The sequence below is a fragment of the Pseudophryne corroboree genome, chromosome 5, assembly GCF_028390025.1.
Source record: "Pseudophryne corroboree isolate aPseCor3 chromosome 5, aPseCor3.hap2, whole genome shotgun sequence".
Taxonomy (NCBI): domain Eukaryota; kingdom Metazoa; phylum Chordata; class Amphibia; order Anura; family Myobatrachidae; genus Pseudophryne; species Pseudophryne corroboree.
The window spans coordinates 713,101,422-713,173,510 of record NC_086448.1 but is presented as its reverse complement, the minus strand read 5'-3'; positions in this window follow the sequence as shown (position 1 = coordinate 713,173,510).

Genomic DNA, 72,089 nt, shown 5'->3' with positions numbered 1-72,089 from the left:
GAATTTGCCCAGATGTAATGCATATTGGTGGTGTTGTCTGATATCACATATCGCCTGGAGAGTCTAATTGGGGTAAGCCATTGTCCGATGATGTCCCTCAGTTTCCGTAAGAGGTTGTCAGCTGTGTGCTTCTTACGGAAAGTGGTGATACATAGCGTAGCCTGCCTAGGAATGAGTTGGCATTTGAGAGATGCTGCTACTGGTGCCGCTGCTGTTGTTGCTTCAGGAGGCAATAAATCTACCCACTGGGCTGTCACAGTCATATAGTCCTTAGTCTGCCCTCTTCCACTTGCCCACATGTCTGTGGTTAAGTGGACAGTGGGTACAACTGCATTTTTAGGGCACTGAGGACACTTTTTGTGACGTCTCTGTACATTCTCGGTATCGCCTGCCCAGTGAAGTGGAACCTAGATGGGATTTGGTACCATGGGGACACTACCTCCACCAATTCTCTAAGTCCCACTGAACTAATGGCGGATACCGGACGCACATCTAACGCCAACATAACTGTCAAGGCCTCAGTTATCAGCTTTGCAACAGGATGACTGCTGTCATATTTCATCTTCCTCACAAAGGACTGTTGGACAGTGAATTGCTTACTGGAAGTAGTACAAGTGGTCTTCCGACTTCCCCTCTGGGGTGACGATCGACTCCCAGCAGCAACAGCAGCAGTAGGTGTACCATTTAAGGATCCTCCAGAGGAATCCCGGTTAGGAGAGGACTCCTCACTCTTGCCAGTGACATGACCTGCAGGACTACTGGAGTTCCTGAATGAGGAGGAAGTTGACGTTGAGGGAGTTGGTGGTGTGGCTTGCAGGAGCTTGGGTACAAGAGGAAGAAGGGATTTAAGTGTCAGTGGACTGCTTACGCTCTTACCCAAAGTTTCACAACTTGACACTGACTTCTGATGAATGCGCAGCAGGTGACGTATAAGGGAGGATGTTCCTAGGTGGTTAACGTCCCTCCCCCAACTTATTACAGATTGACAGAGGCAACACACGGCTTGACACCTGTTGCCCGGATTTGTGGAAAAATAATTCCACACCAAAGAAGTGTCTTTTTTAGTATTTTGTCCAGGCTTCAAATGGGCTTATTCATCCCACGGACAACAGGTGTCTTCCCCGGTGCCTGATTTTAACAAACCACATCACCATCAGAATACTCATCGTCAACTTCCTCCTCAGCGCCAGCAACACCCATATTCTCATCCTGGTGTACTTCAACAGTGACATCTTCAATTTGAATATCAGAAACTGGACTGTGGGTGCTACTTCCAGCACTTGCAGAGGGCGTGCAAATAGTGGAAGGGGCCACCTCTTCCCGTCCAGTGTTGGGAAGGTCAGGCATCGCAACCACCGACACACTGACTCTCCTTGGGGATTTGTAATACCATCTTAGAATGCACAGTTCTTTGCTGTTCTTTTGCCAGCTTAACTCTTACCTTTTTTCTAGCTGGAGGATGAGGGCTTCCATCGTCATGTGAAGCTGAACCACTAGTCATGAACATAGGCCAGGGCCTTAGCCGTTCCTTGCCACTCCGTGTCGGAAATGGCATATTGGCAAGTTAACGTTTCTCCTCAGACCATTTCAATTTCCTTTTTTGGGTCTTTTTACTGAATTTTGGCTTTTTGGATTTTACACGCCCTCTACTATCACATTGGGCATCAGCCTTGGCAGACGACGTTGATGGCATTTCATCATCTATGTCATGACTAGTGGCAGCAGCTTCAGCACTAGAAGGAAGTGGTTCTTGATCTTTCCCTATTTTATCCTCCAAATTTTTGTTCTGCATTCTTTTTCTGGAGTTATATAATAATATGCGGTACAGGAGAGCATACCTCTACACCACACAGGGCAAACCCTGTGAAAAATTTTTGGATTAAATATTAATAACCCCTTATTTGGAGTAAATAATATACAGCACAGGACAGCACCACTGAACTTATATGGCAGCACCACTGGTCTGGACTTATACGGCATTACCACTGGAATTATACGGCAGTATCACTGGACTTATACGCCAGTACCATTGGAATTATACGGCAGTATCACTGGAATTATACGGCAGTATCACTGGAATTATATGGCAGTACCACTGGACTGGATTTATACGGAAGTATCACTGGACTTATACACCAGTGACACTGGAATTATACAGCAGTATCATTGGAATTATACGTCAGTAGCACTGGACTGGATTTATACGGCAGTATTACTGGATTTATATGCCAGTATCACTGGAATTATACGACAGTACCACTGGACATATATACGGAATATCACTGTACTGGATTTATACACCAGTACCACTGGATTTATACGGAAGTACCACTGGACATATACGGCAGTATCACTGGATTTATACGGCAGAATCACTGGATTTATACGGCAGTACCACTGGACATACAGATGTAGCCACCTTTATCTTGAGTGGCTGAGGCGTTTGTCCCGATCGAGCATACGCAGCGTAGGGAGGTGCGCCTAGTCACAGAGAGGCGTACCTAATCGCACGGAGGCAGACAGAGCGTTTGGCGTTACCTTTACGTGTAATACCTGCGATCAGCCACCAGATGTCGCTTTTTACAATCACCACTCGATCGCATAGCAACCTGACAAAATGGCCGCCGACCGTGAACCCCCAGCACGTGGCAGCTCTCAGATATGGAGTGAGAGATTACCACTTCCGGAGCTCTCTGATGGTGGTGCACTGGTGCCTGGCGGCGCCTCCTCCGTGCCAGTCGGGTGCGGGTGGGCAGGTGGTGGTGGTGGTGGTACTGTGGGAAAAAAAATAACAGTACTGTAAGTGAAGCTGTCAATTTGTAACATGTACTGTACAGTATCCAGGACATATGTACAGTAGTGTAACGATGACAGTCGCACCAGAATTCTCGTTACACAATACCATTGGGAAGCAAAGCAGTAATCAGAGAGTAGTGTGCTTACCGGCTGCACTGGTGCCTGGCGGCACCTCCTCCGTGCCAGTCGGGTGCGGGTGGGCAGGTGGTGGTGGTGGTGGTACTGTGGGAAAAAAAATAACAGTACTGTAAGTGAAGCTGTCAATTTGTAACATGTACTGTACAGTATCCAGGACATATGTACAGTAGTGTCACGATGACAGTCGCACCAGAATTCTCGTTACACAATTCCATTGGGAAGCAAAGCAGTTATCAGAGAGTACTGTAGTGTGCTTACCGGCTGCACTGGTGCCTGGCGGCGCCTCCTCCGTGCCAGTCGGGTGCGGGCGGGCAGGTGGTGGTGGTGGTACTGTGGGAAAAAAAATAACAGTACTGTAAGTGAAGCTGTCAATTTGTAACATGTACTGTACAGTATCCAGGACCAAAAAGGGCAATCTAAATTAATGGCAGGTGACAAGGCGCTGCTTACAGCTGCTAGTTTAGATATCATAAAAAGAGGTTTCTCCTCCCTCAAATCAAAACAGACAAATACAAAACATATATGATACCACTGAACCAGCGCTGTGTAGGGGTCAAATTAGGATCGTATTCCAGTAGTTTTCCTTAGTTCTCAATTTGTACCGGAAAGAAAGGAAAATTGCAGAGCATAGTGCATTACCTTAGGTTACATGATTTTTTAATCACTTAAAAATTGACACTTAAAAACAAATGACAGTCGTGGAGGCTGAATAGCAAAACAATCTCCACTAAACAAAGTTAAAATCTGCACAGCATGTGCTAATAAGGCATTCTTCTGTGGGCCGGATCCTGACAAAATAGAGCAATGGATAATTACCACGATCTGGTGAGAAACGAAAATTCAGTTCTAAAAGCGTGTGAACATCAGGCTTTCCAACTGCAGCTTGGAGAGTTCTCTGGTGTCAAAGGCCTTCCAGGTCTGGCATAGATGGTGCCACGTCCTCCTTCAGTCAGGTCAGTCCACAAGAGCACCCACGCGTTCCGACCCTTCCTGGGTCTTTCTCAAGGTCAGCTCCTCTGAATGCCTTCTCTATCTCTCACCGTGGTTTAAAAGTCCCTCCCTTTTGTGACCATCTATAATGACCAATACAGATCAATAGAGAAAATCATGACCCAACACTGGAATGTCCTAAAAAAAGACCCGGTGATAGGGGTGTCCATGCCCAATAAACCAGTGTGCATCTATCGAAAAGCACCAAACATAGGAAATAGCCTTGTAAGAAGTGCTTACCCTCCGGAAAAAAAACCCTCAAGGGTTAAATCGAAGGGCTTCTACAGATGCATGTCTTGCATTGCCTGCATAGAAGTGAAAATGGTGAACCAAAGTAAAACCAGTAAATTGGATATTAATGGGAAACCATTTGAAATAAAAGACTTCATTACGTGTACAACGAAGAATGTTGTAGACGCAGTGGAGTGCGAGTGTAAACTGGTATATATAGGGCGAACATCCAGACCCTTAAAGGTCAGGCTGGGGGAACACCTCAGAAACATTAAAAAGGGTCTGGAAACCCATGCCCTCTCTAACCACTTCAAGAGGGTACATGGGTGTTCCACAACAGCCATCACTCGGTTTGTAGGTTTACAATGGATACAGGGACATTGGAGAAGGCGGGACCTCTCCACTCAATTAGCGAAGGCCGAAATGAAACTAATCTATGATATGGGTACCCTCCAACCGGGGGGACTAAATTTAGATTTTGAAGTCAAGTGGTTTCTGTAGTGTTTTATCATATTATGACATCGGTAATTTACTTTTATTTTTAAACCTTTTAGATCCTATTGATATGTAATTTCTAAAGAACTGGACACCAACCTAAATCTCCTATTTAAGAGAAGCCGCCTTGATTATGAAAAGCAGAGTGATCCGGGAACACGACTGGTTCCGATTACCATAGTAACCAATGAAGCTAAATGACTGCGGGAGAGAAAGGTCTCTATGGTAACGATACACGCCAGAGAACGGTCATGTGATCGAGAGACGTGATGACGTGAGCCGCAACACACGAATAGACGATGAGTGCTCGTGGTAGATGTTACTACGGAACAGAATTGAACACATGATCTAGTGACGTCTTCGTTTGTTTTGATCACGTGACCGGAGAGCGAGATCGTGAGTGTATGAGGAGGCTGGAGATGCCATATAGGAGGCGGTCCTGGCACACGAGTGTCATAGACTTGTAGGATGATTATTGTATAGAGACCAGCTGCGCCGGGACCAATTAGGAATAAGGGAGGGACTTTTAAACCACGGTGAGAGATAGAGAAGGCATTCAGAGGAGCTGACCTTGAGAAAGACCCAGGAAGGGTCGGAACGCGTGGGTGCTCTTGTGGACTGACCTGACTGAAGGAGGACGTGGCACCATCTATGCCAGACCTGGAAGGCCTTTGACACCAGAGAACTCTCCAAGCTGCAGTTGGAAAGCCTGATGTTCACACGCTTTTAGAACTGAATTTTCGGTTCTCACCAGATCGTGGTAATTATCCATTGCTCTATTTTGTCAGGATCCGGCCCACAGAAGAATGCCTTATTAGCACATGCTGTGCAGATTTTAACTTTGTTTAGTGGAGATTGTTTTGCAATTCAGCCTCCACGACTGTCGTTTGTTTTTAAGTGTCAATTTTTAAGTGATTAAAAAATCATGTAACCTAAGGTAATGCACTATGCTCTGCAATTTTCCTTTCTTTCCGGTACAAATTGAGAACTAAGGAAAACTACTGGAATACAATCCTAATTTGACCCCTACACAGCGCTGGTTCAGTGGTATCATATATGTTTTGTATTAGGACCAAAAAGGGGTCCGGCCACTACACAATCTGCATCAGAGAAGCAAGATACAGTATGCTTAAAGTATACAGTATACTAGATCGCCAACAAACGTAAATTAACAAACAACTATCACTGTAATTTACCATCCTCATCCCGTAGTGAAGCACGGGTATTCAGCTATCTACAATGTTATTTATACTGTGTGTTTAATATTTACATTTAGTTTTGTAAACAGACATTCTTAACATCACGGGCCACCAGATCTCACAGGAAGTGTCCCACCCTCCCTCCCATCCGGATTGCAGCGAGTTATCTGTGATGGTCAGGATAGGGGGGTGGGACTATAGAAATCACTATGTACTGTACACTACTGTATTTGACAATACTTACCAGCTTGGCGGCGCCTGTTCCGCCTCCTGTGCCGTCGTGCTACCAGCCCTGTAAAAATATATATATACAGTATAATGGCAGCATACTGTACAGCCAATGAAATTCAACATTGACAGCATCTTTATGACATCACAATCAATGGAATTGTTCATTCTAGTACCCTGCACCTAATCACTCAGGAGGGCATAGTGTACTGTACTGTCTTCAAAACTTAAGGGGGACATTTCTAAATGTGACATACAGTACACTTACAGTATCGCTACAGTACAGTAGGTCCAGGGTATTAGACAGAACACTACCTTTATAGACATTGTAACACTCATTAGCATTGCCCTTATAAACATTATGACACACATCAGCATGCAGCCCTCCCACCCTTAACCATCTCAGTACTGTTCATTACAGTATAAATTGATTCCATGACAGATGATGCAGCACTCACCTGAATTCATCTTATTCACGTCATGTCACAGTAGTGCAGTTTATTCACGTCACAGTACTGTCCTTGATTCACGTTGTGTCACACAGTAGAGCACCTTATTCACGTTACTGTACTGTACGTCACAGTAGTGCAGTAGTATATCCACATTACGTCACAAAGTAGAGATCTGCCACAGTCATGAACCTTATAACACATTATGCAAGAGTAATGCACGTCAGAACACATTAGGCCACTGTAACATCCCTTAGAATAATTTCTGCCACAGTAACGTCCCTTAGAACACTGTACTATCTGAAACACAAATCTACTGTACCTTATAACAAAAAAATAGTTACTGTACTTGAACTTTGGGAATAAAATTTTTCCATGTCAACTTAACGACCATGTCAACCTACAGTAACTGGTGTCAACCAATTTCAAAAGCCGCACCATCTAGGTCGACACCAAAAAACAAATTGACCTTTTGACCCGGGTTAATGTTTGGGCATTGTTTAACCATTTGTTTACCAAAAATACAGTGCTGTATAGACCTGATACCTGCTGCTACAGCAGCCCCTGCTATAATGTACTGTACCTGTAAGTACAGTAACTTAAAGTACAGTAATCTACAGTAATGTACTGTACTTACAATCCCTTATGGCCTGCAGGCGTCTTGGGGTCCTCCAGACGAGGTCACTCCATCTCCTCTGCAGTGACCTCACTGTTCTCCTCCGGTTGTACGTCCGGAGGATCTCCCTGCTGGCCCTCCGGTATGCTCTAACCTTCTCCTCGTTTCTGGCGAGAGTTCTGTCCCGCCAGCGAACGAGGAGACGCAGCTCACCGAGAGCATAAGGACGGTCCCTTACAGCAGCCATGACAACGTCCTTATGCGCAATGAGCGTCTCAGACGTTGTGCGTCTCAGACGTAGCGCGTCTCAGACGTCGTGCGTTCCAGGCATTCAACGGTGTTACTGTGTGACAGTTTCCCTTACTGTAGTTTTGAATATGCCCTTTCTTTGACCACGGTATCTTCCACTGTCTTGCCCTACACCCTTCCCTCCTGGGAGCCTGCACAGGTCCTATGCAATACCCAAACGCCGAAGATCTACAGTACTGTTTTGCTCAGTTAGTAGCATCAGAATACACTCATTTCTACTCATTGCCGCTGTGCAGTTGCATTTAGCGTAAAGAATCGCTCCTGCAGATGTACTTTGATTTATTTCTCGCAAATGTGACCAACGCTCCACTTATATGAATAATACGGGGGTGGCAGCAGTACGAGTGAGAGGCTAAACCCAAATGCCTCCAATGATTGGCATATGTCAAGGAAATTACACAACTGCGCCTCACACATTTATGTCATTCTATATGCATGCAGGCGCAGTTGTGTAATTTCCTTGACGTACTTTGATTTATGTGAAACCTGTGTGCATCCTTCCATTGGATGTATTAGAGAGAAAAAAAAAATATTAAAGTGAATGTCACGGGAACACATTAAAAAAAAGGTTGGCACTTCCTTCCCATTGGTGTTGGTTTACAGTATGCCGTAGTGGACTCGGACGCTCATGTAATTGCATTTCAAAGGCACAGTATTTTCCATCGTCTCCCCCTACCCCCATCGCCCTTCCCCCCTGGGAGCCTGTACAGGGAGGGAATTCAGGTCCTGTGCAATACACAAACGCCGAAGATCTACAGTACTGTTTTGCTCAGTTAGTAGCGTCAGAATACACTCATTTCATTCCCGCTGTGTAGTTGCATTTAGCGTAAAGAATCGCTCCTGCAGATGTACTCTGATTTATATGTAACTTGTGTGCACCTTTCCATTGACTGTCTTACAATGTAAATAAAATAATACAGTGTATTATTACAATAAAAAAAAAAGAAGGCACATCAGGTCTCGAACCCTGGACCTCCAGCGTGGGAGGTGGGAGCCTTCACCCCTAGCCCACGACGCCTCATGAGGGATTCCCAATTTCATGTGTAAAAGTACTGCAGACAGCGCCCGGCCCCCAGCCCATTGGTGTTGGTTTATGCCTTAGAGAACTCGGACGCTCGCATTTGTAAAGCACGGTATTTTCCACCGCCTCCTGCTAGCCCATCGCCCTTCCCCCCTGGGAGCCTGCACAGATCATGCAGTAGACAGGGAGGGAATTCAGGTCCTGTGCAATACACAAACGCCGAAGATCTATAGTACTGTTTTGCTCAATTAGTAGCGTCAGAATACACTCATTTCTACTCATTGCCGCTGTGCAGTTGCATTTAGCGTAAAGAATCGCTCCTGCAGATGTACTTTGATTTATGTGAAACCTGTGTGCATCCTTCCATTGGATGTATTAGAGAGAAAAAAAAAATATTAAAGTGAATGTCACGGGAACACATAAAAAAAAAGGTTGGCACTTCCTTCCCATTGGTGTTGGTTTACAGTATGCCGTAGTGGACTCGGACGCTCATGTAATTGCATTTCAAAGGCACAGTATTTTCCATCGTCTCCCCCTACCCCCATCGCCCTTCCTTCCTGGGAGCCTGCACAGGGAGGGAATTCAGGTCCTGTGCAATACACAAACGCCGAAGATCTACAGTACTGTTTTGCTCAGTTAGTAGCGTCAGAATACACTCATTTCATTCCCGCTGTGTAGTTGCATTTAGCGTAAAGAATCGCTCCTGCATATGTACTCTGATTTATATGTAACTTGTGTGCACCTTTCCATTGACAGTCTTACAATGTAAATAAAATAATACAGTGTATTATTACAATTAAAAAAAAAGAAGGCACATCAGGTCTCGAACCCTGGACCCCCAGCGTGGGAGGTGGGAGCCTTCACCCCTAGCCCACGACGCCTCATGAGGGATTCCCAATTTGATGTGTAAAAGTACTGCAAACAGCGCCCGGCCCCCACCCCATTGGTGTTGGTTTATGCCTTAGAGGACTCGGACGCTCGCATTTGTAAAGCACGGTATTTTCCACCGCCTCCTGCTAGCCCATCGCCCTTCCCCACTGGGAGCCTGCACAGATCATGCAGTAGACAGGGAAGGAATTCAGGTCCTGTGCAATACACAAACGCCGAAGATCTATAGTACTGTTTTGCTCAATTAGTAGCGTCAGAATACACTCATTTCTACTCATTGCCGCTGTGCAGTTGCATTTAGCGTAAAGAATCGCTCCTGCAGATGTACTTTGATTTATGTGAAACCTGTGTGCATCCTTCCATTGGATGTATTAGAAAGAAAAAAAAAATATTAAAGTGAATGTCACGGGAACACATTAAAAAAAAGGTTGGCACTTCCTTCCCATTGGTGTTGGTTTACAGTATGCCGTAGTGGACTCGGACGCTCATGTAATTGCATTTCAAAGGCACAGTATTTTCCATCGTCTCCCCCTACCCCCATCGCCCTTCCCCCCTGGGAGCCTGCACAGGGAGGGAATTCAGGTCCTGTGCAATACACAAACGCCGAAGATCTACAGTACTGTTTTGCTCAGTTAGTAGCGTCAGAATACACTCATTTCATTCCCGCTGTGTAGTTGCATTTAGCGTAAAGAATCGCTCCTGCATATGTACTCTGATTTATATGTAACTTGTGTGCACCTTTCCATTGACTGTCTTACAATGTAAATAAAATAATACAGTGTATTATTACAATTAAAAAAAAAGAAGGCACATCAGGTCTCGAACCCTGGACCCCCAGCGTGGGAGGTGGGAGCCTTCACCCCTAGCCCACGACGCCTCATGAGGGATTCCCAATTTCATGTGTAAAAGTACTGCAGACAGCGCCCGGCCCCCACCCCATTGGTGTTGGTTTATGCCTTAGAGGACTCGGACGCTCGCATTTGTAAAGCACGGTATTTTCCACCGCCTCCTGCTAGCCCTCCATTCCCATTATGCATTAGCGAACTCAGACGCTCATGTATTTTAAAAGCACAGTGTTTATACATTGTCCTGTACATTCTTCCTTTTACACAATTAGTTGCGTCTCCATACACATACAGTACTCCATACACATACAGTACTCTACAGTAGGTCACCATCTTTTTCCACCGCCTCCCGTTACGCCTACAGTATTAACATTACAGTCGTCACTGACCAATTGCCAGAGCTGTAGATCAATCCGCCGCTATACTGTACGATCGAAAGTACTGGATTAGTGGAGCATTAGCCACACAGTGGTGGAGATGTGTAATGCATGATGAGTATCTAGATCGCCTCAACGCGCCTACCTGTGATTAAACTCAGCTATCGCCTTAGCGTGACTAAACACCCGTCTAGGCGGAGAAACAGTCAAGATAAAGGTGGCTACATCTGTATACGGCAGTATCAATGGACTGGATTTATACGCCATTACCACTGGATTTATACAGCAGTACCAGTGGACATATACTGCAGTATCAGTGGACATATACGGCAGTATCGCTGGATTTATATGGCAGTACCGCTGGACATATATGGCAGCATCACTGGTCATATACGGCAGTATCACTGGACTGGATTTATATGGCAGTACCACTGAACATATACGGCAGTACCACTGGACATATACGGCAGTATCACTGGAATTATATGGCAGTACCACTGGACAAATACGGCAGTATTACTGGACTGGATTTATATGCCAGAACAACTGGATTTATATGCAAGTACCACTTGAATTATACGGCAGTATCACTGGAATTATATAGCAGCACCATTGGACATATACGGCCAGGGGCGGATCCAGGAAAAAATGACAGGGGAGGGGCACCTTGTGCACGCCTTCGGCAAGCGGTCCCATGAAAGTGCGCGTGGCCTCACAACAAGGGCATGACCTAGCAACAAGGGTCATGGCCTAGAAGGGAATGTCATATTTGTAAGTCGGGAAGAGGGTGACACTTTGGAGAGGCAGAGGGTGACAGGAGAGAGAGGGTGATGGGTTTATAGTGACGCAGGGGAGAGGAAGAGGGTGAGGCAGTGGGTGAAGGAGACATAGTGTGAGACGAAGAGGCAGTGGGTGAAAGAGAGAGGGTGTCAGTGAGAGGCAGTGTGAGTAACACCGGGGAAAGGGTGACAAGGAAAAAGTGGGTGATGCCAGGGGGAGGTGGGAGTGGGTAACAAGGAGAGGGGGACAGGGAGAGGCAGTGGGTACCTAAGGTCTCTGTAGGAGTAGGAGGGAGTAGTGAGACATTTGTAGTGAGGTAAACAGAGACATGAAGGGAAAGTATCGCTGGGGAAACAGACAGAAGAAAACATGGAAGCTTAACACAATGACTGAGAGGAGAGGGAACGAGGAAGAGAGAGAGGGGGGGGGAGAGAGAGAGAGGGGGAGAGAGAGGGAAAGAGAGAGAGAGAGAGAGGGGGGAGGGAGGCAGGGACTCCTGAACCCTGCAAACAGCCTAATATATCCTATCTAAGAATTAATAAAGCACAGGTGCATCCTGGCGCTGCAACTGAGTGCCCAGGTAAATTTATATATATATATATATATATATATATATATATATATATATATATATATACAGGTTGAGTATCCCTTATCCAAATATTCCGAAATACGGAATATTCCGAAATACGGACTTTTTTGCGTGACAGTGAGATAGTGAAAACTTTGTTTTTTAATGACTCAATGTACACAAACTTTGTTTAATACACAGTTATTAAAAATATTGTATTAAATGACCCTCAGGCTGTGTGTATAAGGTGTATATGAAACATAAATGAATTGTGTGAATGTAGACACACTTTGTTTAATGCACAAAGTTACAAAAAATATTGGCTAAAATTACATTCAGGCTGTGTGTATAAGGTGTATATGTAACATAAATGCATTCTGTGGTTAGATTTAGGTCCCATTACCATGATATCTCATTATGGTATGCAATTATTCCAAAATACGGAAAAATCCGATATCCAAAATACCTCTGGACCCAAGCATTTTGGATAAGGGAGACTCAACCTGTATATACAAACAGCATGTGTGTATATACAGTATATATATATATATATATATATATTTACATACATACACACACACACACACACAAACAGTATGTGTGTGTGTGTGTGTGTGTGTGTGTGTGTGTGTGTGTGTGTGTGTGTGTGTGTGTGTGTGTGTGTCGCTGTCTGGACTTCTGGACTGCACTACCTGTCGCTCCCTTGTTGTGGGTGACAGTTTTTGCCATCCATACAGTGGTAAAAAATTCCTTATTGAACATTGGGTATCCTGTACCACGCAGTATATTGTATACCTTATTACATGTTCCTGCGGACAGTTATGTAGGGAAAACCGAGCGGACCTTGTGAGAACGTATGGGCTACACATCGATATGCCATACGACAGGCGATCTCTACTAAACATAGTGATCAACCTGTGGCCCGTCACTTTATGCAGGCAGGCCATAGCTTGGCAACATTACGGTCCATGATCATTGATCATGTACCGATCAATTTAAGGAGGGGGGATCGTGCATCTAAGCTGTTGAAGTGTGAGGCGCGGTGGATCTACCGGTTACAAACTCTATCACCTAGAGGGTTAAATGAGTATTCTGGCATATCTGCATGCATTTGAATGTTATATTTTTGAAATGTTACTGTTTTTGGTGCTACAGTGTATCTTTTGTATACTTGTTAAACACATTATCGTTTGTAATAACATATGCTTTATATGCTGCTCTTGCGCTCACTTGCTGGAATTGTTTTTAATTGGTTTGTTTGGCTTGTGGTTTTAGCGACGGACAGGTGGTGATGACGTCATATATTGCTGCCATCCCCATGCTTCCGGACGCGGCCCTCGCCATGCTTGTTCAATGGGATATAAGGTCAGTTGTGTGTTTGTGTTTTTTTATTGTGCCTGATGACAATATAATAAAATATCGAAACATTGCAGTACTTCTGCTCTATTCGCCTATGCTTCTTACCGTGTGCTGCGGATTACCCCTGTGCATACATACATATATACATATATAAATCTATTTATATGGCTGCAGCAGAGAAGATAGTAAGTGCTGCCCACTTCCCTCTCCTGAAGCCCACTCATGCCCATGAGGGCTGCTGCTGCCCCACTAAGTCCAGGTGCTGGCGAGTCACCTGCATGATTCATGTGCAGGCTGAGCCAAGCACCAGCATCAGAATCACTGGATTTATATGGCAGTACCACTGGACATATACATTAGTATCACTGGACTGGATTTATATGCCAGTACCACTGGATTTATTCGGCATGACCACTGGACATATATGGCAGTATCACTGGAATTATATGGCAGTATCACTGGACATATATGGCAGTATCACTGGACTGGATATATACGATAGTACTGCTGGAATTATACACCAGTACCACTGGAATTATATGGCAGTATCACTGGACATATACGGCAGTCTCACTGGACATATACGGCAGTATTACTAGACTTGATTTATATGCCAGTACCACTGGAATTATATGGCAGTACTACTGGACATATACGGCAGTATCACTGGATTTAAACAGCAGTACCACTGGACATATATGGCAGTATCACTGGACATATACAGCAGTATCACAGGACATATACGGCAGTACCACTGGACATATATGGCAGCACAGGGACACCACCACTGGATTGATTCAGAACAACACAGCACTATTGCAATGGACTGGACTTATACAGCAGCACTGGACTTATGGCAGCAGAGGACACCACCACTGTGACTGGACTGATGCAGCACAAGACACCACCACTGTACTGATGCAGAACAACACAGCAAAACTGCAATGGACTGGACTTATACAGCAGCACTGGACATATGGCAGCAAAGGACACCACCACTGTGACTGGACTGATGCAGCACAAGACACTACCACTGAACTGATGCAGGACACTGAGGACGGAGACGCGTCCCACTCTCTACACTCTCTAATGCCGGAGTTAAAATGGCGGCGACACACAGCTCCTTATATGGAATCCAAACCCCGCGAGAATCCGACAGCGTGATGATGATGTTTTGCCTCGTTCTGGTTTCCGAGTCAGGTGGGAAAACCCGAGCCTGACTCGGATCCGGGCTCGGGTATTGAAGTTTGGGGGGGTTCGGTTCTCAGGGAACCAAACCTGCTCATCTCTAATTATAAATATTGCAATTGCAGGGCTGGTTCCAGGTGTACTAGAACCCTGTGTGAGAAATTTTGGAGCAACTCCCCCCATCCTCTCGTCCATCCTCATCCATCTACATTCATAATTAATACTGTTGTTATTATTATTATTATTATTATTATTATTATTAATAAGAAGAAGAATTCTATTATATAGCACTCTTTTTTCCATGGGACTCAAGGAACTTGTATTATTATTATTATTATTATCATTATTATTATTAATAATAATAATAATAATCATAAAAAATACACACACACATTGGCACCCACAGGAAAAAGACAAACACATTGGCCTCCACAGGGAAAAATAAACACATGTTGGGCCTAATAGAAAAAAAAACACATACAGTTACCCTGTATGAAAAACAACCCCACACATTGGACCCCAGAAACTCACACATTAGCCAAAACTGGGAAAAAATATACACATTGGCTCTGATAGGAAAAAAAACACATTGCCCTCCTCCTGGGAAAATTATAAACTATACTGGTCCCCCAAGAAAAATAATAAAACACATTAGTGCCCACAATAAAAAAATAAAATACATTGATCCCACAGAAAAATAAATAAAACACCCTTGAATGACCCCAGCCCCCACAGAAGACTGAGAAGAGAAAGAGGAGCTCCCAGTCAATCCCTTACCCTCAGCAGCTGCAAATAAAGTTACAAGTGTATGTCCAGTATATTCATGGGTGACCCCCACTCTGAGATCAACCAGCTCAGTTTATCAGGGTTACTCAACATGATGTGCCCACACACAATGACACTGGCTCCCCATAATAGCCACAGCAAAAACCATTATTTTCACTTTCAAATTTTCAGATATCCTGATAAACAGATACAAGTGAAAAGTGAAAACACTAGCCCAGACTTACTGTAAATGACCCATCTGCCAGTGCTGGAATACACTACTGTCTGCAGGGAAGCAGGGATTGGGATAGCCAAGTCTGGATGCTCTTCTCTTCCTGCCTCCCTAGCCAGGTGACATCCATCCACTTATCCTACATGCTGCAAACCTCCCTCCGGGCTCTTCAGCCGCTTCAGCATAGTATCTATAAGCAAGGTACTTGGGCCCAGCTGCAGTGTGAGGGGCAGCCAATGGACAAGGTGGATGGCACTCACACCAATACACACTGTGGTCACTAGTCCAGAAGTGGTAGCTACAGAGAAAACACTCCACTGGCGGTGCTGCTTGTGGCTGTGTCTGCTGTTGCCACCAGGCCCACCTGTCATGATAAGCCTGGGCCCTCGTCTTTTGCTGCACTGTGCCCCCCCCCCCCCCCCCATGGGGAGGTGCCCACATTCAGCTACTCTGCTGGAGCTGCCTTGTACAATTGCTATCACATTAGTGCCCGAGGCTTAGTAAATAGACCCTAACTTAGGGTCAGGATGTGGGGAGGGAGGGTTAGGGTTAGGGTGATAATCCAGGTGAGTTAGATTACTTACCTACCAGGTGTCAGGATTATGCACTTCGTGTCAGTATTCTGACCGCCGGCATCCCAAGCGCTGGGCTCCCAATACCATCCCATTTTAGCAAGTTGTTTTTCTATTCTTTTTTTTATTTAAACAGTTTTTTATTGAGGTACCATCAGATGCGTCACAGGAAGAAACAAAAGAAGACAAGTCATAAACAGCGACATCTGAGGCAGGGTCTTCCCGTACATATAAGTAGAAAGTACAATCAACATTCAACATAAATGAAAACATCAAAAATAATTCCAAATATTAACATTAAAATTCCAAAGTCTTGTCAGGATATCATATAAAAAGTACCATATCAGGAATAAGCAATATATAGTCGCACATAGGGGGAAATTCAAATGTTTGAAAAGTCGGTTGTGTGTCTGTCTATTAGATAGGAAAAAACAGACACCCAACTTACTTTTCAAACAATTGAATATCCCCCATAGTATTTGAAGCCTGGAAGTGATCAAAGTAAAACGATTAGTGGTTCGCCCACAGCAATTTTTCTTAGGTACCATATGGTGTTCTTTAAGCTATGGTGGAGTTGTTGCTTAACAAATAGAGGTAGCATATCTATAAATGATTCCCACATCATAAAGAACCGTTCCACCTTCTTATCTTTTTGCAATAGTGTTTCCATCCAATCCATCTTAAAGATAAAGTTGAGCTTGGATAGGAACAGAGGTATTTGCGGGAGCGTGCTATCCAACAAACCCTGGAGTCTAGTTTTGCTCCCTGCTGCACTTAGTGTGAGTAGGAGTTATTTGCTTATGGGAGTAATTCGTTGGGCAGGGTCCAATACACCCAGGATTGCCCACTCCGGAGTGAACGGAACATGATTAATAAGTTTGGCTTCCGCGTATCTGCGGATTAGGTGCCAAAAATACTTGACCACGGGGCAAGCCCATAAACAATGAAAGATGTCAGCTTCCTCTTGACAGCAGCGCATGCAGGCATGGCTCTCCAAGTTACCCATATGATAGCATCTGAGTGGTGATAGCTAAGTGTTATGGTATGTGTTTAGAAACAACTCCATGTACATGCTGGCCAACAGGGTTTTTTGGGAATATAGTAAAGCTTTCTCCAGAGTTGGTATCGATAGGGTCGGGAAGTAAAGTAACCATTTTGACATACCCCCCTGTGTTTTAGCATTATATATGATATCCCTCAAAATATTGTAATAGATCAATATAGCTCTACATTGAGGGTGTGTGATGGTCAGGAGGGAATCCAAAGAATTTTTCTAATCAGTGTTAGAGAAATATTGCAACACATGTAATACGTAAAACGTTAATTGTAAGAATGCCAGTGGGGAGGAACCCACTTCAGGGTGACTAGAAGTCAGTTCCATGAATGTTAGAAGGCGTTCTTGGTCAATAGAGACAAACGAGTGTAAAGTGTGGAGACCCGCTGAACTAAACGCAGTGAAGGGGTGAGCAGCCATGCCATTAAGGAAGTTGGGATTACAAAGGAGGGGTAAATGAAGGGAATAATATGCATTAAGGTTGTGTTTATGGCGCAATATATGCCATAACCGTTTAGTTGACCATGATAGTGGATTAGACCATACCTGATCTGAAACATCATAGTCATGTGAATGAAGGAAACAAATGAGATCACAGTTTGTTAGAAAGTTTTGTACTAAGGACGTGTCACTGTAAACTGACGATTACAAAATCCAATCTCGGAGGTGTCGAAATAATGGCGCATGATTATAGGTGACAATACCAGGGAAATTTATTCCACCATTATGTTTTGGTTGATGGAGTTTCTTAAGAGCGATTCTAGCTCTGGCACCCTTCCAGATAAATTTACTTAGTATCGAATTAATAAGGAGAGAATCAGTCTTGATCAAGAGTATTGGCAACGATTGGATAGGGTACAATAGACACGGGATCGCCACCATCGTTAGGAGGAAAGCTCTACCCAAAAAAGATAACATCAATCGATTCCAAGATTTAACGTCCTCGGTGAGCACGGCAATCGCCCTCATAACATTTAGGGTATATAACAGATTAAAATTTCGGGGCATGTTTTTCTATTCTAATCATTCTTTCACCAGAAAGAGAACTGTACATGTTGTATTCAAAGGGTGTTTTTATTTTATTCAAACGTACCAGCAAATGTGTACTTCACTATACAAAATGTTTTAAAACATGGGTGTGTGCATAACTCACGAATGTGGGACATAAACCTGGGAAAATGTTAGTGTTAGAACACTGCATAGGAACACAATTGCATTTTTTTGGGTGAATGCATTTGACAGCTGCAAATGTATTCAAACTGAACATCAGCCCCACTGTGCACCCCAGGTAACTGTAGATATACAGTCAGTATAATTCCTATGTATCCAGGGATTGTACAGTATGTCCTCCAATGCTCGCCTGTACAGAAGTCACAACAACAGAGGTACTGTACACATCACACAAATCTTCATATTAAAAATATTTAAGTTGAGTACTTTATTCAATGAAAAGGAGGAAGCAGACAATTGTTTCAGGAGCATAATACCTGTGGATACGGCCAAGCTCTAAAACGTTCCTTGAATTACGTACGCTCCTCAGGGAGTGATTCTTACCAAGAAGGCCTGTCTGTAGTGTGTGAAATCTATTGCTGTGACTCTTTAAATGACAAAACAATGGGTAATGAAATATAGTGATACAGGTTGAGTATCCCATATCCAAATATTCCGAAATACGGAATATTCCGAAATACGGACTTTTCTGAGTGAGAGTGAGATATTGAAACCTTTGTTTTCTGATGGCTCAATGTACACAAACTTTGTTTAATACACAAAGTTATTAAAAATATTGTATTAAATTACCTTCAGGCTGTGTGTATAAGGTGTATATGAAACATAAATGAATTGTGTGAATGTAGACACACTTTGTTAAATGCACAAAGTTATAAAAAATATTGGCTAAAATGACCTTCAGGCAGTGTGTATAAGGTGTATATGTAACATAAATGCATTCTGTGCTTATATTTAGTTCCCATCACCATGATATCTCATTATGGTATGCAATTATTCCAAAATACGGAAAAATCCCATATCCAAAATACCTCTGGTCCCAAGCATTTTGGATAAGGGAGACTCAACCTGTACTTTCTAATTGCACTGTTGGAATTCAATTTTTCTTTCTCAGCATAAACTGGTCATATCATGTTTGATCATCATTTAAGTCAGCCCAGATAACCTATGCATCTCATGCCCAGTTCTCATTTGGGTAAGTCATCAGCCTCTTAAATTATTAAATAACACAAAACAATTTGCATATGGAATAGACAAGGAATGAAAACAATTGCTAATGCAAAAACTAAAACCTTGAAATAACGCTTTGAAATATATTTGGCACACTACAGAGGCCTGGCTTATTAATCACCCTTTGTGGTTGTAGTCCAATTTACTTGTCAAAAATAATGCCTCTATGGTTGTGCCTTTTAACTAATGTGTGTAGATCATGGCAAGCTGCCTTACAATATATTGCTGAGGCAGACATTCGAATCATGTTACTCCATTTTCTTTATAAATCATTTTTATGTGGCACAATGCCATATTAACTGAAAAGTACACTTAATAGAAATGTGCCTAAAAGTACTAAAACAATTATGTTTGCATATTTCACATGGGACGGTTTATTTGGATAAAAATGCTATTCAGATTTTGCTAAAATATGAAACATATTTTCAAATTTTAAACTTATAAGGTTCCCTTTAAAGTTTCTCTTTAAATATCAAGTAACAGTTGTGTTTACCATCTTCTTTGGATGTTTATTGCGTTGGCAATTTTTGTGCACTCACAGGGTGTTAAAAAACGTAAGTGAGACAGGTTCATGCCATTTCAGAACTTTCGCCACTAGCTGGAACTATCTCTACGTACTTGAGGAGTTTATAAAAAACAAAACCTCAAATAGAATTTGAAAATAAAAAGTATGTTTTCCAAAGAACCCTTATTGCAGAATGTTTATGTCAGACATTTCTAGATAACAAAAGATGACTTGTCGCTGTGAATTAAAGGAGATGCCCACTCTAATAAAATTTCAGACTCACTTACTACCGCAGCCAAATTTTTGAGAGTAGAATGTTATTAAAAGATTCTAACTATTTCTTCTCCCCTGCAGACTACTTCGTCATCCAGTACAGCTGTCCCTGCCATCCATCCTGTGGCGGATTTGTTTTCCTACCCTATTTCTAGCTACAGTATAATGCAGTTGCTGGTACAGTACATTTTATGTGAGGTACAGTATGTTTTAATAACATTCAAATGTTTAACCTATATATATATATATATATATATTATTATTATTATTTTTTCATCTTTTATGAACAATGTTGTGTGTTGGCCTGTTTCGTTATGTGCAAGTAATATGGTTTTTCTATATATATATGCGCATTGACATTTACAAATGAGCCCTCATACACTTATTCTTTTTACTCCATGTGGCGGTAGAGGCCTGGTGCAACTAACAGTATACCACTTTCAGACAGCTGTGCCAGGTCACACTTGGGATTTTGTACACAGGTCCTTCCCTGGTGCAACCTGGCTGAGACCCCTTTCAGACTGGTGGACCGTCGCGGTTAATTGCCAGGTTGGAGACATCCCCGCTGATGTGTTTCGAAGCGACGCTTGGAGATGAGATGATCACCAAGCGCCGCCTCAACTTATGCAGTGAATGGGTGCCTGCTTGCTACCCGGGTTGAAACACCAGGTCGCACAACCCAGGATATTTCACCTGACCCCTTTCAGACTGCGCCGAAACCCGGGCTGCTGTGTGTTCACATGCAATAACCCAGGTGATTGCTGGCAGTCTAAAAGGGGTATTAGTATCTGATGTAAATGAATTGATATAAAGTGATACGGGTCACATCTGAGCCTTCATGTGCATATTAGGGCCTTGATGTGTATATACAACTAGCAGCCAGATAGCAAAATAGCAGCGCTGATATGTATATAAAGGTAAAATACACTATGAGGTAAATTTAATAGGGTCCAAGTTGCCAGAGGTCTGGGATTTTGTCCGAGAATGGCTGAATTTTAAAGCGGCCATTCTTGGACAAAATCCCGGACCTCCGGCAACCCTGACCCTATTACATTTACCCCCATGTTTGTATCACAACAATGGTTGCTTGTAGGCATATAAATGGCTTTGTTACACCAATGTACTATACTGAGTCTGGATGCTACTTCTCCTCCAAAAGCATACCTCCCAACATTGGGAGAAGTGAAGGAGGGACACATCGGCGCAGTGATGTTAGTGTATTAGAATGCTTAATATTTGTAGACGCTCCCTTACTAATATGTGTAAGACTGAATCTTCAGTGATGGTCCCTGGGACCAGGGGGCTGCTTGGAAGTGGATGGTCCAGTGTGCAGTGTGCCTGGAGTTGGTGATGAAATAAAACAGCACAGCAGTGAACTCACATGTCTCTGTGTCCTGATGACTGGATTTACAAACATATGAACAAAACATGGTGTCAGAAGAAGTTTAACTTGGACTGCTAGTGCTCTTAGAGTGTGAAAGAATCTTGCAGAAATCTGTAAGGCTGTGATACTCAGTGTCTGCAAATCCTGCCGTGTGCTCGTCTCTTCAAACAGTGATTAACCATGGATAAACCGACTCCTCCAACCGGCATGCTGATGTCTGGTAACTTGTCTGAAAACTGGAAAAGATTTAAGCAAAGGTTTAATATATATCTTGCTGCATGTGGAGCTGATACAGAGGCTGACAAAACTAAGGCATCCATTTTCCTCCATGTGATAGGCGAGGATGTGCTGGACATTTATAATAGTTTTCAGTTTGGCCATAACAGATGTTAGTTTATTAGAATGCTTAATATTTGTAGACACTCCCTTACTAATATGTGTAAGACTGAATCTTCAGTGATGGTCCCTGGGACCAGGGGGATGCTGGGAAGTGGGTGGTCCAGTGTGCAGTGTGTCTGGAGTTGGTGATGGAATAAAAACAGCACAGCAGTGAACTCACGTGTCTCTGTGTCCTGATGACTGGATTTAAACATGTGAACAAAACATGGTGTTAGAAGAAGTTTAACTTGGACTGCTAGTGCTCTCAGAGTGTGAAAGAATCTTGCAGAAGTCTGTAAGGCTGTGATACTCAGTGTCTGCAAAGCCTGCCATGTTCTCCTCTCTTCAAACAGTGAGTAACCATAGATAAACTAGCTCCTCCAACCGGCATGCTGATGTCTGGTAACTTGTCTGAAAACTGGAAAAGATTTAAGCAAAGGTTTAATATATATCTTGCTGCATGTGGAGCTGATACAGAGGCTTACAAAACTAAGGTATCCATTTTCCTCCATGTGATAGGAGAGGATGTGCTGGACATTTATAATAGTTTTCAGTTTGCTGAGGGGTAGAATATGGTGCTATCTTCTATAATGCAAAAGTTTGAAGATTACTTTGTGCCAAGGAAAAATGTGACATATGAAAGATATAAGTTTTTCACATGTGATCAGAAGTCTGTAGATGGATTTGATCAGTATGTTACAGAGCTGCAATTACTCAGTAAAACCTGTGAGTTTGGTGATTTAAAGGAGATCGTATTGTCTGTGGAATACCTGATAATGGACTCAGAGAGAGACTGCTGAGAAAGCAAGACCTAAAAAGGCAGTGGCTATGTGTAGATCTGCAGAAATAACTAGATTTCAAGCCAAAATGTTACACAAGGAAGTTGATGTCCATGTAGTGCAGAAAACAGAGCCAAGCAAACCTCCATTCTCAAGAATGAAGCAGTCTAAGCCACAGTCTAATAAGGAAATGTGTAGTAGATGTGGAAATGCTCAAAATCCTAAAATGTGCCCGGCTTATGGTAAAACCTGCATGAAATGTGGTAGACTTAATCATTTTGCCAAATGCTGTAAAATGAAAAGTGAAACAACCAATGCGCATGCTGTTAAACAAACAGAGGAATTCTTTGTGGATTGCATTGAACTTTGCAGTGCAGATAAAAAAGAATGGATTGTCCCTTTAACTGTGAATGAGATTGTCATTCCCTTTAAGCTTGATACTGGCGCGCAGGTGAATTTAATATCGTTTCAAGACTATAAGACTTTTAGAGTAAAACCTAAAATTCATCCAGCCAAAGTGAAAGTTACAGGGTACACTGGGGAGGAAATTCCTGTGAAAGGTACATGCTTAGTGACACTGAAATATAAGGGACAACAGTTTAAAACATCTCTACTGATTGTGGATAAAAATGTGCAACTGATTCTAGGATTAAGTTCCTGTGAGAAACTAAGCTTGCTAAAGAAAGTTTTTATGGTGGCATCACAAGTAGAAGATGACTGCAAATTGATGTTTACAGAATACAGAGACTTGTTTGAAGGTCTAGGTTGTTTGCCTGGAGAGCATAAAATAAATATAGACACGTAAGTTTCTTCAGTGATATATCCCTGTAGAAAAGTGCCATTTGCGCTGAGAGAAAAACTGAAACAAGAGTTAAATTGCATGGAAGCCTTGGGTGTGATACAGAAAGTTGATGAGCCTACTGAATGGGTAAGCTCCTTAGTAATTGTTGAAAAGAAAAATGGACAACTCAGAACATGTCTAGACCCCAGAGATTTAAACAAAGCTATTAAACGAGAACATTTCAAACTACCAACCAGAGATGAAATCATGTCGCAATTTGCGGGAGCAAAATGGTTCAGTAAATTGGACTCATCTTCAGGATTCTGGCAAATGAAGCTAGATGAGGCCAGCTCAAAGCTTCATAAATTTAATACACCAGAAGGTCGATACAGATTTCTTCGACTACCATATGGAATATTGTCTGCTCCAGAAGTATATCACAAAAAGATACACATGATTTTTGAACATATTCCAGGTGTTGAAACAATGATGGATGACATTATTGTCTGGGGATCTACAAAGGAAGAACATGATTCTAGATTGAGACAAGTAATGGAACTTGTCAAGAAAGTGAATCTAAAGCTACACAAGGACAAATGTGAATTTGGCGTGAATACACTTACCTTTATGAACGATGTGGTCTCGGATCAAGGTGTAAAACCAGACCCAAGGAAAATATCAGCCATAGTAAACATGGAACATCCTAACAACAAAGACGACGTCAGAAGATTCCTAGGAATGATTACTTACTTAGGAAAGTTTATTTCTCAACTCTCTGAACGAACAGCCTCTCTTAGATGGTTGTTGGACAAAGATAATGAGTGGATGTGGTCACATAAACAAGAAGAAAGTTGGCAAAACTTGAAACAGATCATTACAGAGCAACCAGTGCTAAAATTCTTTGATCCTGCTAAAAGAATAAGAATTTCAGCAGATGCTTCGCAATTTGGCCTAGGCTCAGTGCTGTTACAAGAACATGAGGATACATGGCAACCAGTAATCTATGCATCAAGAGCACTGACAAGTGCTGAAACAAGGTATGCTCAGAACTTCTAATGATCACATATGCATGTGAGCGATTTCATCAGTTTGTGTATGGTCAAACATTTACAGTGGAAACTGACCAGAAGCCATTGGTAGCTATCATGACTAAATCATTGCATGACTGTCCCATGAGAATTCAACGAATGCTTATCAGACTACAGAAATAGAATGTACACTTGCAGTACTGTCCCGGCAAATACATGTACATTGCTGATACACTTTCTCGTGCTGTGGACAAAAGTGAAGGTTCCAAAAGTCTGATGGATGAAGAGATAGAAGCCTATGTTAATTTGATCGTAGCTTCTCTACCAGTGTTTCTTGCAAGACAAGAACAGATTAGGAAAGAAACTGAGACAGATGACACAATGAAAATGTTGAAAGATATCATTCTGAAAGGTTGGCCAGCAGAAAAACATGCGTGCCCGCTGTATTGGATGTACCGCAGTGACCTTACAGTTGTCGATGGTATTATTTACCAGGCAATAGGTTTGTCATACCTGCACGACTAAGAAAAACTATGCTGTGCAAGATACATAAAGGCCACTTAGGAGAAGAAAAATGTAAGCGGAGAGCGCATGAAGTTATGTATTGGCCAAGAATGAACCAAGACATAGGGGGTAATTCTGAGCTGATCGCAGCAGGAATTCTGTTAGCAGTTGGGCAAAACCATGTGCATTGCAGGCGGGGCAGATATAACATGTGCAGAGAGAGTTAGATTTGGGTGTGGTGTGTTCAATCTGCAATCTAAATTGCAGTGTAAAAATAAAGCAGCCAGTATTTACCCTGCACAGAAACAAAATAACCTACCCAAATCTAACTCTCTCTGCACATGTTATATCTGCCTCCCCTGCAGTGCAGATGGTTTTGCCCAACTGCTAACAAAATTCCTGCTGTGATCAACTCAGAATTACCCCCCTAGCACAGACTACAGCTACATGTGAATTATGTCTTACGTATAGACCGAAACAACAAGTCGAGCCACTGAGTCCTCACGTAGTGCCAGAGAGACCGTACCAGAAAGTTGGCGCAGATTTGTTTGATTGTAATGGGAAAATGTACATTGTCGTGACTGATTATTACTCTAACTACCCTGAGGTAAAGACAACAACTACTACTAGTAAAGCCGTAATCAATTGCATGAAGTCAATCTTTGCAAGGCATGGTGTTCCTATGGAAGTGTTCACTGACAATGGTCCTCAGTTTTCCAGTACTGAATTTAGACAATTTGCTGATGAGTGGGAATTTGTCCATACTACATCAAGTCCCCACTATCCACGCTCAAATGGGTTGGTGGAAAGTTCATTAAAAACTGTAAAGAGTCTCATGAAAAAAGCTCAAGAAGGTAAAGAAGATTTCTACAAAAGTCTTTTAATCTACCACAGTACACCTTTCCAGAATGGACTTTTTCCTGCACAAATGCTGATGGGAAGGAGGATTAGAGCAAATCTCCCGATACATGATGAACTGCTTAATACACATAACTCAGCGTTGGTCAGACTGAGTAAGGAACGTCAACAGGCGAAACAGAAACTGTTCCATGACAGGCGAGCAAAAAGCTTATCTGATCTAAAATCGGGTGACCAAGTCCGTCTCAGAGATCACGAGAAAGGTATTTGGGTGCAGAAAGGTATTGTGCAAGCACAAGTAGCACCAAGATCTTATACTATACGTACAGAGCATGGAACGGAAGAAAGAAGAAATCGGGTTGGATTTAAGATCTCAACCTAACCATAATGAAGACAACATGACTGAAGAATACCCTTCATCTGACATGTATGATGATCCTGATAATGGTGAACAAACCATGATTCTAGAAAGGTCCAACATGGTCGATGAAACGCAGACTGTGTATGAAAGACCCAAAAGGGAAATACGCAGACCTGAGAGACTCATTGAAACGTGTTAGATGATGTCCTTAATATGACGTTGTTAATTGTTGCAATGAAGCGTACAGGGCTTATCGTTAAAGAAAATAGGATGTGATGTGAGTGTATTAGAATGCTTAATATTTGTAGATACTCCCTTACTAATATGTGTAAGCCTGAATCTTCAGTGATGGTTCCTGGGACCAGGGGGATGCTGGGAAGTGGGTGGTCCAGAGTGCAGTGTGCCTGGAGTTGGTGATGAAATAAAACAGCACAGCAGTGAACTCACATGTCTCTGTGTCCTGATGACTGGATTTACAAACAAATGAACAAAACAGGCGCGGCAAAGCAGCCGGAAAGGGGTGTGGCCTATAGAAAAGGGGCATGGCTTCGCGGGAGTGCCACGATCGCAGCCACGCCCCCATTTTCCATCAGTATGGGGGCATGGCCAGCGCTCTGGAAGCTGCTGGCATGCCCCCTGTCCCTCCGTCTCTAATGCGCACAGCATCTATTCACCTCTGCTCTGCTCTGAACTGAGCAGAGCAGCGAGTGTCTGGAGCCTCCTAACTGCCCCCCCCCCCCCCCCACACACACACACACACACTGCAGGACACTGTGGCCCGCGGGAGGGACAGCGGGTCAGACCCAAAAAATCGTGACTGTCCCGCGAAAATCGGGACAGTTCGGAGGTATGCAAAAGGTAAGTACAGCTCTCACTTCAGCGGGGGCTCTCTGCATGGAACCACAAGTCTCAGCCAGTCTGCATGTTGCAGTTTCTTCCTCTCAGCTATTTATCCCTTTACCTGCATCACGCTGCTCAATGGCATCTGCCAGTTCTCCTCTCTCCACGGCTTCAACCAGTACACCTACAAATGCTCTTTTTTTTTTTTTAAATAAGCTTTGTTTGAAATGGCATGAGCCGCTATGCCCCTTTCCAAAATGGCCTGATTTGAGTAAGATCTCACTGGTTATGAAATGGCTGTCATCAGAATTGCCTGTAAAGTTTGTGACAGCAGCATATTCTATATGGGTGGGACAGGTCTTTTAGTGATACCTCACAACCTCAGGGTATCACACATCTACTATACTTCACTGGCTGATTATATTCTTGCAAAGACCACCACCTCCAGTATCTAGTAGAGGGGGGTCAAAATCTGTCTCGGGGGTCATAAATCTTATGCACCAATGAAGGTGTATAATAGATAAAAAGCCACATTTGTAGACTGTAGCATGCATGAAGTTTGCATTTTTCAAGATTGCATTTTTATTATTATTTTTAATATTTGTTTAGCTATTACAGTGTCAATGTAAACCTATTGTATCTTATATGTAAAACAGCTGTGATAGAGCGTGATCATGTTAGATTGTACATATACTCGTATACTTTTTTCCATTTTACTTTCCAGGAAAAAACGCTTGAAAGCAGAAGTGTTGTACTGCATCTGACTTGGAAAGTGAGCTGGTATAGTTTCCTGAAAAATAAATATCTGATATGTTATACACCAGAATCATGGGAGGGTCTAACTAATAATGTTGGCATGTTTTTCAATGATATATCTGCTACAGTATGTGCTTGAAACATAACCCTTCAATGTATTTACTGTAATTTTTTACTTAAATATCACTACTATGTTTGGCACAGATTTTTTGCCACAATTTAGTACTTTGAAGAAGCAAAGATCATAGGCCGGCAGAATTATATATAATCAAAGCTGGGGATTTGTCTGGTCCATATGTCCTCATCCTGGCTACTGTTATGCAATTAATACTGTGCAGTAATGTTACCACAATGCTACGTCTACGCCATTGTTTCTCAAATTTCAGGACCCCTAACAGTTCACGTTTTCCAGATCTCCTAGCTACTGCACAGATGTATTCCTTACTGTCACATTTTCTACAGGTAGTCTGGAAAATATGAACTGTTAAGTAGAGATGAGCGCCGGAAATTTTTCGGGTTTTGTGTTTTGGTTTTGGGTTCGGTTCCGCGGCCGTGTTTTGGGTTCGACCGCGTTTTGGCAAAACCTCACCGAATTTTTTTTGTCGGATTCGGGTGTGTTTTGGATTCGGGTGTTTTTTTCAAAAAACCCTAAAAAACAGCTTAAATCATAGAATTTGGGGGTAATTTTGATCCCAAAGTATTATTAACCTCAAAAAACATAATTTACACTCATTTTCAGCCTATTCTGAACACATCACACCTCACAATATTATTTTTAGTCCTAAAATTTGCACCGAGGTCGCTGTGTGAGTAAGATAAGCGACCCTAGTGGCCGACACAAACACCGGGCCCATCTAGGAGTGGCACTGCAGTGTCACGCAGGATGGCCCTTCCAAAAAACCCTCCCCAAACAGCACATGACGCAAAGAAAAAAAGAGGCGCAATGAGGTAGCTGACTGTGTGAGTAAGATTAGCGACCCTAGTGGCCGACACAAACACCGGGCACATCTAGGAGTGGCACTGCAGTGTCACGCAGGATGTCCCTTCCAAAAAACCCTCCCCAAACAGCACATGACGCAAAGAAAAAAAGAGGCGCAATGAGGTAGCTGACTGTGTGAGTAAGATTAGCGACCCTAGTGGCCGACACAAACACCGGGCCCATCTAGGAGTGGCACTGCAGTGTCACGCAGGATGTCCCTTCCAAAAAACCCTCCCCAAACAGCACATGACGCAAAGAAAAAAAGAGGCGCAATGAGGTAGCTGACTGTGTGAGTAAGATTAGCGACCCTAGTGGCCGACACAAACACCGGGCCCATCTAGGAGTGGCACTGCAGTGTCACGCAGGATGTCCCTTCCAAAAAACCCTCCCCAATCAGCACATGATGCAAAGAAAAAGAAAAGAAAAAAGAGGTGCAAGATGGAATTATCCTTGGGCCCTCCCACCCACCCTTATGTTGTATAAACAAAACAGGACATGCACACTTTAACCAACCCATCATTTCAGTGACAGGGTCTGCCACACGACTGTGACTGATATGACGGGTTGGTTTGGACCCCCCCCAAAAAAGAAGCAATTAATCTCTCCTTGCACAAACTGGCTCTACAGAGGCAAGATGTCCACCTCATCTTCACCCTCCGATATATCACCGTGTACATCCCCCTCCTCACAGATTATCAATTCGTCCCCACTGGAATCCACCATCTCAGCTCCCTGTGTACTTTGTGGAGGCAATTGCTGCTGGTCAATGTCTCCGCGGAGGAATTGATTATAATTCATTTTAATGAACATCATCTTCTCCACATTTTCTGGATGTAACCTCGTACGCCGATTGCTGACAAGGTGAGCGGCGGCACTAAACACTCTTTCGGAGTACACACTTGTGGGAGGGCAACTTAGGTAGAATAAAGCCAGTTTGTGCAAGGGCCTCCAAATTGCCTCTTTTTCCTGCCAGTATAAGTACGGACTGTGTGACGTGCCTACTTGGATGCGGTCACTCATATAATCCTCCACCATTCTATCAATGTTGAGAGAATCATATGCAGTGACAGTAGACGACATGTCCGTAATCGTTGTCAGGTCCTTCAGTCCGGACCAGATGTCAGCATCAGCAGTCGCTCCAGACTGCCCTGCATCACCGCCAGCGGGTGGGCTCGGAATTCTGAGCCTTTTCCTCGCACCCCCAGTTGCGGGAGAATGTGAAGGAGGAGATGTTGACAGGTCGCGTTCCGCTTGACTTGACAATTTTGTCACCAGCAGGTCTTTCAACCCCAGCAGACCTGTGTCTGCCGGAAAGAGAGATCCAAGGTAGGCTTTAAATCTAGGATCGAGCACGGTGGCCAAAATGTAGTGCTCTGATTTCAACAGATTGACCACCCGTGAATCCTTGTTAAGCGAATTAAGGGCTGCATCCACAAGTCCCACATGCCTAGCGGAATCGCTCCGTGTTAGCTCCTTCTTCAATGCCTCCAGCTTCTTCTGCAAAAGCCTGATGAGGGGAATGACCTGACTCAGGCTGGCAGTGTCTGAACTGACTTCACGTGTGGCAAGTTCAAAGGGCATCAGAACCTTGCACAACGTTGAAATCATTCTCCACTGCACTTGAGACAGGTGCATTCCATCTCCTATATCGTGCTCAATTGTATAGGCTTGAATGGCCTTTTGCTGCTCCTCCAACCTCTGAAGCATATAGAGGGTTGAATTCCACCTCGTTACCACTTCTTGCTTCAGATGATGGCAGGGCAGGTTCAGTAGTTTTTGGTGGTGCTCCAGTCTTCTGTACGTGGTGCCTGTACGCCGAAAGTGTCCCGCAATTTTTCTGGCCACCGACAGCATCTCTTGCACGCCCCTGTCGTTTTTTAAAAAATTCTGCACCACCAAATTCAAGGTATGTGCAAAACATGGGACGTGCTGGAATTTGCCCATATTTAATGCACACACAATATTGCTGGCGTTGTCCGATGCCACAAATCCACAGGAGAGTCCAATTGGGGTAAGCCATTCCGCGATGATCTTCCTCAGTTGCCGTAAGAGGTTTTCAGCTGTGTGCGTATTCTGGAAAGCGGTGATACAAAGCGTAGCCTGCCTAGGAAAGAGTTGGCGTTTGCGAGATGCTGCTACTGGTGCCGCCGCTGCTGTTCTTGCGGCGGGAGTCCATACATCTACCCAGTGGGCTGTCACAGTCATATAGTCCTGACCCTGCCCTGCTCCACTTGTCCACATGTCCGTGGTTAAGTGGACATTGGGTACAACTGCATTTTTTAGGACACTGGTGAGTCTTTTTCTGACGTCCGTGTACATTCTCGGTATCGCCTGCCTAGAGAAGTGGAACCTAGATGGTATTTGGTAACGGGGGCACACTGCCTCAATAAATTGTCTAGTTCCCTGTGAACTAACGGCGGATACCGGACGCACGTCTAACACCAACATAGTTGTCAAGGACTCAGTTATCCGCTTTGCAGTAGGATGACTGCTGTGATATTTCATCTTCCTCGCAAAGGACTGTTGAACAGTCAATTGCTTACTGGAAGTAGTACAAGTGGGCTTACGACTTCCCCTCTGGGATGACCATCGACTCCCAGCGGCAACAACAGCAGCGCCAGCAGCAGTAGGCGTTACACGCAAGGATGCATCGGAGGAATCCCAGGCAGGAAAGGACTCGTCAGACTTGCCAGTGACATGGCCTGCAGGACTATTGGCATTCCTGGGGAAGGAGGAAATTGACACTGAGGGAGTTGGTGGGGTGGTTTGCGTGAGCTTGGTTACAAGAGGAAGGGATTTACTGGTCAGTGGACTGCTTCCGCTGTCACCCAAAGTTTTTGAACTTGTCACTGACTTATTATGAATGCGCTGCAGGTGACGTATAAGGGAGGATGTTCCGAGGTGGTTAACGTCCTTACCCCTACTTATTACAGCTTGACAAAGGGAACACACGGCTTGACACCTGTTGTCCGCATTTCTGGTGAAATACCTCCACACCGAAGAGCTGATTTTTTTGGTATTTTCACCTGGCATGTCAACGGCCATATTCCTCCCACGGACAACAGGTGTCTCCCCGGGTGCCTGACTTAAACAAACCACCTCACCATCAGAATCCTCCTGGTCAATTTCCTCCCCAGCGCCAGCAACACCCATATCCTCCTCATCCTGGTGTACTTCAACACTGACATCTTCAATCTGACTATCAGGAACTGGACTGCGGGTGCTCCTTCCAGCACTTGCAGGGGGCATGCAAATAGTGGAAGGCGCATGCTCTTCACGTCCAGTGTTGGGAAGGTCAGGCATCGCAAACGACACAATTGGACTCTCCTTGTGGATTTGGGATTTCAAAGAACGCACAGTTCTTTGCGGTGCTTTTGCCAGCTTGAGTCTTTTCAGTTTTCTAGCGAGAGGCTGAGTGCTTCCATCCTCATGTGAAGCTGAACCACTAGCCATGAACATAGGCCAGGGCCTCAGCCGTTCCTTGCCACTCCGTGTGGTAAATGGCATATTGGCAAGTTTACGCTTCTCCTCCGACAATTTTATTTTAGGTTTTGGAGTCCTTTTTTTTCTGATATTTGGTGTTTTGGATTTGACATGCTCTGTACTATGACATTGGGCATCGGCCTTGGCAGACGACGTTGCTGGCATTTCATCGTCTCGGCCATGACTAGTGGCAGCAGCTTCAGCACGAGGTGGAAGTGGATCTTGATCTTTCCCTAATTTTGGAACCTCAACTTTTTTGTTCTCCATATTTTATAGGCAGAACTAAAAGGCACCTCAGGTAAACAATGGAGATGGATGGATTGGATACTAGTATACAATTATGGACGGACTGCCACGGTTAGGTGGTATAAAAAAACCACGGTTAGGTGGTATATATTATAATAATAATACAATTATGGATGGACGGACTGCCTGCCGACTGCCGACACAGAGGTAGCCACAGCCGTGAACTACCGCACTGTACACTGGTTGATAAAGAGATAGTAGTATACTCGTAACAACTAGTATGACACTATGACGACGGTATAAAGAATGGAAAAAAAACCACGGTTAGGTGGTATATATTATAATAATAATACAATTATGGATGGACGGACTGCCTGCCGACTGCCGACACAGAGGTAGCCACAGCCGTGAACTACCGCACTGTACACTGGTTGATAAAGAGATAGTAGTATACTCGTAACAACTAGTATGACACTATGACGACGGTATAAAGAATGAAAAAAAAACCACGGTTAGGTGGTATATATTATAATAATAATACAATTATGGATGGACGGACTGCCTGCCGACTGCCGACACAGAGGTAGCCACAGCCGTGAACTACCGCACTGTACACTGGTTGATAAAGAGATAGTAGTATACTCGTAACAACTAGTATGACACTATGACGACGGTATAAAGAATGAAAAAAAAACCACGGTTAGGTGGTATATATTATAATAATAATACAATTATGGATGGACGGACTGCCTGCCGACTGCCGACACAGAGGTAGCCACAGCCGTGAACTACCGCACTGTACACTGGTTGATAAAGAGATAGTAGTATACTCGTAACAATTAGGATGACACTATGACGGTATAAAGAATGAAAAAAAAAACCACGGTTAGGTGGTAGGTATATAATAATAAATAATACAATTCTGGTCGGACGGACTGCCTGCCGACTGCCGACACAGAGGTAGCCACAGCCGTGAACTACCGCACTGTACACTGGTTGATAAAGAGATAGTAGTATACTCGTAACAATTAGGATGACACTATGACGGTATAAAGAATGAAAAAAAAAACCACGGTTAGGTGGTAGGTATATAATAATAAATAATACAATTCTGGTCGGACGGACTGCCTGCCGTGTGCCGACACAGAGGTAGCCACAGCCGTGAACTACCGCACTGTACACTGGTTGATAAAGAGATAGTAGTATACTCGTAACAATTAGGATGACACTATGACGGTATAAAGAATGAAAAAAAAAACCACGGTTAGGTGGTAGGTATATAATAATAAATAATACAATTCTGGTCGGACGGACTGCCTGCCGTGTGCCGACACAGAGGTAGCCACAGCCGTGAACTACCGCACTGTACACTGGTTGATAAAGAGATAGTAGTATACTCGTAACAATTAGGATGACACTATGACGGTATAAAGAATGAAAAAAAAAACCACGGTTAGGTGGTAGGTATATAATAATAAATAATACAATTCTGGTCGGACGGACTGCCTGCCGTGTGCCGACACAGAGGTAGCCACAGCCGTGAACTACCGCACTGTACACTGGTTGATAAAGAGATAGTAGTATACTCGTAACAATTAGGATGACACTATGACGGTATAAAGAATGAAAAAAAAACCACGGTTAGGTGGTAGGTATATAATAATAAATAATACAATTCTGGTCGGACGGACTGCCTGCCGTGTGCCGACACAGAGGTAGCCACAGCCGTGAACTACCGCACTGTACACTGGTTGATAAAGAGATAGTAGTATACTCGTAACAATTAGGATGACACTATGACGGTATAAAGAATGAAAAAAAAAACCACGGTTAGGTGGTAGGTATATAATAATAAATAATACAATTCTGGTCGGACGGACTGCCTGCCGTGTGCCGACACAGAGGTAGCCACAGCCGTGAACTACCGCACTGTACACTGGTTGATAAAGAGATAGTAGTATACTCGTAACAATTAGGATGACACTATGACGGTATAAAGAATGAAAAAAAAACCACGGTTAGGTGGTAGGTATATAATAATAAATAATACAATTCTGGTCGGACGGACTGCCTGCCGTGTGCCGACACAGAGGTAGCCACAGCCGTGAACTACCGCACTGTACACTGGTTGATAAAGAGATAGTAGTATACTCGTAACAACTAGTATGACACTATGACGACGGTATAAAGAATGGAAAAAAAACCACGGTTAGGTGGTATATATTATAATAATAATACAATTATGGATGGACGGACTGCCTGCCGACTGCCGACACAGAGGTAGCCACAGCCGTGAACTACCGCACTGTACACTGGTTGATAAAGAGATAGTAGTATACTCGTAACAACTAGTATGACACTATGACGACGGTATAAAGAATGAAAAAAAAACCACGGTTAGGTGGTATATATTATAATAATAATACAATTATGGATGGACGGACTGCCTGCCGACTGCCGACACAGAGGTAGCCACAGCCGTGAACTACCGCACTGTACACTGGTTGATAAAGAGATAGTAGTATACTCGTAACAACTAGTATGACACTATGACGACGGTATAAAGAATGAAAAAAAAACCACGGTTAGGTGGTATATATTATAATAATAATACAATTATGGATGGACGGACTGCCTGCCGACTGCCGACACAGAGGTAGCCACAGCCGTGAACTACCGCACTGTACACTGGTTGATAAAGAGATAGTAGTATACTCGTAACAATTAGGATGACACTATGACGGTATAAAGAATGAAAAAAAAAACCACGGTTAGGTGGTAGGTATATAATAATAAATAATACAATTCTGGTCGGACGGACTGCCTGCCGTGTGCCGACACAGAGGTAGCCACAGCCGTGAACTACCGCACTGTACACTGGTTGATAAAGAGATAGTAGTATACTCGTAACAATTAGGATGACACTATGACGGTATAAAGAATGAAAAAAAAAACCACGGTTAGGTGGTAGGTATATAATAATAAATAATACAATTCTGGTCGGACGGACTGCCTGCCGTGTGCCGACACAGAGGTAGCCACAGCCGTGAACTACCGCACTGTACACTGGTTGATAAAGAGATAGTAGTATACTCGTAACAATTAGGATGACACTATGACGGTATAAAGAATGAAAAAAAAAACCACGGTTAGGTGGTAGGTATATAATAATAAATAATACAATTCTGGTCGGACGGACTGCCTGCCGTGTGCCGACACAGAGGTAGCCACAGCCGTGAACTACCGCACTGTACACTGGTTGATAAAGAGATAGTAGTATACTCGTAACAATTAGGATGACACTATGACGGTATAAAGAATGAAAAAAAAACCACGGTTAGGTGGTAGGTATATAATAATAAATAATACAATTCTGGTCGGACGGACTGCCTGCCGTGTGCCGACACAGAGGTAGCCACAGCCGTGAACTACCGCACTGTACACTGGTTGATAAAGAGATAGTAGTATACTCGTAACAATTAGGATGACACTATGACGGTATAAAGAATGGAAAAAAAAACCACGGTTAGGTGGTAGGTATATAATAATAAATAATACAATTCTGGTCGGACGGACTGCCTGCCGTGTGCCGACACAGAGGTAGCCACAGCCGTGAACTACCGCACTGTACACTGGTTGATAAAGAGATAGTAGTATACTCGTAACAATTAGGATGACACTATGACGGTATAAAGAATGAAAAAAAAACCACGGTTAGGTGGTAGGTATATAATAATAAATAATACAATTCTGGTCGGACGGACTGCCTGCCGTGTGCCGACACAGAGGTAGCCACAGCCGTGAACTACCGCACTGTACACTGGTTGATAAAGAGATAGTAGTATACTCGTAACAATTAGGATGACACTATGACGGTATAAAGAATGAAAAAAAAAACCACGGTTAGGTGGTAGGTATATAATAATAAATAATACAATTCTGGTCGGACGGACTGCCTGCCGTGTGCCGACACAGAGGTAGCCACAGCCGTGAACTACCGCACTGTACACTGGTTGATAAAGAGATAGTAGTATACTCGTAACAATTAGGATGACACTATGACGGTATAAAGAATGAAAAAAAAAACCACGGTTAGGTGGTAGGTATATAATAATAAATAATACAATTCTGGTCGGACGGACTGCCTGCCGTGTGCCGACACAGAGGTAGCCACAGCCGTGAACTACCGCACTGTACACTGGTTGATAAAGAGATAGTAGTATACTCGTAACAATTAGGATGACACTATGACGGTATAAAGAATGAAAAAAAAAACCACGGTTAGGTGGTAGGTATATAATAATAAATAATACAATTCTGGTCGGACGGACTGCCTGCCGTGTGCCGACACAGAGGTAGCCACAGCCGTGAACTACCGCACTGTACACTGGTTGATAAAGAGATAGTAGTATACTCGTAACAATTAGGATGACACTATGACGGTATAAAGAATGAAAAAAAAACCACGGTTAGGTGGTAGGTATATAATAATAAATAATACAATTCTGGTCGGACGGACTGCCTGCCGTGTGCCGACACAGAGGTAGCCACAGCCGTGAACTACCGCACTGTACACTGGTTGATAAAGAGATAGTAGTATACTCGTAACAATTAGGATGACACTATGACGGTATAAAGAATGAAAAAAAAACCACGGTTAGGTGGTAGGTATATAATAATAAATAATACAATTCTGGTCGGACGGACTGCCTGCCGTGTGCCGACACAGAGGTAGCCACAGCCGTGAACTACCGCACTGTACACTGGTTGATAAAGAGATAGTAGTATACTCGTAACAATTAGGATGACACTATGACGGTATAAAGAATGAAAAAAAAAACCACGGTTAGGTGGTAGGTATATAATAATAAATAATACAATTCTGGTCGGACGGACTGCCTGCCGTGTGCCGACACAGAGGTAGCCACAGCCGTGAACTACCGCACTGTACACTGGTTGATAAAGAGATAGTAGTATACTCGTAACAATTAGGATGACACTATGACGGTATAAAGAATGAAAAAAAAAACCACGGTTAGGTGGTAGGTATATAATAATAAATAATACAATTCTGGTCGGACGGACTGCCTGCCGTGTGCCGACACAGAGGTAGCCACAGCCGTGAACTACCGCACTGTACACTGGTTGATAAAGAGATAGTAGTATACTCGTAACAATTAGGATGACACTATGACGGTATAAAGAATGAAAAAAAAAACCACGGTTAGGTGGTAGGTATATAATAATAAATAATACAATTCTGGTCGGACGGACTGCCTGCCGTGTGCCGACACAGAGGTAGCCACAGCCGTGAACTACCGCACTGTACTGTGTCTGCTGCTAATATAGACTGGTTGATATTTAAAGAGATATTAGTAGTATACAACAATACTATACTGGTGGTCAGGCACTGGTCACCACTCCTGCAGCAAAAGTGTGCACTGTTAATTAATATAATTGTACTCCTGGCTCCTGCTAACAACCTGCAGTGCTCCCCAGTCTCCCCCACAATTAATTATAAGCTTTTAATTTATACATTGATGACTGTGCAGCACACTGGGCTGAGCTGAGTGCACACAGACTGAGTCACACTGTGTGACTGACTGTGCTGTGTATCGTTTTTTTTTTCAGGCAGAGAACGGATATAGCAGAGAGAAGTGAACGGATATATTATATTAAATAAAAGTTAACTAGCAACTGCACTGGTCACTGACTGTGGTAAACTAACTCTGTCTGCGACTCTGCACAATCTCTCTCTCTCTATCTAATCTATCTCTATTCTAATGGAGAGGACGCCAGACACGTCCTCTCCCTATCAATCTCAATGCACGAGTGAAAATGGCGGCGACGCGCGGCTCCTTATATAGAATCCGAGTCTCGCGATAGAATCCGAGCCTCGCGAGAATCCGACAGCGTCATGATGACGTTCGGGCGCGCTCGGGTTAACCGAGCAAGGCGGGAAGATCCGAGTCGCTCGGACCCGTGAAAAAAAACATGAAGTTCGGGCGGGTTCGGATTCCGAGGAACCGAACCCGCTCATCTCTACTGTTAAGGATCCGGAGGACAGAGTTTGAGAATCACTGGTAACATATGTATTATTTTCTCTTTCACTTGTCAGAAGGTACAACACTTTAGGAGGAGTTTTATTTATTTTCAAGGTTCTGATGGAACCTGGCAAGCTAACAGGGGAGGATTGGGCCACCTGGATACCGGGTGAGATTACCGGTTGGTCGGTCGGTCCCTTAGCCTCTTTGGCCGGGCTGGCTCACACTTGTTTAAGGCCAGCGGCCACGCACTTCTGGCTCCGTGAGCCAAGACAGCAGCAGCTGCTGTAGTATGGCTCCGGTTGTGGATGCTTAGGGACTCAGTAGGGGGCGGGGTTACATGGGACTCAAGAGTGGGCAGAGCTACAGGGGACTCGGGAGGGGGCGGAGCTACATGGGACTCGGGCACCTCATTGCTTCTGCTGTCAGAAAAACAAGAGCTATTGCAGATCCAGGGCCAGCCTTGATTGGGACTGCACTGCACTCTGCTCAGTGTTTGTTTGTAAGGTACAGTAATAGGGAGTGGAGGGAAAGGTGTGCATCTATGTGACTGTGTGTGTGACTGACTTGTATGTTAGCGTGTGTGTGACTTGTATGTGAGCACGCGTGTGTGACTTGTATGTGAGCGCGTGACTTGTATGTGAGTGTGTGTGTGAATTGTATGTGAGCGCGTGTGTAACTTGTATGTGAGCGCATGTGTAACTTGTATGTGAGCATCTGTGTGTGTAACTTTTATGTGAGCTTCAGTGTGTGTGTAACTTGTATGTGAGTGTATGTGTGTGTGACTCGTATGTGAGCATGTGTATGTGTGTGACTTGTATGTGAGCGCATGTGTGTGTGACTTCTATGTGAGCATGTGTGTGTGTGACTTCTATGTGAGCTTCAGTGTGTGTCATGTGTATGTGAGCTTCTGTGTGTGTAACTTGTGTGTGAGCACGTGTGTGTCACTTGTATGTGAGCGTGTTTGTGACTGGTATGTGAGCGTATGTGTGTGTCTTGTATGTGATAATGTGTGTGTGTGACTTGTATGTGAGCTTCTGTGTGTGTGGATTGTATTGGAGCTTGTGTGTGTGTGTGTGTGTGTACAGTGTATGTGTGTGTAACTGTACGTGTGTGTGTGTGTGTGTGTGTGTGTGTGTGTGTGTGTGTGTGTGTGTGTGTGTGTGTGTAACTTGTATTCTGGGTGTGTGTAACTTGTATGTGAGCAATGTATGTGTGACTTGTATGTGAGCATGTGTGTGTGTGTGACATGTATGTGATCTTCTGTATGTGTGTCATGTGTATGTGAGCGTGTGTGTCACATATATGTGAGCGTGCACATGTCACTTGTATGTGAGTTTCTGTGTGTGTGTGACTTGTATGTGAGCATGTGTGTGTAACTTGTATGTGAGTGCATTTGTGACTTGTATGTGAGCGTGTGCATGTCACTTGTGTGTGAGCTTATGTGTGTATGTGACTTGTATTTGAGCGTGTGTGTGTGTGTCACTTGCTTTTGAGCTTCTGTGTGTGAGATTTGTATGTGAGCATGTGTGTGACTTGTATGTGAGTGTATTGTGTCTTTTATGTGAGAATGTGTGTGTGTGACTTGTATGTGAGCTTCTTTGTGTGTGACTTGTATGTAAGCTAGTGTATGTGTGTGTGTGTGTGTGTGTGTGTGTGTGTGTGTGTGTGTGTGTGTGTGTGTGTGTGTGTGTAACTTGTATGTGAGTGTGTGTAACTTGTATGTGAGCATGTGTGTATCTTATATGTGAGCTTCTGTGTGTATAATTTATGTGAGCATGTGTGTGTAACTTGTATGTGAGCTTATCTGTGTGTATGTGTGTCTGTGAGACTTGTACAGATGGGTCCTCCATTATCTTGACTGTTTCTGCGCCTAGACAGAGGTTTAGTCACGCCTAGGCGATAGCTTAGGTTGCTGAGTTTAATCACGGACAGGCGCATTGAGGCACGACTAGATACTCAGCATGCAATACACATCTCCACCACTGGGTGGCTAATGCTCCACTAATCTAGTACTTTAAATTGAATAGTAGCGGATTGATCTACAGCTCTGGCAAATGGTCAGTGATGACTGTAATGTTAATAGATGGTGACCAATGGTCAGACGGAGAGAGTTAGAAAAAAAATAGTTTATACAGACACAAACGAACATGTTAAAACATTTGTGTATGCAGATGCAAGATTGTGTATGCAGACGCAACAAATGTGTGAAAGGAAGTATGTACAGTGCACAAATACTGTGCTTTTGAAATACATGTATGAGCGTCCAAGTCCCCTAAGGCATAAACCAACACCAATGGGAAGGAGCGCACCAATGGGAATGAATCGCTCTTTGCAGTACTTTTACACATGAACTTGTGAATCTCCCATGAAGTGTTGTGGGCTAGCGATGAAGGCTCCCGCCTCCCTCAATGAGTGTCCGAGGTTCGAGTCCCAAAGTGCCAACCCTTTTTTTTTTATATGTTCCCGTGACATTTACTTTATTATTGTTTTTTTTCTTTGTTATACATTCAATGGAAGGGTGCACACAGTTTTCACATAAATCAGAGTAAATCTGCAGGAGCGACTCATTCTGCTATAAATTAGTGTATTCTGACGCAACTAACTGAGCAACACAGTACTGTAGATAATCTGCGTTTGTGTATTATACCTGACCTGAACTCCCTCCCTGTCTACTGCATGAACTGTGCAGACTCCCGGGGGGGAGGGCGATGGGGGTAGGGGTAGGTGGTGGAAAATACTGTGCTTTTGAAATACATGTACTGTATGAGTGTCAAAATCCCCTAAGGCATAAACCAACACCAATGAAAAGGAAGTGCCAACCTTTTTTTTTTTTTATGTGTTCCCGTGACATTCACTTTATTATTATTTTTTTTCTTTGTTATACATTCAGTGGAAGGGTGCACACAAGTTTCACATACTGTAAAATCAGAGTAAATCTGCAGGAGCTATATACAGAACAATACACAGTGGTAATGAGTATAAATTAGTGTATTCTGATACAACTAACTGAGCAACACAGTACTGTAGATCGTTGGCGTTTGTGTATTGTACCTGACCTGAACTCCCTTCCTGTCTACTGCATGAACTGTGCAGGCTCCCAGGGGGGAAGGGCGATGGGATAAAATACTGTGATTTTGAAATACAGTACGGTATGAGCGTCCGAATCCCCTAAGGCATGAACCAACACCAATGGGGAGGAAGTGCCAAACTTTTTTTAAAACATTTTTTATGTGTTCCCGTGACTTTCACTTTATTATTCACATGATCTCCAAGTGCCACCCATCTACACAGAGTGAATGGGAAATGGGTCCCTTCGACCTGGCTCCCGTTCACACCACACAGCGAGTCGGGTTAAACACAAGTTTAAATACCGGGTTGCACGACCTGGGATATTTCCCCTGGCACCTTTCAGGCTGAACATGAACACAGGTTATGCTCGCTCATGTACACTAACCCGTGTACAAAGCTGGCGGTCTAAAAGGGGTATTACTTACAGCTGGCAGCTCAGCGAAATGGGATACCAGAGCCCAGCAGGTACCATGGCTTACTCTCATTAACCAGGACTGAGGAAGCAAGCTCCAGCTGCTCCATACCACTACTTTGCGGCTACCTATCTCCGGGAAGTGAGGTTATCAGAGGCAAATCTCTAGTTACCAATACTTACAGTCTTCTGATTTCAGTAAGCATCTAAGAGCAGTCCATTTACAGCCAACAACCCAGAGCACCAGGACATCAGGGTTCAGCAGAACCAATTGCTTTCACTAACTGGGACAGTCACTGTCGGCACCTAGCCATCTCCAGCGGCTCCATACCAATTTCCTGCTGTTCCTTGCCCCAGACAATATCTATCATCCACTGCAGCTCAATAAAAAAGTGATTACAGGCAGCTGGAGCATCCATTGCTTCTAGGATTTGCGTTCTGCTGCGGAATACAAAACTGGAAGCTGTCATCTGCTCCAGCTAGTGTGCACTTCCTTGTGCTGCCAGCTGGGAGCAGCAGTGGCGCCAGCGGAAAGTACTGTATGGAGCTTATCATGCATGTCTTTTCTGTAGATATATATATTTGTAAAATAAAACAAATATAGTAATTGCGTGGCATCCAATGTGCAATTAGTGTTAATCAATGTAGAATTAGACAGTAAATGTCTGTTTACTGTACTTTGTTAGTGAACCTCCCTAAAATATATGATTAATATTGTGTAGAGGGGTGCCTGAATGCTACGTTGTCAGTGGGTTGGGTGGATGTATCAGAGGAGAGTGGCCCCAGATTGGTATCTTTCCTAGGCCCCCATTGGGTCTCAACCTGGCTCTGGTGGGGGACGATAGGCTAACCAGCCCTATTCCCTGGACTCACAGTACAGTTTCCACCCTAACTCTGATCACGGACACCGGAACATACCCGTAACCCGCCCTACCCTTCTGGCCTCTGGAATATACCCTACTTCCCTGGCCCTTAGACATACAGTAACCCCACCCCCCTCCCAGCACAGGGAAATACATGTACTTGCTTGGGCATGTTGCTGAAAGTGTTTGCATATAGGTATGCTGAATCACTCACACTGTAGGCCATAATCAGACGGATGATCGGTATCTAGCGTAGGGCTGGTGAAAGTTGCAATGGTGAGACCAATGGTGGCCTCTGAATATGCACAAAGCATGATTGCAGCATCTGTATTTATTTATTTATTATTATCCTTTCATTATATGGACGCCATAAAGGTTCCGCAGCGCCCAATTACAGAGTACATAAACAAATAATCAAAACAGGAAAACAGCAACTTACAGTTGAAGACAATATAGGACAATACAGGGTAAATAAACATAGCTACATCAGCAGATGACACTGGAATAAGCATCAGGTGGCAGAAGACTACTGGAGTTGATGCAGTTGAATATTATTAAAGTAAGAGAAAGGATAAGCACATGAGGGAAGAGGGCCCTACTCGTGAGAGCTTACATTCTAAAGGGGAGGGGTAGACAGACAGGGGTGACACAGAAGGGGTACATAGAGAGCATAGAACAGAGGGTTAGGATGAGATTTGGCTGGGTTTGGTGAAGAAGTGGGTTTTGAGAGCCCGTTTGAAGTTTTGTAGAGAGGTGGAGAGTCTGAGGGGGAGAGGTAGGGAATTCCAGAGAATTGGAGCAGCACATGAAAAATGTTGGAGGTAGGAGTGGAAGGAAGTAATCAGTAGGCAGAAGAGGCAGAGTGCATTAGCAGAGTGAAGAGGATGGGTGGGAGTGTAAGGGGAGATAAGGTCAGAGATTTAAATGGGAGAGGAGTGGGTGAGGGCTTTGTAAGCAAGTGAGAGAAGCTTGAAATGGATTCTGAAAGGGAAGGGAAGCTAGTGAAGGTCTTGTAGGAGAGGAGAGGTGGACGTAGTGCGTTTGGTGAGGAAAATGAGGGTCTGATGCTGGAAATATTTTTTAGATGAAAACGGCAGGTTTGTGAGAGGTGTTGAATGTGTGGTTTGAAGGAGATGGAGGAGTCAAGGATTACTCCAAGACAGCGCACTTGGGGGCTAGAGGAGATAGTGGTGCCATCAACAGATAATGAGATTGTGAGAGGTGAGGTTATGTAGACACTGTAGACACTGACAGTGGCCATCTTAGTTCTTGCATATTTGGACGCATGGATGTGCAAATATGTGCAAAAGATGCAAGAAGGCCACAACTGCATACAATCAGGCCCTATGAGAAGGGATCCTGCCCCCCTGAACAGACTCTGCCCCCTCATCAGACTCCATCCACCATTAGGGCTGCTTCCATAAATTTCTCGGGCTGGTTTTCCATCCCAATCCGCCCCTGCATGCTAATATATATCTAGGTTATTAGGGCGGGAATGTCACGAATGCTGGGTTTTGAAGATCAGGACCCTTGGGCTTAGCTGGCTTAGTATATGAAACATTGAAGTTGGGAGCCTTGAGGAAGCCTGTACATGAAACTCAGAACTGGAGTCTGAAGCAGAGAACTCATAACTGGAATCTGCAGCAGCAAACATAGGTCTGGTACCAGTCATGAAGCACTCAGACTTGGACGCAGCCACACGTTCGTTTGCAGCAGCCGCATCCAGGCAGTCTGCACATGCGCACTGGCCGTTGTGCGCGTGCTTGACCTTACATATTGCGGCCGCATCAAGGTAGGATACGGACGCAGTGTGATTGACAGCGGTTGCCATTGGGGGGGTGTCTTCACGGCTTTGGGGGAGGGGCGTTACAAACGGTGTGGGGCGGGACCGTGTTTGGGGCAGCTGTGTGACATCACACGCAGCCCCACTGAAAAAAAAATGGCGGCAGACCACCTGACAGCCTGAGCTGCTAGGGGTCAACCGTAGTTCCGATGCATCTACAATCTATTTGTGGATGCATCGGGAAGCGGCCTCACACATGCTGGGTGGCCTTTCCCTGTGCTGGGCCACCCCCAGCATGTGAGGAGATGAACGCAGATCTGGGTGCGTATGTAGCGATCTGCGTTCATCTCTGAATAAAGACCTATGACCTGTAAAAAGGTGCACAGACCTGGAAACCGCTACAGTAGTCTCAGAACTGGCACCTGGTAAAGCCACAAAAGGGAGAATGAACCCACGGTGGAATGTGCAAGATGGATGCAGGCGAAGGATGCTGTGGACAGAACTAGAGGCATTTGGTAATGCTGGTAGGAGATACAGTAGTCAGGAAGATGGCACTTGGGAATATTGGTAGGAGATACAGTAGTCAGGAACATAGCACTTGGTAATGCTGGTAGGAGATACAGCAGTCAGGAACATGGCACTTGGTAATCCAGGTAGGAGATACAGTAATCAGGAACATGGAACTTGGTAATGCCGGTAGAAGATACTGCAGTCAGGAACAGAGCATTTGGTAATCCAGGTAGGAGATACAGTAATCAGGAACATGGAACTTGGTAATGCCGGTAGGAGATACTGCAGTCAGGAACAGAGCATTTGGTAATGCTGGTAGGGGATACTGCAGTCAGGAACAGAGCACTTGGTAATTGCGGGAGGAGATACAGCAGTCAGGAACATAGCACTTGGTAATGCTGGTAGGAGATACAGCAGTCAGGAACATGGCACTTGGTAATCCAGGTAGGAGATACAGTAATCAGGAACATGGAACTTGGTAATGCCGGTAGGAGATATTGCAGTCAGGAACAGAGCATTTGGTAATCCAGGTAGGAGATACAGTAATCAGGAACATGGAACTTGGTAATGCCGGTAGGAGATACTGCAGTCAGGAACAGAGCATTTGGTAATGCTGGTAGGGGATACTGCAGTCAGGAACAGAGCACTTGGTAATTGCGGGAGGAGATACAGCAGTCAGGAACATAGCACTTGGTAATGCTGGTAGGAGATACAGCAGTCAGGAACATGGCACTTGGTAATCCAGGTAGGAGATACAGTAATCAGGAACATGGAACTTGGTAATGCCGGTAGGAGATACTGCAGTCAGGAACAGAGCATTTGGTAATGCTGGTAGGGGATACTGCAGTCAGGAACAGAGCACTTGGTAATTGCAGGAGGAGATACAGCAGTCAGGAACATGGCACTTGGTAATGCCGGTAGGAGATACTGCAGTCAGGAACAGAGCACTTGGTAATGTTGCAACATGATAAATGCCAGGAGATCTAGGGGTTAATTCAGATCTGATCGCTAGGCTGCGTTTTCGCACAGCGTGCGATCAGGTCTAAACTACATATGGGTACAAAGCGGATCGCCGCTCAGTGATGGGTTTGTGCAAAGAATCTATTCGCACGGGCGTTCGCAAGGAGATTGACAGGAAGAGGGCATTTGTGGGTGGCAACTGACTGTTTTCAGGGAGTGGTTGGAAAAATGCAGGCGTGTCCAAGCGTTTGCAGGGAGGGTTCCTGACCTCAATTCCGGTCTCGGAGAGGCTGATGTAATTGCAACAGCTGAGTATGTTCTGGGCTGCGCAGAGACTGCACAAGATCTGTTTGTACAGCTCTGTTACCCATGCATTCGCACACTTGCACAGCTAAAATACACTCCCCCTGTTGGCGGTGACTATCTGATTGCAGCAGTGCAAAAATCACTAGCGATCAGGTCTGAATTAGGCCCCTTCATCTAAGGGGTGTAGTATGGTATGCCGGCGGCTGGGCTCTCGGCAACCAGCATATTGGCGCCGGGATCCAGACCGCCGGCATACCTACAGCGTGGTAAGCACAAATGAGCCCCTTGCGGGCTCGCTGCGCTCACCATGCTGCGGGTACGGTCGCGCGCTACGCGCGCCACGCTATTTATTCTCCCTCCAGGGGGGTCGTGGACCCCCAAGAGAGAGAAAAAGTGTCGGTATGCCGGCTGTTGGGATTCCAGCGCCGGTATACTGTGCGCCGGGGTCCCGACAGCCGGCAAACTGTAGACCACCCCATCTAAGGATGAGCCTTGTTCTGGCAATGTGCAGCCAGCTGGTCCTGCTTTAAGTAAGATGCCTTAGTCTGGCTGAATCATGTGACCATATAGTGCAATACATCATATATGAAAACAGTGTACAAAAGTTGGTAACTGAGAGAGTGCTGTAGTGCAAACTGTGCAATAAAAGTGCAAAGTGATATATAAATGAGCAGGATACATGCTAACAAATAATTGTAGCTTGTCTCCAGTGGCGGATCCAGGGGGGGTCACTCGGGCCCGTGCCCCCCCTGTCATTTGTGGCTTCCCCCCCCCCGCTTCCCCCCCCCCGTCCCCGTCCCCCCCGCAGCGTCGGCGCCGCACAGGGAGATGACGGGCGCCCGCTGAGATTGTGTTACCAGCGGGCGCCCGTCTCCCTGCACAGCGGTAGCTGGAGGCAGGAGCTCAGTACTGAGCTCCGGCTTCCGGCGCTGTCACTGCGCCGTGCGCTATGGGAGAGACGTCAGTCATGACGTCTCTCTCATAGTACTGAGGAGAGGACGCCAGCCAGAAGGAGGACTGCAGCGGCGCGGGAACGGGGCTCGGTAAGTATTGTGTTTTTTTCTTACTTAATGCAGCGGGGGCATCTCCTGGGGGAAACTACAGGGGGACATTACTACTGGGGGGGCACCAACAAGGGGCATTACTACTGGGGGGGGCATCAACAAGGGGCATTACTACTGAGGGGGGGCATTACTACTGGGGGCATTATAACTGGGGGCATCACTACTGGGGGGGCAGCTACTGGGGGCATTATTACTGGGGGGGCAGCTACTGGGGGCATTATTACTGGGGGGCACCTACAGGGGGCATTACTACTTGGGGGCTAAACTACAGGGGCATTACTACTTGGGGGCTAAACTACAGGGGTAGCCAAACTACTGGGGGCATAACTACAGGGGCCAAACTATTGGGGGCATTACTACTTGGGGGCTAAACTACAGGGGGAACCAAACTACTGGGGGCATAACTACAGGGGCCAAACTATTGGGGGCATTACTACTGGAGGCTAAACTATAAGGGGGGCATAACTACAGGGGCTAAACTGCAATGGGGAAAACTACAGGGGGGCATTACTACTGGTGGCTAAACTATAAGGGGGGCATAACTACAGGGGCTAAACTACAATGGGGCAAACTATAGGGGGGCATTACTACTGGTGGCTAAACTACTGGGGTCATAACTGCAGGGGCATTACCACTGGGGGCATAATGACTGGGGGCATTACTACAGGCAACATTACTACTGGGGGCAATACGGGCATTGCATAAGGGACACCACTACTATGGGGTCTATATAAGGGGCACTACCAGTACAGTGGACATTGCATAATGAGCGCTACAACTGTGGGCATTGTATAAGAAGCGCCACCTCACATGCACCGAAGCCGCACGCAAATGTACTTGCCCCTTCCATGGTGCCCCCCCTATCATTTTCTTCTGGATCCGCCCCTGCTTGTCTCTTCTAATTAAGAGGTGGGATGGCATCCACTTTTCAAAGTGATAAACACTTTCAATGCTCATGGAAAATATTGGACAGATAAACATATAGTGTAATACTGTAAAACACACTATTTATTTACAAAACATAAATAACACATGAACAGAAATTGATTGAATGTAGACTTGTCCGTATATCAACATATCCTGAGCAGACAGGAATCTAAGAAACCAGAACAGTCTCTGAATAGATACATAGTAAAATGAGGAGGAGGACACCGCCATGTTCCAAACTAGACTTCTTCAGGAAGGGGAGACCATCCCCGAAACGATTATTAAAATACACTGTTTGTTTAAATGCTAGACTCCTCTGAGTCCCGTCTCTATGCTTGAAATGAATACTGGTGCGAGTTCCACTTAATGGAAGGTACCGGAGCAAGGTATCATCTTATACATATTACTTGATTGATTGATTGATTGATTGATTGATTATACACTGCTCAAAAAAATAAAGGGAACACGTAAACAACACATCCTAGATCTGAATGAATGAAATATTCTTATTAAATACTTTGTTCTTTACATAGTTGAATGTGCTGACAACAAAATCACACAAAAATTATCAATGGAAATCTATTTATTAACCCATGGAGGTCTGGATTTGGAGTCACACTCAAAATTAAAGTGGAAAAACACACTACAGGCTGATCCATCTTTGATGTAATGTCCTTAAAACAAGTCAAAATGAGGCTCAGTAGTGTGTGTGGCCTCCACGTGTCTGTATGACCTACCTACAACGCCTGGGCATGCTCCTGATGAGGTGGTGGATGGTCTCCTGAGGGATCTCCTCCCAGACCTGCACTAAAGCATCCGCCAACTCCTGGACAGTCTGTGGTGCAATGGAGCGAGACATGGATGGAGCGAGACATGATGTCCCAGATGTGCTCAATTGGATTCAGGTCTGGGGAACGGGCGGGCCAGTCCATAGCATCAATGCCTTCGTCTTGCAGGAACTGCTGACACACTCCAGCCACATGAGGTCTAGCATTGTCTTGCATTAGGAGGAACCCAGGGCCAACTGCACCAGCATATGGTCTCACAAGACGTCTGAGGATCTCATCTCGGTACCTAATGGCAGTCAGGCTACCTCTGGCGAGCACATGGAGAACTGTGCGACCCCCCAAAGAAATGCCACCCCACACCATTACTGACCCACTGCCAAACCGGTCATGCTGGAGGATGTTGCAGGCAGCAGAACAGTCTCCTTGTTGTCTCCGGACTCTGTCACGTCTGTCACATGTGCTCAGTGAGAACGTGCTTTCATCTGTGAAGAGCACAGGGCGCCAGTGGCGAATTTGCCAATCTTGGTGTTCTCTGGCAAATGTCAAACGTCCTGCATGGTGTTGGGCTGTAAGCACAACCCCCACCTGTTGACGTCGGGCCTTCATACCACCCTCATGGAGTCTGTTTCTGATCGTTTGAGTAGACACATGCACATTTGTGGCTTGCTGGAGGTCATTTTGTAGGGCTCTGGCAGTGCTCCTCCTGTTCCTCCTTGCACAAAGGCGGAGGTAGCGGTCCTGCTGCTGGGTTGTTGTCCTCCTACGGCCTCCTCCACGTCTCCTGATGTACTGGCCTGTCTCCTGGTAGCGCCACCATGCTCTGGACACTACACTGACAGACACAGCAAACCTTCTTGCCACAGCTCGCATTAATGTGCCATCCTGGATGAGCTGCACTACCTGAGCCACTTGTGTGGGTTGTAGACTCCATCTCATGCTACCACTAGAGTGAAATCACCGCCAGCTTTCAAAAGTGACCAAAACATCAGCCAGAAAGCATAGGAGCCGAGAAGTGGTCTGTGGTCTCCTTTATTGGGGGTGTCTTGCTAATTGCCTATAATTTCCACCTGTTGTTTATTCCATTTGTACAAAAGCATGTGAAATTGATTGTCAATCAGTGTTGCTTCCTAAGTGGACAGTTTGATTTCACAGAAGTGTGATTGACTTGAAGTTACATTGTGTTGTTTAAGTGTTATTGTGTTGTTTAAGTGTTCCCTTTATTTTTTTGAGCAGTGTATATATATTTATTTTTTATTTATTTTTATTACACTACACTACTGTATATGTGTCTGCAAAAATTAATACAGGTTGAGTATCCCATATCCAAATATTCCGAAATACGGAATATTCCGAAATACGGAATTTTTTGAGTGAGAGTGAGATAGTGAAACCTTTGTTTTCTGTTGGCTCAATGTACACAAACTTTGTTTGATGCACAAAGTTATTAAAAATATTGGCTAAAATTACCCTCAAGCTGTGTGTATAAGGTGTATATAAAACATAAATGCATTCTGTGCTTAGACTTAGGTCCCATCGCCATGATATCTCATTATAGTATGCAATTATTCCAAAATACGGAAAAATCCGATATCCAAAATACTTCTGGTCCCAAGCATTTTGGATAAGGGATACTCAACCTGTACTGCATTTAATTAATGTTTCCATTTTGTGTATTATGTCATCATTCAGACATTAATAAACTATTAGCTCTATGTCCTGATTCAGTAACCGTATAAAAATAAAAATGATTTAAATGTATACAGCGGGCCTGTTTAAAACAGACTATTGCAAATTTTCCAAAGCATGTGCATGGGTAGCCAAAACATTTACTTATTGCTGTGTGGAAGGAGTTAACAGGATTCAGGAAAACTGTAGACAGACCAAGAAGATGTGATTGTATGGAACAGTTTTGGCATGAAGGTCAGTGCACACATAGCACTGACAAAAGACAGATAAGGAGGGTTCAGACTTCTTGTGGAAGGCTTCGGGAGATGGCAAAATTTGTGAAGTTCTGTTTATTTTTTTATTTTTTTAAGTTTCCACTACTATATGCTATTTAAGCAACTGTCCAAAAGAAATCAATTAAAAAAAGACATTAAACATGTAGTATTGATATTTATGGTAGTGATGAGCACCGGAAATTTTTCGGGTTTTGTGTTTTGGTTTTGGGTTCGGTTCCGCGGCCGTGTTTTGGGTCCGAATGCGTTTTGGCAAAACCTCACCGAATTTTTTTTGTCGGATTCGGGTGTGTTTTGGATTCGGGTGTTTTTTTCAAAAAACCCTAAAAAACAGCTTAAATCATAGAATTTGGGGGTCATTTTGATCCCAAAGTATTATTAACCTCAATAACCATAATTTCCACTCATTTTCAGTCTATTCTGAACACCTCACACCTCACAATATTATTTTTAGTCCTAAAATTTGCACCGAGGTCGCTGGATGACTAAGCTCAGCGACCCAAGTGGCCGACACAAACACCTGGTCCATCTAGGAGTGGCACTGCAGTGTCACGCAGGATGGCCCTTCAAAAAACTACTCCCCAAACAGCACATGACGCAAAGAAGAAAAAAAAGAGGCGCAATGAGGTAGCTGTGTGACTAAGATAAGCGACCCTAGTGGCCGACACAAACACCTGGCCCATCTAGGAGTGGCACTGCAGTGTCACGCAGGATGGCCCTTCCAAAAAACACCCCCCAAACAGCACATGACGCAAAGAAAAAAAGAGGCGCAATGAGGTAGCTGTGTGACTAAGATAAGCGACCCAAGTGGCCGACACAAACACCTGGCCCATCTAGGAGTGGCACTGCAGTGTCACGCAGGATGGCCCTTCCAAAAAACACCCCCCAAACAGCACATGACGCAAAGAAAAAAAGAGGCGCAATGAGGTAGCTGTGTGACTAAGATAAGCGACCCAAGTGGCCGACACAAACACCTGGCCCATCTAGGAGTGGCACTGCAGTGTCACGCAGGATGGCCCTTCCAAAAAACACCCCCCAAACAGCACATGACACAAAGAAAAAAAGAGGCGCAATGAGGTAGCTGTGTGACTAAGATAAGCGACCCAAGTGGCCGACACAAACACCTGGCCCATCTAGGAGTGGCACTGCAGTGTCACGCAGGATGGCCCTTCCAAAAACTACTCCCCAAACAGCACATGACGCAAAGAAAAATGAAAGAAAAAAGAGGTGCAAGATGGAATTGTCCTTGGGCCCTCCCACCCACCCTTATGTTGTATAAACAGGACATGCACACTTTAACCAACCCATCATTTCAGTGACAGGGTCTGCCACACGACTGTGACTGAAATGACGGGTTGGTTTGGACCCCCACCAAAAAAGAAGCAATTAATCTCTCCTTGCACAAACTGGCTCTACAGAGGCAAGATGTCCACCTCATCATCATCCTCCGATATATCACCCTGTACATCCCCCTCCTCACAGATTATCAATTCGTCCCCACTGGAATCCACCATCTCAGCTCCCTGTGTACTTTGTGGAGGCAATTGCTGCTGGTCAATGTCTCCACGGAGGAATTGATTATAATTCATTTTAATGAACATCATCTTCTCCACATTTTCTGGATGTAACCTCGTACGCCGATTGCTGACAAGGTGAGCGGCGGCACTAAACACTCTTTCGGAGTACACACTTGTGGGAGGGCAACTTAGGTAGAATAAAGCCAGTTTGTGCAAGGGCCTCCAAATTGCCTCTTTTTCCTGCCAGTATAAGTACGGACTGTCTGACGTGCCTACTTGGATGCGGTCACTCATATAATCCTCCACCATTCTTTCAATGGGGAGAGAATCATATGCAGTGACAGTAGACGACATGTCCGTAATCGTTGTCAGGTCCTTCAGTCCGGACCAGATGTCAGCATCAGCAGTCGCTCCAGACTGCCCTGCATCACCGCCAGCGGGTGTGCTCGGAATTCTGAGCCTTTTCCTTGCACCCCCAGTTGCGGGAGAATGTGAAGGAGGAGATGTTGACGGGTCACGTTCCGCTTGACTTGACAATTTTGTCACCAGCAGTTCTTTGAACCCCAGCAGACTTGTGTCTGCCGGAAAGAGAGATACAACATAGGTTTTAAATCTAGGATCGAGCACGGTGGCCAAAATGTAGTGCTCTGATTTCAACAGATTGACCACCCGTGAATACTGGTTAAGCGAATGAAGGGCTCCATCCACAAGTCCCACATGCCTAGCGGAATCGCTCTGTTTTAGCTCCTCCTTCAATGTCTCCAGCTTCTCTGCAAAAGCCTGATGAGGGGAATGACCTGACTCAGGCTGGCAGTGTCTGAACTGACTTCACGTGTGGCAAGTTCAAAAGGTTGCAGAACCTTGCACAACGTTGAAATCATTCTCCACTGCGCTTGAGACAGGTGCATTCCACCTCCTATATCGTGCTCAGTTGTATAGGCTTGAATGGCCTTTTGCTGCTCCTCCAACCTCTGAAGCATATAGAGGGTTGAATTCCACCTCATTACCACTTCTTGCTTCAGATGATGGCAGGGCAGGTTCAGGCGTTTTTGGTGGTGCTCCAGTCTTCTGTACGTGGTGCCTGTACGCCGAAAGTGTCCCGCAATTCTTCTGGCCACCGACAGCATCTCTTGCACGCCCCTCTCGTTTTTTAAATAATTCTGCACCACCAAATTCAAGGTATGTGCAAAACATGGGACGTGCTGGAATTTGCCCATATTTAATGCACACACAATATTGCTGGCGTTGTCCGATGCCACAAATCCACAGGAGAGTCCAATTGGGGTAAGCCATTCTGCGATGATCTCCCTCAGTTGCCGTAAGAGGTTTTTAGCTGTGTGCGTATTCTGGAAAGCGGTGATACAAAGCGTAGCCTGCCTTGGAAAGAGTTGGCGTTTGCGAGATGCTGCTACTGGTGCCGCCGCTGCTGTTCTTGCGGCGGGAGTCCATACATCTACCCAGTGGGCTGTCACAGTCATATAGTCCTGAGCCTGCCCTGCTCCACTTGTCCACATGTCCGTGGTTAAGTGGACATTGGGTACAACTGCATTTTTTAGGACACTGGTGAGTCTTTTTCTGAGGTCTGTGTACATTTTTGGTATCGCCTGCCTAGAGAAATGGAACCTAGATGGTATTTGGTACCGGGGACACAGTACCTCCAACTAGTCTCTAGTTGGCTCTGCAGTAATGATGGATACCGGAACCACGTTTCTCACCGCCCAGGATGCCAAGGCCTCAGTTATCCGCTTTGCAGCAGGATGACTGCTGTGATATTTCATCTTCCTCGCAAAGGACTGTTGGACAGTCAATTGCTTGGTGGAAGTAGTAAAAGTGGGCTTACGAGTACGACTTCCCCTCTGGGATGACCATCGACTCCCAGCAGCAACAACAGCAGCGCCAGCAGCAGTAGGCGTTACACGCAAGGATGCATCGGAGGAATCCCAGGCAGGAGAGGACTCGTCAGAATTGCCAGTGACATGGCCTGCAGGACTATTGGCATTCCTGGGGAAGGAGGAAATTGACACTGAGGGAGTTGGTGGGGTGGTTTGCGTGAGCTTGGTTACAAGAGGAAGGGATTTACTGGTCAGTGGACTGCTTCCGCTGTCGCCCAAAGTTTTTGAACTTGTCACTGACTTATGATGTATGTGCTGCAGGTGACGTATAAGGGAGGATGTTCCGAGGTGGTTAACGTCCTTACCCCTACTTATTACAGCTTGACAAAGGCAACACACGGCTTGACAAATGTTGTCCGCATTTCTGTTGAAATACTTCCACACCGAAGAGCTGATTTTTTTGGTATTTTCACCAGGCATGTCAATGGCCCTATTCCTCCCACGGACAACAAGTGTCTCCCCGGGTGCCTGACTTAAACAAACCACCTCACCATCAGAATCCTCCTGGTCAATTTCCTCCCCAGCGCCAGCAACACCCATATCCTCCTCATCCTGGTGTACTTCAACACTGACATCTTCAATCTGACTATCAGGAACTGGACTGCGGGTGCTCCTTCCAGCACTTGCAGGGGGCGTGCAAATGGTGGAAGGCGCATGCTCTTCACGTCCAGTGTTGGGAAGGTCAGGCATCGCAAACGACACAATTGGACTCTCCTTGTGGATTTGTGATTTCAAAAAACGCACAGTTCTTTGCAGTGCTTTTGCCAGCTTGAGTCTTTTCATTTTTCTAGCGAGAGGCTGAGTGCTTCCATCCTCATGTGAAGCTGAACCACTAGCCATGAACATAGGCCAGGGCCTCAGCCGTTCCTTGCCACTTCGTGTGGTAAATGGCATATTGGCAAGTTTACGCTTCTCCTCCGACAATTTTATTTTAGATTTTTGAGTCCTTTTTTTACTGATATTTGGTGTTTTGGATTTTACATGCTCTGTACTATGACATTGGTCATCGGCCTTGGCAGACGACTTTGATGGCATTTCATCGTCTCGGCCATGACTAGTGGCAGCAGCTTCAGCACAAGGTGGAAGTCGATCTTGATCTTTCCCTATTTTTGGAACCTCAACATTTTTGTTCTCCATATTTTAATAGGCACAACTAAAAGGCACCTCAGGTAAACAATGGAGATGGATGGATACTAGTATACTTATGGATGGACGAGCGACTGCCGACACAGAGGTAGCTACAGCCGTGGACTACCGTACTGCGTCTGCTGCTAATATAGACTGGATGATAATGATATAAAAAATATATATATATCACTACTGCAGCCGGACAGGTATATATTATATAATGACGGACCTGCTGGACACTGTCAGCACTGCAGACTCCTAAAGTTAACTACTAGTATGAAGAAGATAGGAAAAAAAAAAAACCACCACAGGTAGGTATACAATTATGGACGAGCGACTGCCGACACAGAGGTAGCTACAGCCGTGGACTACCGTACTGCGTCTGCTGCTAGTATAGACTGGATGATAATGATATAAAAAATATATATATATCACTACTGCAGGACAGGTATATATTATATAATGACGGACCTGCTGGACACTGTCAGCAGAATGCGTTTATAGAATAAAAACACCACACGACGAGTGTTTAACTTTTTCAGGCAGACAATCACAATATACTGGTGGTCACTGGTCACTGGTCAGTCACACTGGCAGTGGCACTCTGGCAGCAAAAGTGTGCACTGTTAAATATATGTACTCCTGCTATAACTGCTCCCCAGTCTCCCCCACAATTAAGCTGTGTGAGCAGTGAGCACTCAGCACAGTCAGATATACATAGATGATGCAGCACACTGAGGCTGAGCACAGATATGGTATACTGTGTCACTGTGTATCGTTTTTTTTCAGGCAGAGAACGGATTATATTAAATAATAATAAAACTGCACTGGTGGTCACTGGTCAGTCACTAGTAAACTCTGCACTCTCTGAGTACTCCTAAGCTCCAGTAAATCAAGTGTCTCACTCTCACTATCTATTTCTATTCTAAACGGAGAGGACGCCAGCCACGTCCTCTCCCTATCAATCTCAATGCACGTGTGAAAATGGCGGCGACGCGCGGCTCCTTATATTGAATCCGAGTCTCGCGATAGAATACGAGCCTCGCGAGAATCCGACAGCGGGATGATGACGTTCGGGCGCGCTCGGGTTAGCCGAGCAAGGCGGGAAGATCCGAGTCTGCCTCGGACCCGTGTAAAAAGCGTGAAGTTCGGAGGGGTTCGGTTTCCGAGAAACCGAACCCGCTCATCACTAGTAATTAATACATTTTTGTTCATACAATGTCACCAATACAGTATATAACACTTACAGTATAAATTGCATTTATCAGCTAGATCAGGCCTGGCCAACTTGTGGCTCTCCATCTGTTGTAAAACTACTAGTCCCATCATGCCTTGCCACAGTTTTGCAATTAGGGAATGCTAAAATTGTGGCAGGGCATGCTGGGATGTGTAGTTTCACAACATCTGGAGAGCCACAAGTTGGCCAGGCCTGAGCTAGATGAAGATGTACTCTGTAAGGAAACAATGCTATTTCAGGTAGTACACTTCAGCTATCTCCTTGGAAAGACTTAATTTCTCTTTGTAGCTGCTTCATCAATTCTCAGCCATGCACACTGTATGTACCGTAGTCTCATATGCAAAAAGAATACTAACTTTGTGGGCATACCTTCTAAGTATCCTAATGCATACCTCCCAACATTTGAAATCAGTGGAAAGGGACTTCTGCACACGTGAAGCGCGTAACCACCCGAGAAAAGGGGGCATTGCCTATGAAAAAGGGGCGTGATTATGAAAAAGGGGAGTGGTGTGATCAACAGCCACTCCGCTGTTGATTTCAGTAAGGGGTCATGCCCAGCCGGGAGGTGGATTGGGATGGAAAACCAGCCCGGGAAATTGATGGAAGCAGCCCTAATGGTGGGTGGAGTCTAATGAGGGGGTGGAGTCTGTTGAGGGGGGCAGGATCCTTTCTCATAGGGCCTGATTGTATGCAGTGGCAGCCTTCTTGCATCTTTTGCTGCAGTTGTCTTTGAGACTTTATCCTAATGCCGCTACAGTGTCTTTCCCTGGTGTACATCTATGTGTCTAAACATGCAAGGACTAAAATGTCCCCTATCAGTGTCTACAGATGCTGCAATCATGCTTTGTGTATATTCAGACGCCACCATTGGTCTCACCATTGCAACTTTCACCAGCCCTATGCTAGATACAGATCATCCGTTTGATTATGGCCTACAGTGTGAGTGATTCAGCATATCTATATGCACTTTCAACAACATGCCCTAGCAAGTACCTGTATATCCGTGTGCTGGAAGGGGGGGAGGGGTACTGTCTGTCTAGGGCCCAGGAAAATAGGGTATATTTCAGAGGCCGGAAGGGTAGGGCGGGTTACGGGTATGTTCCGGTGTCCGTGGTCAGGGTTAGGGTGGGAACTGTACAGTGAGGTCAGGGGATAGGGCTGGTTAGCCTATCGCCCCCCACCAGTGCCAGGTTGAGACCCAATTGGGGCCTAGGAAAGATACCAATCTGGGGACACTCTCCTCTGATACATCCACCCAACCCACTGACAGCGTAGCATTCAGGGACCTCTCTACACAATATTAATCATACATTTTAGGGAGGTTCTACATTGATTAACACTAATTGCACATTGGTTGCCATGCAATTACTATATTTGTTTTATTTTACAAATATATGTATCTACAGAAAAGACATGCATGATAAATCATACACAGCATACATTCATTAATACACATATGCACTGTAGCAATGAAATACATGATTCAAGTGTGTCCACCCACAAGCTTCAGACAGAGCTCAGAGGAGGATGACATAGGTATCTCGCCACCACTCCATCCAAAGGGCTGCTATATTAACAGAGATGATGCTCAGTTAGGATCCCAAGCTGTCATATACAGCCTATTCCTCCATCCACTACTAGCTGGAAGCACCATACAGAATCCACAGCAATTGCATCAGCACCGCATGACATGTCTCACACTACCAACAGCTCACTCCACTAGGCACAGAGTTGTTGCTGCGCCTGCACACCTACATATCTCTCCTGAGTCGAGCACACATGGATCCTACAGCCCTCCATGTACAACCCTGTCCCTGCTAACATAGCCACACTCTGCTCCCCCAACAGCTCCAATCCAGGATGGAGCACAAGCTCCATACAGTCCTCTCTGCTGAAGCCACTGCTGCTCCCAGCTGGCAGCACAAGGAAGTGCACACTAGCTGGAGCAGATGACAGCTTCCAGTTTTGTATTCCGCAGCGGAACACAGATCCCAGAAGCAATGGATGCTCCAGCTGCATGTAATAACTTTTTTATTGAGCTGCAGTGGATGAAAAATATTGTCTGGAGCCAGGAACAGCAGGGTATTGGTATGGAGCCGCTGGAGCTGGCCTGGTGCCGTCAGTCCCAGTTAGTGAAAGCAATTGGTTCTGCTGAGCCCTGATGTCCTGGTGCTCTGTTGGCTGTAAATGGGCGGCTCTTAGATGCTTACTGAAATCAGAAGATTATAGGTAGTGATAACTAGAGATTGGCTCTGATAACCCCACTTCCCAGAGACAAGTAGCCGCAATGTAGTGGTATGGAGCAGCTGGAGCTTGCTGAGGGTTCTCAGTCCAGGTTAGTGAGAGTAAGCGATGGTACCTGCTGTGCTCGGGTATCCCATTTCGTTAATCTGCCGGCTGAGCGCGCATAATACGCGTTCATATGTGGCCGCCTGAAAGGTTCCAGGGGAAATATCCTGGGTTGTGCAACCCGGTATTTTAACCCTGGTAGCGAGCAGGGTTGAACTCGTGTTCAACCCGACTCGGTGTGCGGTGTGAACGGGAGCCGGGTTGATGCGACTTGTTTCCCATTCACTCTATGTAGACAGGCGGCGCTTGGAGATCATGTGATCTCCAAGCGCCACCCCCGCCACCTCACCGCTGAAATCACCAACCTGGAAATATGGGGTGCCTGAGGTGGGTCGCACCGTGGAATCTCCCTTGTCAGGCTCCCGGGTGCGACCTGCCTCAGGGGTCTTAAAGGGGTATAAGCTGCAGTTTGATACTGGTGGAAATCACAGGTCCAGCTCTGTATAACACCGCTCCCCTGTGTAAGTGTCTGGGGTTAGGTGAGGTCTCCCAATAAGTTGAGCTGGGGGGGGGGGGGGGTCTTCAACACATGCGTGATTCTGGAGAGTTGGCAAATACTTTATGCATTTCAGCTTTCATCAGAACAGCAAAGTCTACCCGGCAGCGGGTCCTTTCATCACCATGGGCCCCACCTGCATCGCCATTAGTTCCGTCACTGCACACACACACAAGCTAACATGCTAGTCACAAACACAAGCTCACACACAAATCATGCACACACACAAGCTTGAATGCAAGAAGCACACAGAAGCTCATACAAGATACACATACGATCACATACAAATTACACACACAGAAGCTCACATACAAGATATACACACGCTCACATCCAAGATACACACACGGTCACATACAAGTTACACAGACACACGCTCACATACAAGTCACACACACAGAAGCTCACATGCAAGTCACACACACACATATGCTCACATACAAGACACACACACACTCACATACAAGTCACATACACGCTCACATACAAATCTCACACACACAGAATCTCACATGCAAGTCACACACACACGCTCACATACTAGTCACACACACAGAAGCTCACATACAAGTGACACACACACATGCTCACATAAAGTGACACATGCACGCTCACATACAACTTACACACACATGCTCACATACAAGTCACAAACACACAGAAGTTCACATAGAAGTGACACACGCACGGTCACATATAACTGACACACACGCTCACATACAAGTGACAGACACAGAAGCTCACATACAAGTGACACACACACGCTCACATACAATTTACACACACATGCTCACATACAAGTCACACACACAGAAGCTCACATACAAGTGACACACACATGCTCACATAAGAGTCACACACACACCTGCTCACAAACAAATCACACACACGCGCGCCCACATACACGTCACATGATCACATTCAAGTCACACACACGTGTGCACACATAGAAGTCACACGCACATGCTCACATACAAGTCACACACATGCATTCACATACAAGTCACACACAAATGCGCTCACATACAAGTCACACACACATGCTTCCATACAAGTCACACACACATGCCCATATACAAGGCACACACACATTCACATACAAGTCACACACACATGCTCACATACAAGTCACACACACGCACACATGCAAGTCACACACACATGCTCACTTACAAGTAACACACACATACGCTCACATATGTGTTACACACACACAGAATCTCACATACAAGTTACACACACACACACATAGAATCTCACATAGAAGTTACACACACAGAAGCTCACATACAAGTCACACACATACACTCAAATATAAGTCACATGCTCACATACAAGTCACACACACATGCGCTCACATACAAGTCACAGACACGTTCACATACGTGTCACACACACAGAGCCGGCCCTAACCAATATGATGCCCTAGGCAAGATTTTGGCTGGTGCCCCCTAGCACCACCGCTGGTTCCATCTCTGACCTTGCACCTTTCCCAGCACCATCACCCCTCATCCATAGCAGTCCTTATTTTGGTGTTTGTACCCCTTATATTTTAAATAGGAACATCTCGCACATTTGGCGCACAGCCCAAAAAGGGGTGAGTTTTTGCTGGCAAGGGGCATGGCCACACAATAGTAACCCCAATTCCAATTATGCCACACAGTACTGCAACTTTATTCACATTTGATCATGCGATAGTGTCCATAATTCATATTACATCCCACAGTAGTATAATTTTACCTTATAAACGTTACTCCTCACAGTAGAGCCCCTTATTCACATTACATCACACTGAATTGCTCCTTATTCAAATTACACCACACCCTATTGCAGTGGCGTGCGGTGAGGTCAGTGTCTGGTGAGGCACTGCAGCCATAATGTTCGCTAAGTCCTGCCGATGATGCAGAGCAGGGAGGGCAGGATGGGAGCAGTGGTGCGGAGCAGGAGGGGGCAGGATGGGAGCAGTGGTGCGGAGCAGGACGGGGTGGGATAGGGCAGTGGTGCGAAGCAGGAGGGCGCAGGAAGGGAGCAGTGGTGCGGGGCATGTTGGTAGCAATGATGCGGAGTGGGGTGGGGTGAGGTTGGGAGCAGTGGTGCGGAGCAGGAGGGGGCCGGATGGGAGTAGTGGTGTGGAGCAGGAGGGGGTAGGATGGGAGCAGTGGTGCGGAGCAGGAAGGGAGCAGTGATGCGGGGCAGGTTAGGAGCAATGGTGCGGATCACAGGGGGCAGGATGGGAGCAGCGGTGCGGATCACAGGGGGCAGGATGGGAGCAGCGGTGCGGATCACAGGGGGCAGGATGGTAGCAGCAGTGCGGATCACAGGGGGCAGGATGGGAGCAGTAGTGCGGAGCATGGGAGCAGTGGTGCGGGGCAGGTTGGGAGCAATGATGCAGAGTGGGGGGGTGAGGTTGGGAGCAGTGGTGCGGAGCAGGAGGGGGCCGGATGGGAGTAGTGGTGTGGAGCAGGAGGGGGTAGGATGGGAGCAGTGGTGCGGAGCAGGAAGGGAGCAGTGATGCGGGGCAGGTTAGGAGCAATGGTGCGGATCACAGGGGGCAGGATGGGAGCAGCGGTGCGGATCACAGGGGGCAGGATGGGAGCAGTAGTGCGGAGCATGGGAGCAGTGGTGCGGCGCAAGGGGGGCAGATGGGAGCAGTCGTGCGGAGCAGGGGGGGGCAGGTTGGTAATGAAAGGTACTCGCTCGCTAAGTTAAACAACAATCTCACCTGCTCCCTGTAGCTCCCGGGTCCCGGCTGCTGTCGTTCCCTCCATGGACACTGCTCCCAGGGCCGGATTATAGGAAGGGCGACAGGGGCCCCCACACATTAAGGGCCCCCACACTCCGCTATTTAAACTGGAGTACTCCACAGCTGCATAGAGGGGAGTGGTGCTCTGCGCTACCCTACACATGGAGGGCGGGACTCCTGCTCCTGGCGCTGAGCGCAGCTAAACAGCCTTACAGTCACAATGGGGGAGTGACCGTCACTAGAAGAGTGGCATATCATCGCGGACACACTACTCCCGCCGCCATCGTGACTCACCTCTGAAGACGTGACTCCCTCCCTCCAGGAGGATGTGCCCCGCTGCCCGCAGATTATCAATGTCTGTCCACATGCTGGAAGCACTTGGCTGATCCAACCCTCTATGCTCTTGCCAATTGATGTAAGTGAGTCACCGCTCCCCTCTCAATCCGCAGTGGCCGCCCTGTCTCCCTTCTCACTGTGAGATGACGGACCCCATGCTGGCAGTGTTAGAGCTGTGTGCCCCTGCTGTGCGTATGTGCACAGGTGAGTTTGGGGGGGGGGGAGTGCTTTGTCTCTGTTGTACAGTATGTGCACAGGAGCTCCTGCTGTATGTGTGTGTGGGGGGTGATGTGTGCCCCAGCTGTGGGTGTGGATGGGGGTGATGTGTGTCCCTGCTGTGCGTGTGGATGGGGGGGCTGTGTGCCCCTGCTGTGGGTGTGGATGGGGGTGATGTGTGTCCCTGCTGTGCGTGTGGATGGGGGGTGATGTGTGCCCCAGCTGTGGGTGTGGATGGGGGTGATGTGTGTCCCTGCTGTGCGTGTGGATGGGGGGGCTGTGTGCCCCTGCTGTGGGTGTGGATGGGGGTGATGTGTGTCCCTGCTGTGCGTGTGGATGGGGGTGATGTGTGCCCCAGCTGTGGGTGTGGATGGGGGTGATGTGTGTCCCTGCTGTGTGTGTGGATGGGGGGGGCTGTGTGCCCCTGCTGTGGGTGTGGATGGGGGTGATGTGTGTACCTGCTGTGCGTGTGGATGGGGGTGATGTGTGTCCCTGCTGTGGGTGTGGATGGGGGGGCTGTGTGCCCCTGCTGTGGGTGTGGATGGGGGGGCTGTGTGTCCCTGCTGTGTGTGTGGATGGGGGGGGCTGTGTGCCCCTGCTGTGGGTGTGGATGGGGGTGATGTGTGTCCCTGCTGTGTGTGTGGATGGGGGGGCTGTGTGCCCCTGCTGTGGGTGTGGATGGGGGTGATGTGTGTCCCTGCTGTTCGTGTGGATGGGGGTGATGTGTGTCCCTGCAGTGGGTGTGGATGGGGGGGCTGTGTGCCCCTGCTGTGGGTGTGGATGGGGGTGATGTGTGTCCCTGCTGTGCATGTGGATGGGGGTGATGTGTGTCCCTGCTGTGGGTGTGGATGGGGGGGCTGTGTGCCCCTGCTGTGGGTGTGGATGGGGGTGATGTGTGTCCCTGCTGTGGGTGTGGATGGGGGGGCTGTGTGCCCCTGCTGTGGGTGTGGACAGGGGGGGGGGGGGCTGTGTGCCCCTGCAGTGGGTGTAGATGCATGTGTGTGTATGGTGGGTAGACTGTGTGCCCCTGCTGTGTGAGTGATTTGTGATGGCCTCCACATGCCCCTGGGCCCCCACATACCCGACTGCTGTCCATAGCGCCCAGCCACCGCCGCCGATCTGTGTCTCCCCTCCCGCAGGCACCAGGTCGGAATGAGCCCCCCTCCCGCAGGCACCAGGTCGGAATGAGCCCCCCCCGCAGGCACGAGGTCGGAATGAGCCCCCCTCCCGCAGGCACCAGGTCGGAATGAGCCCCCCTCCCGCAGGCACCAGGTCGGTATGAGGATGACAGCTGCTGCGTTGATGGGACTGAGAAGCGGGACACGGCGGGAGCTCTGCTCACACTTGCTCCGGCTATCTGTCTTAGCGCCGCGGCTCCTGTGTGACAGCCTCACACAGGAGCCGCATCGCTAAGACAGATAGCCGGAGCAAGTGTGAGCAGAGCTCCCGCCGTGTCCCGCTTCTCAGTCCCATCAACGCAGCAGCTGTCATCCTCATACCGACCTGGTGCCTGCGGGGGGACGACGATACTGATCGGCGGCAAACGTGAGTGGGGGGGATGCAGTGACCTGATCCCACTGGCTGCAGGATCAGTAGGAGACACACGGGGAAAGGGGGGGAAGGAAACTAGACGCTACCGACACAGATGAGATGACACAGATTCTGGAGTCACTGTCGGAGACCGTTTCCGAAGCCCTGCCCACTGCCCAATCACATTGACAGGGGTGTACTTTCATATGAGCAGAAAGCACACCCCTGTCAAAGCGGCACTGCTATTAGGTGCCGCTTCTGCTGCTTTTCTGAATGGGCTTTCACTGTCCAACGCTTGGCCCCGCCCCCCTCTTCCGGTCCTTTCACATAGACTGCGGGAGGCACCTACAGCGGTGCCTCCAAAGCACATATAATACTGTTTCATAGATGGTAACAATAATTACAATAATATAAAGAGTAAACCAGATACTTATGACACAGAACAAGTGTCATAAGTATCTTCTTTGTATTATTTTACACATTACTGACAGGGGAGGCACTGCCTCCCCTGCCTCCCCTGACTGCACGTCCCTGCCCTATTGCTCTTTATTCACATTAGACAACACAGTAGTGCCCTTTCTATATGCAACGCTACATAGTAGAGCACCTTATGCACATAATTCCACACAGTAATGCCCCTTACACATGAGACACATTATTAATGTCCTTATAAACATAATGTGCCTTACACATTATGGCCTTTATTAATGCCCTTTTACACATAATGTCCCTTACACATATGCCACACATTATTAATGCCCTTATACATATAATGACACACATAGTGCCCCTTACACATATGTTGCACATTATTAATGCATTTTTACATGACACACATAATGCTCCTTACACATATTCTTAACACTACTGCACAACCAACCCACTCACATGCACACAGCACTCACACTGCCACTAACACTGTGACCTCTGCCTCTGCTTGCATACAGATGTGTCCTCATAAATCTTGCCTCAATGCTAACGTCGGGCACATTTGTTTTATGAAAATGCATCTTATTTGCATTGCTATGTTGCTAGGATGCACAAGCAGCTTCTGCTGATTAAAAGGAGTTGCAGCATGCCTATACAGTATACTGTGTGAGACTGTGGCTGTATCTGCATATGAAATGCTACACACAGAATATAGGCATGCCGCATATCATTTTAATCAGCAAAAGCTGCTGATGCCCCTAGGCATATCAAATGCCCTAGGCAATTGCCTAGTTTGCCTATGCCTATGGCCGGCTCTGCACACACACAGAAACTCACATACCAGGGACACACCCATGCTCATATACAAGTTACACACATATGCTCACATACAAGTTACACAGTCACATAAGCTCACATACAAGTGACACACACATGCTCACATACAAGTGACACACACACAGAAGCTCACATATAAGTGACACATGCTCACATACACATCACACACACATGCTCACATACAAGTCACACACATACGCTCACATACAAGTTACATACACACAGAAGCTCACGTATAAGTTACACACACACAGAAGCTCACATACAAGTTACACACACACGCGCTCACATACAAGTCTCACACATACACTCACATATAAGTCACACGCTCACATACAAGTCACACAGAAACTCACATACCAGTAACACATGCATGCTCATATACAAGTGACACACACATGTTCACATACAAGTCACACAGACACATAAGCTCACATACAAGTGACACACACACTCACATACAAGTGACACACACACTCACATACAAGTGACACACACACAGAAGCTCACATACAATTGACACACACATGCTCACATACAAGTTACACATACACATGCTCACATATAAGTCACACATACATACGCTCACAAACAAGTTACACACACAGAAGCTCACATAAGTTACACACACAGAAGCTCACATACAAGTTACACATACACACAGAAGCTCACATACAAGTTACACACATGCACTCACATACAAGTCATACACACTCACATATAAGTCACATGCTCACATACAAGTCACACACATGCACGCTCACGTACAAGTCACACACATGCGCGCTTACATACAAGTCACACACGCGCTCACATCCAAGTAAGTCACACACGCAGTCACATAGATACACACCTTTCCCTCCACTCCCTCTTACTGTACCTTACAAACAAACACTGAGCAGAGTGCAGTGCAGTCCCAATCAACACTGGATTTGCAACAGCTCCTCTTGTTCTCCTGACAGCAGCAGCAATGAGGTGCCCCTAGTCCCATTTAGCTCCACCCTCTCCTAGTTCCGTGTAGCTCTGCCCCCTCCTGAGTCCCATGTAGCCCCGCCCCTTACTAAGTCACTAAGCATCTTCAACCGGAGCCATACTACAGCAGCTGCTGCTATCCTGGCTCACGGAAGTGCGGCCGCTGGCCTTAAGTCAGTGTGAGCCAGCCCGGTCAAAGAGCTAAGGGACCAGCCAACCTGTAATCTCACCCAGTATCCCAGTGGCCCAATCCGCCATTGTGCCCAGTGCTTGGTTTCCACTGTCTTCACTGGATATACGCTGTGTCTACTCTCTGCTGCTCTGCTAAGCAGCATTGACAGGAGCCTCCCAACTGCCCCCACCCCCCACCCCCACCCCCACCACGGAACACTGCGGCATGTGGGTGGGACAGCGGGACAGTCCCAAAAAAATGTGACTTTCACGCAAAAATTGGGACAGTTGGGAGGTATGCCAATGCTGAGCATCATCAGAGTGAGCGCAATGACCCAAATGGAGGAGCCCAGCATGCATAGCTAATGAGGCATTAATATGCTGAAGAAACCAGTCTCATGGAGTAAGGAAGAATCAGTCCAGGGCTTATTTGCTAAATAAGTAATAAAGTGGTTGGTTGTGGGAGAGGGTGTAGCCAAGGGCGTAGCTACCATAGGTGCAGGGAGTGCAGCTGCTATGGGGCCTAGAGCTGGGAGGGGCCACCTTTCCTGTCCAAGTTACATGTGTTATATACTTTTTTCACCATTCTTAGATACATAGGGGCCATATAAATGTTTGACTTGGGGCCTGCAATATATACCTAGTTATGTCCCTGGGTCTGCTCATTGTAATCTGGTATGAAATTAACTGGAGGGCATTATAATTAGAGATGTGCACCGAAAATTTCTCTGACGTCCTAAGTGGATGCTGGGACTCCGTAAGGACCATGGGGATTAGCGGCTCCGCAGGAGACTGGGCACAACTAAAGAAAGCTTTAGGACTACCTGGTGTGCACTGGCTCCTCCCACCAAGACCCTCCTCCAGACCTCAGTTAGATTCTTGTGCCCGGCTGAGCTGGATGCACACTAGGGGCTCTCCTGAGCTCCTAGAAAGAGAGGAGTAAGAACTATACTCATTGTTCCGGGTTGGCCAAGAAGAGCTTGGTAACCAGAACTCCAAGAAATGATCTCAGAGGACCCATGGCCTCTGCCACTCAGACAGGACCTGCTGCAGCAGGGGGCCTGTCTGTTCCAAGACGTACCGCGGCTGCGTTGACGGCATGGCGGTTGAACGCCGGATCCTGAAGGAAAAGGGAATTCCGGAGGAAGTTATCCCTACGCTATTTGAAGCTAGGAAAGAAGTGAACGCAAACCATTATCACCGCATATGGCGGAAATATGTTGCGTACTGTGAGGCCAGGAAGGCCCCAAAGGAGAAATTTCAGCTAGGTCGATTTCTGCACTTCCTACAGTCAGAGGTGACTATGGGCCTAAAATTGGGTTCCATTAAGGTCCAGATTTCGGCTCTATCGATTTTCTTTCAAAATTGAACTGGCTTCACTGCCTGAAGTTCAGACTTTTGTTAAGGGAGTGCTGCATAGTCAGCCCCCGTTTGTGTCTCCAGTGGCACCGTGGGATCTCAACGTGGTGTTGGATTTCCTGAAGTCGCATTGGGTTGAGCCACTTAAATCCGTGGAGCTATAATACCTCACGTGGAAAGTGGTCATTCTGTGGGCCTTGGCGTCGGCCAGGCGTGTATCAGAATTGGCGGCTTTGTCATACAAAAGCCCTTATCTGTATTTTATATGGATAAGGCGGAATTGAGGACTCGTTCCCAATTCCTTCCTAAGGTGGTATAATTTTTTAATGTGAACCAACCTATTGTGGTGCCTGCGGCTACTTGGGACTTGGAGGATTCCAAGTTACTGGATGTAGTCAGGGCCCTGAAAAGTATATGTTTCCAGGACAGCTAGAGTCAGGAAAACTGACTCGCTATTTCTCCTGTATGCACCCAACAAGCTGGGTGCTCCTGCTTCTAAGCAGACGATTGCTCGCTGGATCTGTAGCACGATTCAACTTGCACATTCTGCGGCTGGACTGCCGCACCCTAATTCTGTAAAAGCCCATTCCACGAGAAAAGGGGCTCTTCTTGGGCGGCTGCCCGAGGGGTCTCGGCTTTACAACTTTGCCGAGCTGTTACTTGGTCGGGTTAAAACATTTTTGTAAGAGTCTACAAGTTTGATACCCTGGCTGAGGAGGACCTAGAGTTTGCTCATTCGGTGCTGCAGAGTCATCCGCACTCTCCCGCCCGTTTGGGAGCTTTGGTATAATCCCCATGGTCCTTACGGAGTCCCAGCATCCACTTAGGACGTCAGAGAAAATAAGATTTTACTCACCGGTAAATCTATTTCTCGTAGTCCGTAGTGGATGCTGGGCGCCCATCCCAAGTGCGGATTGTCTGCAATACTTGTTTATAGTTATTGCCTAACTAAAGGGTTATTGTTGAGCCATCTGTTGAGAGGCTCAGTTATATTTCATACTGTTAACTGGGTATAGTATCACGAGTTATACGGTGTGATTGGTGTGGCTGGGTTGAGTCTTACCCGGGATTCAAAATCCTTCCTTATTGTGTCAGCTCTTCCGGGCACAGTGTCCTAACTGAGGTCTGGAGGAGGGTCTTGGTGGGAGGAGCCAGTGCACACCAGGTAGTCCTAAAGCTTTCTTTAGTTGTGCCCAGTCTCCTGCGGAGCCGCTAATCCCCATGGTCCTTACAGAGTCCCAGCATCCACTACGGACTACGAGAAATAGATTTACCAGCGAGTAAAATCTTATTTTTTCGGGTTTTGTGGTTTGGTTTTGGATTCAGTTCCGCGGCCGTGTTTTGGATTCGGACGCGTTTTGGCAAAACCTCCCTGAAATTTTTTTGTCAAATTCGGGTGTGTTTTGGGTTCGAGTGGTTTTTTTTTCAAAAAACCCTCAAAAACAGCTTAAATCATAGAATTTGGGGGCAATTTTGATCCTATAGTATTATTAACCTCAATAACCACAATTTCCACTCATTTTCAGTCTATTCTGAACACTGAACACCTCACAATACTATTTTTAGTCCTAAAATTTGCACCAAGGTCACTGGATGACTAAGCAAAGCGACCCAAGAGGGCGGCACAAACACCTGGCCCATCTAGGAGTGGCACTGCAGTGTCAGACAGGATGGCACTTTAAAAAATTGGCCCCAAACAGCACATGATGCAAAGAAAAGAGAAAAAGAGGTGCACTGTGGTCGCTGGACGGCTAAGCTAAGGGACACAAACACCTCAATATCACAGGAATTATTTGTTCTAATCAATGGTATTATTGGTCCAAATCACTGGAAAAAAATGACAAAATCACTGGAATTATTCATTCTAATCAATGGTATTATTGGTCCAAATCACTGGAACAAAATGACAAAATCACTGGAATTATTCGTTCTAATCAATGGTATTATTGGTCCAAATCACTGGGAAAAAAATGACAAAATCACTGGAATTATTCATTCTAATCAATGGTATTATTGGTCCAAATCACTGGAAGAAAATGACAAAATCACTGGAATTATTCGTAAACATTTGTAGAAAGTCGCTGCTTTCTGATTACAGAAATGCTCAGATATTCCTGCGAATCCACAATCCCTTCCCAGAGGAAAGAGAAATTGAGAAACCATTGTTTGAAAACGTTTGTTCTCTTTCCCTTACAAAGGGACAAACCACTTTCCAAGAAGACTGAAGTTTTTGGGATTATGGAGACATAATGTTTTTGAATATAAATCCTAAAGCAGGTGGTGTATTATAGCAAAAGAGTGCAAGAGACCAGCCATGCAGTTTCTGAAATATTATGACAAAATGTTACTGTATTTCATAAGCACTCATTCCTAACTCTGCTAAGTACTGTTTGGTATACTGTATCTGGCTTCCATGAGGTAGTTGTCCATTATTTCAGCTTCCATTGACCTTTTTGAAAGCGGTAGAAGTTATCGATTCTTTTTTTTTTTTTTTTCCCTATTTTTAATTTTCTCCTGCATAGCCCAGTAAAATGTTGCAATGTTAAGTATTGACTTGTGCCTTCTGGGGGTCCACTTCTTCACCAAAGCCAGCCAAATCTCATCCTAACCCTCTGTTCCATGTTCTCTATGTACCCCATCTGTATCACCCATGTCTGTCTACCCCTCCCCTTTAGATTGTAAGATCTCACGAGCAGGGCCCTCTTCCCTCATGTGCTTATCCTTTGTCTTACTTTAATAATCTTCAACTGTACCACATCCAGCAGTCTTCTGCCATCTGATACTTATTCCAGTGTCATCTGCTGATGTAACTATGTTTATTTACCCTGTACTTGTCCTATACTGTCATCAACTGTAAGTTGCTGTTTTCCTGTTTGATTATTTATGTACTCTGTAATTGGGCGCTGCGGAACCCTTGTGGCGCCATATAAATAAAGGATAATAATAATAAAATAGGGTGTATAATCCCCAGATGTATCTCATACATCGCTCAGTACAGATTACAGGATGTATAATCACCAGGTGTATAACACACATCGCACAGTACAGTATATAGGGTGTATAATACCCAGGTGTATCTCACACATTGCTCAGTACAGTATATAGTGTGTACAATCCCCAGGTGTATCTCACACATCACACAGTACAGTATATAGGGTGTACAATCCCCAGGTGTATCTCACACAATACACAGTACAGTATATAGGGTGTATAATCCCCAGGTGTATCTCACACATCGCTCAGTACAGTATACAGGGTGTATAATCACCAGGTGTTTTACAAACATTGCACAGTACAGTATACAGGGTGTATAATCCCCAGGTGTATCTCATACATTGCTCAGTACAGATTACAGAATGTATATAATCACCAGGTGTATAACACACATCGCACAGTACAGTATACATACTGGTCACAACAATGTAGCAGATATTGAGCACTGATCAGGATACTAGAAGTGACACAGAGCTGCAAGATACAGCAATGACCTACTGTACTGTACTATATGTATACTGCTGGTCACCAAAATGCTGCACTGTCCTACTATATACTGCTCACAATAATGCAGCACAGAGATAGTATACTTGACACAGAGCTGCATTTTAGCTCCTCCTTCAAAATCTCCAGCTGCTTCTGCAAAAGCCTGATGAGGGGAATGACCTGACTTAGGCTGGCAGTGTATGAACTGACTTCA